The following is a 72,089-nucleotide window of genomic DNA, read 5'->3' on the forward strand; positions in this document are numbered from 1 at the left end:
CTGATGAAGATGTTGAACAAGGCTGGACCCAGCACAGACCCCTGAGGAACTCCACTAGTTACAGGTCTCCAACTGGACTCTGCACCGCCAACGACCCTCTGTGCTTTGCCAGTCAGCCAGTTCTCAACCCACCTCAGTGTCCACTCGTCTGTCCCACACTTCTCAGCTTTGTTATAAGGATACAGATGCCTTGCTGAAATCAAGGTAGACTACATCCACTGCTCTCCCACCGTCCACCCATCCAGAGACAACATCATAGAAGGCTACCAGGTTGGTCAAGCACGAACTCCCCCTGGTGAACCCATGCTGACTACTCTTGATAACCTCCTTCTCTTCCAGTTGTCTGGAGATGGCATCCAGCACCAGCTGTTCCATCACCTTTCCAGGGACAGACATGAGGCTGACTGGCCTGTAATTACCTGGATCTTCCTTCTTGACCTTTTTGAAGACTGGAGTGACATTGGCTATCCTCCAGTCTTCAAACACCTCCCCCATTCTCCAAGACCTCTCAAAGATGACAGAGGGTGGTTCAGCAATCACCTCTGCCAGCTCTCTCAGCACCGGTGGATGCATCCCATTGGGTCCCATGGATTTATGAACACTGTTGTTGCCTAGGCTATCTCGGATCACCTCTTCCCTGACTAAAGGGAAGTCTCCCATTTCCCAGACCCTCTCACTCACCTCCAGGGTCCGGGATTCCCGAGGGAGAGCTTTGTCACTGAAGACAGAAGCGAAGAGGGCATTCAGTATCTCCGCCTTCTCAGCATCCCCTGTTACCAGAACACCCCCCTCACTTAGTAAGGGAGCCACATTCTCCCTAGCCTTCCTTTTACTGTTAACATACTTTAAAAAGCCTTTTTTATTATCCTTTATCACCTTTGCCACATTCAATTCCAGGTGGGCTTTAGCCTTCCTCATCGTATCCATGCAGGCCCTGACAGCATTTCTATATTCTTCGCACGTGGTCAGACCCTTTTTCCACATTTCATGGACCTTTTTCTTTCCTTTGGGTTTGTGCACGAGCTCCTTGCTCATCCACACAGGTCTCCTGCCACCTTTTACTGATTTCTTGCTCACAGGGACACACTGATCCTGAGCTTGGAAGAAGAGCTGCTTAAATGCTGACCAGCTTTCTCAGGCTCCCTTACCTTCTCACACCCTAGCCCAAGGGATAGCTCCAAATAGGTCCCAAAAGAGATCAAAGTTGGCTCTCCAAAATCCAGGGTAGCAATCCTGCTTTTCACTTTGCTTCTTCTACTCAAGATCTTTAACTCCACGTTCTCGTGGTCACTACAACCCAAGCTGTCCCTGACTTTTACCTCATAGACAAGCCCTTCCTTATTAGTGAGAATAAGTATCTTTCATACATGTAAATGGAGCCAGGCTTAGGTGTTTAAAGGGAAAGAGTTAATGGGCTGAAAAGGAAGAAATAGAACATATTTTTAAGAGTGAGGCATAAAACAGAGAGAGAGACCATATCAATTCAGCTTCTCTTAGTGCCCTGATAAGTTCATTGTGGCAGAGGACAAAGCTCATTAAACATATTTTCTTAGTTGCTACTAGTACATTAATTAATTCAATGCTTTCAACAGATGTCTGCATGAAAATACAGGAACTCGGCTAGAAAAAAAAACACACAGATCTCATAAACAGAGATCTCAGGAGCTGTGATAATACCCAACTAAAACAGTACTTCTCTGAATAACAGGGCCAGTTCCAATTTATGTAAAATAAGCAAATGAGACCCTGAGGACAGATTGAACATGGAGAGAAGGAGCACATTTGTAGTGTACCTCTTGAGGTCGAGGTTGGAAAAATGCTGGGATTTTGTGTGAAGTTACATGTGTGCTTCTATAACTTCTTAAAAGCCTTACATATGTCTCCACTGCAAAATTTGTTTGGAGTTAACCTCACCCATCATTGGAAAGGAAGAAATGCATTATCAACTTGCTATTAGATAAAAGATTGTCTTAAGCTATCTAAATACAATTATATCAAATTACCCTAGTTTTGAAATATCCAAAAAAGTGGCTTTAAAACCAAAAATCACTGGTCATTTGAAAGATGCTCAAATTAACAGCTCTGTCCATGCTATAGCAAACCTCCCATCCTCAGCTCTCCCCTTAGTGCCAGTAGAACACTCTGCTGCTTCCAGCCCATTCATTCAGAGCCCTTGCTGCTGCCAGCATGTGTGACAACCATTGCCAATTGTGACAGTTGTTTTTGTGAAGGGAGACATCTGTCTACATCAAATCAGGCAGGGGTCTGTAAAGTCATCCACAGAGGCCATGAAATAGTCATCAGATGGTAAAAAATTACCTCCTTGGTTAAAAGACAAACCACTGTCCCAGAAGTAAGAGAAACCGTGTCATCTCTGTACTCACATAAGACAGACAGCAGCCTGCGTTGTGCGGTCAGGCGAGCCTTTGTAATTGCTGGCAGATTGGTGCCCATCTAAAGAGCTTTCAACCTCTATATGCATCTCGAATGTTCTGAAGTGCTAACATCAAAAGTATACTCCCCACCGTACACCAAAAAGTAAGAACATGGAATTAAAGCAGGAATATGGAATTTGGGAAAATGGTGTCACTATGTCCAATGGATGTCTCATCATAAATGTAAGCTGTTTGCAACCTTGAATGGGAGCTCTGGGGCTGTTCAGCCTGGGGAAGAGAAGGCTGAGAGGGGATCTCATCAATGCTCATAAATACCTAAAGGGTGGAAAGCAATTGGATGAGGCAGGACTCTTTTCAGTGGTGCGTAGTTATAGGTCAAGGGACAGTGGCCAAAAACTGGTATGTAGGAAGTTCCACGCAAATAAGCAGAACAACTTCTTTACAGTGAGGGTAATGGAGCACTGGAACAGGCTACTCAGCGAGGCTGTGGAGACTCCATCTTTGGAGATATTCAAGACCTGTCTTGATCCCTACCCGTACAGCTTGCTTTGGAGAACCTGCATTAGCAGGGGGGTTGGACTTGATGATTTCTAGAGGTCCCTTCCAGCCCCTATGATTCTGTGGTGCTGTGAATGCCCCAATAGTTTTGTAGACTCCCACAAATGGGACTGTCCACGAGCCCAGATGTATTCTTGGCATCTTATTTCTTTGCTGGTTGGTTCTCTAAATCATTTGTTTATCTTTCAGGCTGCACGCCCAAAAGCTAAAAAAGCCCCTCACAGTTGACACCAACAAAGCAAATTAAAGATATAGGTTTTTAAACAAAAATAAAAATGACACGGACAACATTTAAGCATTTAAAACATGACAAGAATTAGTATGTTATTCAGTGAATGGGAAGGCAGTTCCATTAACTCTTGACATTCTAACTGATGCAATGTATTTGCAGAGTATATGCTTTAGCAGTTCAGTGTTTCTTTAATTTTTGCACAGAAGCATCTTTTTTTCTTTTTTTTTTTTTTGTCAGATCACATTCTGTAACAATATCAATCTTGCCATATCCATGTTCTAGACGGGCTTTCGGGATTCTGCTGTAATTATGTAAAAAAATGAAATATTTCAAAATCTGATTGACAGCTTGATTACAATAATGCATGTGATTAAATTCAGGGTGTGCTGGTGTAACGAAGGAGGGAATGTCAGTGGTAATTAACTGTATTTTTGTTAAATTTTGTCGAGCGTTTCTTGCTCTTGGGTTAAAGTATACTGAAACCAATGAGACACCTAGTGGTAGCAACTTTTTAGAGCTTCTCTACCATTAGGGACCAGGAGAAAACAAGTTCTTATGCAAATCATATATTTTGTTACATGTCATGTAAATTTTATGTAGATTAGTGTGGTCATGAACACCAAGAGTATACTGTGCAGCAGCATGACAGGAAGAATTCCATGCTATGTCTGCATACAGAAGAGCTGCAGTCAGTGTTTTTTCTTCTCCAGACAGCTAGTTCTGGATAAAACAGCTTGCCAGAAGACAGAAAAGTGTGGATTATAATAATATGCAATAGTTTATTTTTAATTTTTATGATATGGTACCTTCTCCTAAATGACTTTTGCCACTTCTCCTCACTTATCCTTAATGAAAGAATGTATGAGGCAATTAATCCATCAAATACTTATGTATGTGAATGGAGATTAAAATTTCATATGAAAAAGCATATAATATGCTGTTTTTATTTTTAGTTTTGTTCTTGTTTTGCTTTTTTTTTTTTTCTCCAAACAATAAACTTTTTGGATAAAAACAGTAAAAACTGTTGCGTCCAATCTTATGAAAGATCTTGGGTATTTAGGATGTTGTTTGGATGTAAAAGAAAAGGGTTACCTATGAATTAAATCTTCTCCCTGTAGCTCTGCTCTTCCTCCATGTTTTAGATAAAAGTAGAGATAGGAATCTGTTATTTCCTTGATCCAAACAATTCCAGGTTCTGTGCAACAACACAAGGAGAGGAATGGAGCAGAGCCACAGCCGTGCGGCCTCACTGCTCCACTGGTAATTGCTGACATTGCTATTCTGCTGCCCATCTCATCCACGAGTTTTACTTTGAAATGCCTTCTTTACTACTGCAACATTTATTCCAGGCCACTATCTTTCTCCCTTCTCCAGGTTTTATTCCCTTTTAGAAGCTGCTGATGTGTCAGAAACCAGGTTACCTGTATTCCATCTACTATTTGGGGAGCAAAGAACAGGTTAGAGCTAACAGAAAGTTTTAGAATATATTTGGTATCTACTGACTGTAAACTCTTTCAACAGCTGTAACATTACTCTCTGTACCTGGGTACCATTCAGTAAACTTTGCTTTCTATAATAAAAATACATAAATGCAATGCGATGCAATACAACAAAATGAAATATAAGTATGTAAACTGACATCCTCATTTATTTTATGCAAAAGAGAATGCCAAGGAGATTGCTAGAGAAGGTAACGGATTTATGGATGTGGTAAATGATTTGTTATCTTTCCCACCATACAAAATTATTTTGAAAAAGTGGAGAAAAAAATATATATATTGATATTTTCAAGCCACAGAGTTATTGCTGCAGTTGTTTAAAAATTCACTGTGGAAAACCTATGCTAACCTAGTGATCTTGGAAGCAATGGCAATGTCTTTAAGCAGTGGGAAATACGGAACTGCAGATCAGGAGTAATTACACAGGGTCTTGCAAAGCACGGAGCTCTGCCTATTTGCATCAAAAAAGAGTTTAAAAAATACATAGCCTCATTCTTCCCTGCATTTTGCTAGAGCATAGTCACCTTAAGAAAGCATTATTTGATCAGTAAGTCTATTGCTAAGGGTAAACTCACTTCATTCAAGAGTTCTGTATCCTCTGAGTTACAAAGGATAATAAATAATAAGTTTATACATTCCTGGTTTCTTATTTAAATAGCACGCAGTGAGAACACCACTGCAATTTAGCAGAGAAGTGTTTGGAGGTATGCTAATGACCAGAAGAAAATTTCAAACCTCCATAATGTGCTTTAATCACCAGCTGGAGATCAAAAGCCACCATGTGATTTTATACAGCATGGGCAGCTTCCAGAACTGCCTTACATGGAAAGAGATCAATGGTAAAATTGGTAGATACAGCAAAGCTTTTGCAATAAAAGCGTTTTATGTATCTTGTTCAAAGCATTTAAGTGCCTTTTAGATCACTGATTGAACCATAGACATTATAAAGTGGAACCTTTTAATACCAAAATAAATTTGCAGAGTAAAATTCCATTATAGGAAAAAGCATTGCACTGCAACAGGATAGATAATAATTCTTTCACATGTAATGTTTGATGATAAACAGAAGTTCTTTGTATTATTATAGTTAGGCTCCATGTACTGTTGTTTGTCTGCATGTGAATGTATCTACATTGTAGGATATCCACTGTTAGCCAGATAAAATGTGTGTGTACCTATAAATATAGCTTCTAAGATGGATGATGATGCTTACATCCAAGACAGTCTGGTTGTTTATTTTTAAGCAAAAAAGAACTGCCCATGCCTCTGAGTTTTGGACCTTGACCAAAGAAAACATAGTTTAGAAACTCATGGAAGTCCTTTAATTGGGATTAATTTAACGTGCTTCAAACAACATTTAGTCTTAGAAGCTTCAAGTTATTTAAAATGATTCTCTTTAACAGCTTCAAATTACATGTCTGTTAGCATCAGAAAACTTTAGGAAACAAAGTGAAACTTCCAACAGATCTGACTATGTCGCTTTCCTTCCACAACATTTCATTAACTCCTCTAATACACCATCTCTTCTTTATTAAATTTGTGGTTAATCTGTAGAGTTTGGACCTCTTCTTTCCTATATTCAATTTCTTCTTTGACAATTTAGCTAATGTGGGGAATGAATACAGAGAATATTTTCAAAAAGCTGCAAGATTTACAAACACATTTCCTCCCTCTGCATATTAATTTTGAATTTAGTATGTTTTGAATAGTGTAATTAAGAGTGGCCTTGTAATTTGTAATACTGAATTAGAAGTCAGGAAATCCAGGTCTGTGGCATTTATTAAAAATCTCCTTTGTTGCATCCAGCTAAACGAACTACAGTCAACATCTGTAAGTCTGATTCTTCATTTTTATAGGGGGTAAACAAGTATTTGTTTTATTAAGTTCTTTCATTTCATGCTATTATGAAACAACATTTATTATACCTCCCTTGAGTGAGAAAAACTTCGGTTTTGGCCCTATCTCACATAGAATTTTTTAGATAGAAGTGTAATATCTTTATTGATCAGATCAGTTTTCTCATCAAATGGATTGAATATAAAAATTATAGCTGATTCTCTCCGGTTTCTTATTCACTGCATACTCGAGGAATTCATAAGCAAAAATTTAAATGCCTACCTAATCAAGTACAAAAAGAGTCTAACTTGTAAAAATAACTGGAAAGATCTTAAACCTGTTAAAACCAATTTTATTTCCAACTAACTTTTAATAGAACTCCATACAGTAGTACATTGTACTGCTCTCCTAAAATAAACATTGCTCTGAGGTAACCTAGAAGATCTTCTTAAGTGCTCTTAGAATGTATAGTAAGGGGTGAACAAAGACAACTCTGGAGTGTTCTACTGCTCTTCTTAGTAAACAGCAACTAGCCTTTTAAATATTAGTAAGGGTACATTAAAGCAAAAAAAAAAAACAAAAAAAAAAACCACCCACATCTTTTGTTTTATTTGTACATGTTTTTCCACTATGGAAAATACCCTGAAACATGAATGAGAAAAAAAAGGAAATAAATTTGCAGTAACCACATTTTTCCCTGGTGTCAGTATAGTCACACTGCAAGATAACACTTTGATGTGATTGGAAGCATAATTCCAGGGAACTATAGGCCTGTTAGCCTGACCTCGGTACCAGGAAAGCAATGGAGCAAATCATCTTGGGTGAGATCACGTGGCACATGCATGGTGTCCAGGGGATCAGGCCCAGCCAGCACGGGTTTGTGAAAGGCAGGTCGTGACTGACCAACCTCATCTCCTTCTATGACTGGGTGACCAGTCTGGTAGATGAGGGAAGGGCTGTTGATGCAGTCAGCCAGACTTCAGCAAAGCCTTTGACACAGTCTCTCACAGGCTTCTTCTGGGGAAACTGGTTCACCTTGGCCTGGACAGGTATACACTCCTTTGGGTAAGAAACTGGCTAGAGGGCCATGCCCAGCGGGTAGTGGTGAATGGAGTGAAGTCCAGCTGGCAACCACTTTCAAGTGGTGTCCCCCAGGGGTTGGTATTGGGGCCCATCTTGTTAAATAGTTATTGATGACCTAGATGAGGGGATTGAGTGCACCCTCAGTAAGTTTGCAGATGACACCAAGTTGGGAGGTGGTGTTGATCTGCCTGAGGGTAGGGAGGCCCTTCAGAGGGATCTAGATAAGTTGGATCGGTGGGCTGAGGTGAATGGGATGAGGTTTGACAAGGCCAAGTGCCAGGTCCTGCATTTTGGCTGCAACAACCCCATGCAGCGCTATAGGCTTGGGGATGAGTGGCTGAATGAGTGTGAAGAGGAAAGGGAGCTGGGGGTGTTGGTTGATGCTCGGCTGAACATGAGCCGACAGTGTGCCCAGGTGGCCAAGAGGGCCAATGGCATCCTGGCCTGCATTAGAAATAGTGTGGCCAGCAGGAGCAGGGAGGTGATCATCCCCCTCTACTCAGCACTGGTGAGGCTGCACCTCGAGTATTGTGTTCAGTTTTGGGCCCCTCACTACAAGAAAGACATTGAGGTCCTGGAGCATGTCCAGAGAAGGGCAACGAAACTGGTGAGGGGTCTGGAGCACAGGTCTTATGAGGAGCGGCTGAGGGAGCTGGGATTGTTCAGTCTGGAGAAGAGAAGGCTCAGGGGAGACCTCATTGCACTGTACAACTTGTTGGAGGTTGTGGTGAAGAGAGGTTTGGCCTCTTCTCCCAGGCAACGAACAGAACCCAGGGAAATGGCCACAAGTTGTGTCAGAAGAGGTTTAGGTTGGACATGAGGAAAAATCTTTTCTCTCAGAGAGTGGTCAGGCACTGGAATGGCTGCCCAAGGAGGTGGTGGAGTCGCCGTCCCTGGCAGTGTTCAAGAGGCATCTGGATGAGGAGCTGTGAGATTTGGTTTAGTGCTTGTGGTAGCAGTGTAATGAGAAGATGGTTGGACTGGATGATCTTATAGGTCGTTTCCAACCTTGTGATTCTATGACTCCATGATTCTACGATTCTTTGTGCACTGTGGTGGATGGCAACACAAGGAAGGCTACTAAGTCAGGATTTGCTTCTCAGTAACTAATCATGCCACTGTTTCTTCTCAAGCAGTTTGTGACCTCTAACCATATTTTTAGCAAAATGTTTTTGGACTAACACTTTAGAAGGATTGCAATTTGAAGCAAATATCATAATGATTTTTAAAAACTCTTGTCTGTGCTCCTCAAACCCACACAAAGAAATGTGAAGAACACAATGTAAAAATACTATTGTGGCATTTAATAACTTTTTAAATTCAAAGGTCACTAAGTCTTTTTATAAAGATGTAAATGACAACTTTGTGAGGTTTTACGGCAATTATTTTCAAGAAGAATATTTACTGGCAATATATACCTTTTACATTTCTGGATTGTAGCTTGCACATTTGAATTTGTATGTGGAAATGTACATGTGCATCTTTTACTCCACTGTGCCCTTCTGATATCTTGAAGACCTGTGGCCCATGAATCACAGCCTGACAAGAGCTACAGTAAAGCAGAAATTATCCCAACTAAAGTGTAAATAGTATATCTCCCTAGCTCTCACAATCTCTCTAGCTGCAGACAATCATCGTTTTCTTATTTGGTGTTTTTCCCTCAACCTTCATATCCTTGCATTCCTATATTGCATTCTATCCAGCTTTGTGACAAAGCACTGAACTAACTTAAGACATATGAGCTAGACTTTTATTTAACATTGCCTAAAATTCCCTGTTTTCTTACTGTAGAATAAAAATGAGAAGACAAATTATTTGGAACACCTTTTTTTGGTGATGCAGGTAGTTTCAAATTTTTTGTGCTTAAAAAATGTTTTTTGCTCTGTTTAAAAACAGTTTGGATGTGGTGCTCAGGGACATGATTTAGTGAAGGTTTGTAAGAGTTAGGGTAGTATGGTTAGGTTGTGGTTGGACTCAATGATCTTCAGGTCTTTTCCAACCTGATTCCTTGATTCTATGATTCTATTCTATGATTGTATGAATGTGGAAATGTAACATACATTTCTTTTAGAACTAATGAATACGTGCAGCTCTCCTCAAAGAATAGCCAGTTGAGGACAAACTTACTCTGGAGATTCATCAGTCTTCTGAAAACTTTCAAAGTTAATCAACCCAATATTAATCAGTATTTTATGAGATGCCAGCTTAGAAGAATTCATGCTATAGTTTGATCTCTATCACTTCAGACATTCTTGTAAAACCATATTTGAGATGTGATTCTTTATCTTTCGTATTAAAGTATCCAACTGCTTATACATTATAGTACAATATATATTGGATATTTAATGCTATTCCAAAGCTGCATTTGACCCCTTAACTGCTGTACTTGTAGTGCACACATACATTGGATTGCTCATTTTGCTTAAGATTAGAGATCTTCTATTGAAAATATTGGACATCCTTTCTGTGGAGAGGAATCGAACACAATTACCAAATCTAAGATAAATTTTAAAGCATATTTAAAAGTTGTAGTCAGTACATTCCAGGAATTTGCTTACTCTACAATACAGCAAAGGATGATAAGAAACCCATACAACGTTTTGATAGTTTGGTCAATACCTGCTTTTTCTGAAATCTAGTAAAAAAAGTAACAGTATGTAGTGGTCATCCAAGAAAAAGTTGTGGGCACTATGAATTTGGTTAACTCTTGAAGAATCTCCAGTTATAGCAGTATTAAAGCAAATGCTTTCACACTGGCTAAACAAAAGCCCAAACCTTAGTGTACGGAAACATAATATAAGAAAAGTCTCAGCTCTAAGAAAAAGAAACAGGATTTGTGTATCATATATGTAACTTTTGCTTAAAACTGAACAGATTTTTCTGGCCAAACAGAAAAATCAGAGGTCCAGGCTTCTCTCTTCATGTGAGAAAGTTTTCTGGACCAACTTTAGATGGGATAACATGAATTACTTCAGGTCTCTATGGCCTTGTTCTCAAGATTGTTTTCAGAATGTCATTCTGAAGATCAGCTTTTCTTTGTAGTTCTGATAATTTTGTTTTGGAACAAGAGCACTAAGTCATATTAAATTAAAAAGGGATAAGTGTGTAAAATTTGAATATTTATTAAATATCTCATTTTATTTTCCATATTGGCATCTTAAAACGTTTTTATGACTCTAGTAGTCTGATATTAACTAGGAAGGATGGTCCTTTGACTGAAACACTGTCACAGAAGGTGACTGGAAGAGACCTATGAAAATCATCTAGTCCAACCGTTTTACTACAGCAGGTTCCACAGGAAAGTGTCTGAGTGGGTTTTGAACGTCTCCAGAGAAGTCCACAACCTCTCTGGGCAGCTTGTTCCAGTGTTCTGCCACCATCAAAGTAAAGAAATTCTTTCTTGTGTTCAGATGGAATATCTTGTGTTCCAGTTTGTGCCCATTGCCTCTAGTCCCGCTGCTGCACACCATGGAAAAGAGCCTGTCTCCATCTAGTTGACATCCATCCTTCTGGGTAAGTGTTGGTAAGGTCCTATCTCAGTCTTCTCTAGACATATGTGGTAGCATCTTCCACTATTTCTGAGCAGTCTTTTTAGTGCAGTAAAATTTGACAGCATTCAGAATGGCTCAGATCCTTAAATTTCTTCAGGATCCCTAGTCTAGATTTGTGTTATTCATAATTTAGCCTAAGCTTTCAAAAGAATCATCTCTTTACTATTATGCTGAACATACTGTGTAATGATAGCTTTTGGTTTAAGCAGTACGCACTAAGATTGCGCCACGTGGAGATGGTGGTGTGTCCTTTTATTTTCTGCCTCATCCCATGTTCCCTGTTGGGAATGCCTCTAAGCATTGTTATGTGCCTGTTTCCAGCTACACAGCTTGACAGACCAGGTGTGGGAGTGCATGAATTTGTAGCCAAAGAACACCAGGTGACAAGCAAGTCAGCCCCACTACGTAAATCAGCACTTGGTGATTAGACTCAGATGCAAGAAATGGGGACAAGTTGGGAAAACAGAGCAGATCCACACTGGTCCGATGTGCACACGGGGTCACGGATGATTCCCTCCCGTCCAACCCCTCTGTTACAGAGGACCAGAGAGATGGCTGCCAAGGGCTGCTTAATCCTCACCAGCAACTGTCCCACACTGGCTTCTGTCCACACTGGCACCGCCGCGCGGCATCAGCCTGACAGAGCCATTCTCCCGCCTTGTCTCAGCTTGAAACTCTTGACAAAAATGCCCATCTCAGAGCCGCGAGTCCAGCAATCTCACGGACTGCACCTCCCAGCATGCCCCGCGCCCCAGGAGGGGCGGGCCGCGCGAGCGGCAGCATCCAATGGGAGCGAGCGATACTGGGACGTGAGCGCCGGGGCGGGCGGGCCGCTGGAGAACCGCGAGCAGTGCGGGAATTTCGGACGGCGCGGGAGGAGCGGCAGCTGGGCCCGGGGCGCGGCGGAGGTACTGGGAGTGGCGGCTGCTTCTGGGGGTGCTGCGTTTTCTTCTTCTTCCTTTTACTTTCTTTCTTTCTTTTCTTTTTTTTTTTCTTTTCTTTCTTTTCTTTTTTTTTTTTTTTTTAGGCTCTGAGATCTGCTGCGCCTTCCTGCTTCGCTTTCGGCCTTGCCTTGCGTCCTCCGCCGTTCTGGCAGGCTGCGGCCGGGCTCTCCGGGGAGAGTTTCTTCTCCGGGGAGTTCGCGCGGTGCCGATCCTTCGCCATTCCTCCTGGGGGAGCCTGCCCGGGCCGGCAGGGCGAGGTGAGCGGAGGCTTCCAGCTCCGCAGCTTCCCTGTGGTCTGTGCTGCTTCCACTTTTGGCGGCAGGGCCTAAATGGCTTTCTTTCACGTTTGTTTTTTAGTGCAGAGGTGAGGGAGGAGTAAAAGTGTCACCGGCAGCTCCGTCACACGCAGGAAGATCCCTGCGTGACCGACGCACAAAACGCTGCCGTGGCTGCGAAGCAGTCCTGAATTTTGCCTTTTAGTAAGCATAGGAGAGCCGCTTCGAAAGTAATGCCTCCTATTTTATTACGTTGGTCTCTGACGTCAGAATGTCGGTGGCATGGCAGCAGTGGTTGAACCTTCCCACCAACGTGCCGTTCCATTTTATAGCCGTGTGACAAACGGCAGCAGGGGGCGGTCTGACAAAATAAGGTGTGTGAATGGAGCAAAGGTGTGTCACTGAATCCTTCCATGCGGAAAAAGTGGCACCCTCTAACATTCGCTGATGTTTGCTGAAACCAAACAGTGGGTAAGAGCGCAGCAAGGCGGTGGGTAGTGTGTTTCAGCAGTGGGTCACCTCCACTGGTGCAAATTGTTAGCAGCGTGACATGCAGGCTCTTGTTCATTGCTGGCGAAAATGCGTAGCTCATGGTAATGACTATGTTGAGAAGCAGGCTTTTGTAGCTGAGCTTCTGCTCTTTTGACTGAGTGGTATGGTGCTGTTTGTGTCTGCTGAAGTTTCCGTGGAAATAAATAGGAGGTGTTACTTTCAGAGTTATCTAGGTAGTATTCCTCTTATATACAAACCTCCAAGTCACTGTTCGTCGGTTTTAGGATCAGGGTACTTGTGCAACAACTGGACCAAGCTGGTTCTGGCAGTGGTTGTGGTTTTCATTCCCTGTGTCTTGCCCTTTGCATTTCTTTTTGAGATGCAATAGCAGACGTGTCTAACTTGTCTTCGGTTTTCAGCTTGTGCTTTAGTTTTTTTTATTTTATTTTATTTTTTTTATTATTTCATGGTGATACGTAGTCCTTTTGTATCATTAACAATAATATAAAAACTTCCTGTGTGAGATTTCCTGTAGTTATTGCTGTGTCAAAAGACTGGCGCCCTCTTTGTAGGGATAAATTATCTCCTTAGTTCTCAAGGATGATCCCTCAGTTAGGTTGTCTGTTTTCTTTTTCGCAGGCAGACCTAGATGTCTTGCCGTGACTGATGAACATTATTAATAAACACGTATGATAAAGGTGTTGCTGGAATTGCCTGTTCATGAACTGGAGCACAGGTCACCAGCATGCCTTCATACTATTGGGAATGAAAATGGGCCCTGTTGAGATCAACAACAATAAAAAAGATAATAATAAAATAAAAATAAAAATTTCTAGAGAGTAAAAGGAAGATCATGAAGAAACCAGTCTGAATTGCCACACAGCAGAAGTACATCCTTCAAAATAAATCTGATTTACGTTAATTACAAAGTTTGATTGCAAATGGACGCTGACACAAATCGAGAAGTGGCTGTTCATGTTTCTTCTAAGAGTTTAATTATATCTAGAATTGCAGCTGCTGCAGACAGCATTTATAAAGATAACAGTACTAATAGCACTACTGGTGCAAAATTGTCTGCGTATCTCAGGCACAGTTTTTTTTTTTTTTTTTTTTTTTTTAATCCAACATGCTTCTTTAGGGAGGAGAAGAAGAAATAGCTTATGTGTTACTGAGAATGTTTCAGTGAGAACTTAGGCAAATAGACTTTTGCTGTTTACATTTGTTGGAAGTCAGGTCTTTGTCTAGAACATAGAGTAACCACATAAAATGCTGCAATTTACAGTCACACACCTTGTTCTTATCGGATAACTTAGCTAAGTGGGATCCTATCTATCTGATGCTTGTCTAATAGTGTAGTACTTGGCATCTATGGCAACCTTTTCAGGGAATTCAGATGGTAGCAGACACAAATGAACTGAGCTTCACAATGCCTGTTAAATAGAAAATATTTCCATTTACTGATGGGGAAGAGTAATTGAGATGCAGGAAAGGTAAAGGTAATTTTTTAAAATGTAATTTTAAAGGTAATTCTAGGGAAGAGTAGATGACTCTATTCCAGCTGTTGAAAGTACAGGTAGGCAGTTCTACATTAGGTTTGCAGGTTTATAAGTTTCCTGACAAACACCTCACGTTTGCTGTTTTGGGAAAAACATGTAGAATGGCAGAATTTGTACTACAATTTCAGAATCTGATTTTTATTTTTATTTTGCTATCAATTTTGTTTTTGTTTTCTACTTCAGTGTGGAAAGATTTTGCAGCCTGAAGGTCTTTCAGCTTTCAATCAGTGGAGTGTCTTTGAGTTGATCTATCCAAATAAATGTGTGGTCATTGCTTAAATATTTCAATGGATAGCAGCTTTTTTTTTTTTTTTTTGTAAAAGAGTGCTTGCATAGTCTTGTGGATGCTGCCATTGAAAGTGATCAGTGTTTGGCACCTCTGGCCTACTGATAGTTTGACCAACTTGTAAGTAGGCACACTGCCATCCTAACAGATGGATATGAATATAGACAGCCAAGAAACCATGTATGTGTATCTAGTGTACTTGTTAAGGGCAGAGATCCCAGCTGGGGATGCTCAAACTTATGTCCATTTTCAATTTTTGTTTTTATGGGTAAAGGGAAGTCATTGTTAATTTTTTTTTTTTTTAACTAAATACCTTCAGGCTTTTAATTATTGACTGCATTGAATGATGACAATAACCAAAAAGAGAAATGCCAGCTCCTTCCTTAACACTTTTGTGGACCTATTTCAAGTAAACTTAATTCTCTTCAAAGGGAATCCACTATCTACAGAATCACTGTGAAAGTCAAGGATACTAAATGTATCAGTACTTCAGTTTGACTGGCTTGCTGGCTTTATTGAAGAAGATGCTGTGAATTTTGCTTTTACTGTACAGTGGTCTGTCCAGCATTCAGGCACCCTAATTCCATCTATCCAAGTCTCTCTAGAATTATTTGCAGTAACTCTGAGGTCATGTTGCAGTCTTTCCACTCCTCTTTATGTCCTCTTCATATCTTTCAAATTGTTATCTTGAGACCTATTTTCTCACCTGATATGTCTCCTGCATCCCTCCCCCCATCCCCTGCCCGCCCCACACTGTCGGGGCAAACCCAGACCCAGTTCCCCTTTGCTTGGGGCTAGGGGTACGTGAGGAGTCAGGAGCAGCCGCTGCTCCCCCTTCCCCTCCTCTTTATCTAGTGAGGATGTATCAAGCTGTAGCCCAATATGTAGTATGAATTTTTGTATCCTCTAGAATATGATAGTGATCAGAATCTTCATGTGTATCTGAGTCCATTGGGTAACTGCTGATTCCTGCAGTTTTTTTCCTTACCTGTGTTAGTTCAAGAGTTCCAAACTTTTCTTATTTTCCCCTTACCTCTTTTAATGGCTTCAGTCAGTGCTTTCTGATAATTTTCCTTCCTGATTTGGATGTCCTGAAAAGCTGCTTGCCTTGTAGGCCAGTATTAATACATTGCCATTCCTACCTCTTTTTCTTCTGGTGCTTTGACTGCATCACTTCCCCATTTTCCTGGTCTTAGTTGAATTTGCATTTGATGCTTGGAAGTCTCATTTTTCTTCTGCAGAATAGCTGGAGGAAGAATCTTCCTAAAGACAGTATGGTATACATCCCATTGAAAATGGAGAAGAAGAAAAAAAAAAAGACAAGAGGATAGGGGTAAAATAATGAGCAAAGTTAGTTCTAAATTTTAAGTGTAGAATGTCAAAGTTGTTTCTTGACTATGGGGAAAAATGTTACTGTATTCAAATAATTTGAAATGTGGGAAAGTGATGCTGATTAAAACATCCTATGATGAGGAATCAAGTGCAGTGTAGGTATCAGTAGACACCAGTCTGTTCCTGTGCTGTGGGTGTTCCACAGTACTGCTTTGTTGCAGTTACTTGTTTCATCCATGTAGGTATTCAGGAGTGGCTCCATGACAGAGAAAATTCTCAGGTTAAAAAGAACCTGAAAAAGCAATACATTTCTTTCGCCTAGAATCATTTGCCTTTTCACTTTGTTCCTATGTTGAATGGCTACAGTATCTGCAGATTTAGGCAGCGTTTCAGGAAATTTGAGAGCTAATCTTGTATTCAACATGGCTTGGACTGTTCTCTTTGGATGTTGTGTGGTGGACATTATTTGGGGAAGGAAAATTCCTGAAGGTATAAATAATTGAGAAAAGGTCCTTTTAGAGGGTGGAATGCTTTCAGAACAGCTGCTACAGTTATGTGATTTTTTTTTTTTTTTTTTTTTAAATTATTATAATTATTTGGAAAACTAAAAGAAGATCTTTAGGACTGCAAGAAAAAAGTCCAATAGAACTAAAAGAAGAAAACTGATGTTAAGAAATGCGTTTGGGTTAGGGTTGTTGTATTGATTACCTAAACTACTGAGGAAAATTAATTACATAGTCTTTTCTATCCAAAAGTTTCCTGAATTGTGTATTAATATTCCTTCCTGCTTTCAAGCAGAACAAAATGAAAGTCCCAACAGTCAGAACTACACCTTTTATGAAATAACTGGGGCTGTTAGCATACCTTTCATCTTCATCAGGTAGTGGGAAAGGTCATGTCTTTGTAAAAACAAATTAAAGTACTTTCAAGTAATTTGAGCTTGTGTGCACCTTACCTTGGTGCGCCCATGCATTCAGCACATTTTTTTTACTGACTCAAAAGCTGGCTTTGTGAAAGAGCCCAAACATGCATTTACTCATAGTGAGGTCTGTTTTGCCTTGTTGGTTCCGATGAGCTGTTACGTTACTTCTAGAAATGCTGCTTGTCTGGAACCTGAGGTTGGAAAGTTGCAGCAATGTTAATTTTACATCTGTAGTCTCCAGACACTTAGCTAGGTGTAGCTTTTTGGTGATCTGTTAAGTACTGTCCTGTGAATAAGTAGACGCCCTCCTGTTGCTTGCAGTTATGTAGCAGAATAAAATAATTAACAGTTTGAATTTTTTCTGATATTTTCATTCAGATAGAAGGAATCTCTGAGAAATGTAAATGTTCCTGGTTTGCTTGCTGTGGTGTAAATATTAATACCTGTCCCTATTATTACTGAAAACTTGGACTATTTGACATTTCTTTGCTAAGCAAATTAAACTCCTGGAAAACTGATGAGCTTTGTTTCATTAGTTTACTTTTTCCTAAGTTCAGAATGAAAATCAGTTGTGATCAATTTAGTATAACAGATTCTGAAGTTTTTCTACTGTGTATTATACAAAATCTTCTAATGGTTTTCTCATGTGAATATTTTTGCTTTCAGATTTTTTTTTTTCTGAAGCCTGGAGAAATTTGCCGGTTTTGTTTAGAATTCATGCAAATGAAAATACTTACTGTATTTCTTGTAAAGTATCTTCATGGCAACAAATTAAACAATCTATGTAGAAAGCTATCAGAAGTGAAAGCAAGCACAAAGCACTGTCATGCAAAATAACATGAAAATAATTCTTGTCAGCACGTAATCCTTGCTTTTGTCTATTTTTCTTTCCCTTCATCCCTATTCCCCCTCTGCAGTGAAGATGCCATATATTAAGAAGACAGCTGGAAAAAAGGCCCCTGCAAAAAGGAAACTTGCTGAAGTGTTTGCTCTGGGGGAGGTTCTAACGGACACATCAAGGAAAGAATGGAAATTAGGTGTTCCTATAGGGCAAGGAGGCTTTGGACGCCTGTACCTTGGTAAGTCTGTTGACCTTTGGTATTAAAGTGAGATGTTTATGCTTGTTCAAAACAAGGAATAACTGTCCCTAAGTTAGAAACCCAGAGAATCTTCAACTTATGTTTTTTGGATAGAACCATGGCTTAGTTCATGTTCTTGGAAAAAACTGACAGGAATGGGGAAATGGTCATTGTAAACACTGAGTTTTAAGAGATTCCAGTGGTAATTATTTTTTCTTTTTTTCTTTAGTTGTGAAAAGATAGTTGAATATTTGTTTTAAGTAAAGTTTTGGTCAGGCTGGAAGAAGGGATACTTATGTGAGTGTACTTATCTCGTGAACCAAAACCTCTGAAGCATGTTCTGAGAAGGCTACTGATAGCAATTTGGCCGTTTTTGACTTCTGCGTTGATACTGACTTCTTCACTGCATTGTAAACTTCTGATGCGAGTCATGTACTCACATGACATACTTTGTCATGTACTCAATGTTCAGAACAGATTGTAGTGTTGGTGTTCTGATGCTTTAAACAGTAAGGTCCCTGTTTTACAGTGTTGTTTATTGAATTCAGTGTAAACTTTTGAGTGTTCCATAATTGGTATATCTGTGTTTTGAACAAATGAGTAGAATTCTCAAGGATAACTCCGAGAATCAAAAAACCTTGTTTTGCTCTTAGTCATTTTCTGAAAAATTGTGAAGGGATAAAATATAAGGTGATCCACAGAATCACAGAATGGCCAGGGTTGGAAGGAACCTCAAGGATCATGAGTCTCCAACCCCCCTGCCACATGCAGGGCCACCAACCTCCCCATTTAATGCTAGACCAGGCTGCCCAGGGCCCCATCCAATCTGGCCTTGAACACCTCCAGGGACAGCAGTGTGCTCTTGCAGCTCGGAAAGCAAATGGTATCCTGGGCTCCATCAGATGAGGGGTGGCCAGCAGGGACAGGGAGGTGATTGTCCCTCTCTACTCTGTTCTTGTGAGGCCCCACCTGGAGTACTGTGTCCAGGTCTGGAGCCCTCAGTACAAGAAAGACAGGGATCTGTTGGAGAGGGTTCAGAGGAGAGCCAAAAAGATGATCAGGGGACTGGAGCACCTCCCCTACAAAGACAGGCTGAGGGAGCTGGGCTTGTTCAGCTTGGGGAAAAGAAGGCTGCGGGGTGACCTCATTGCAGCCTTTCAGTACCTAAAGGGAGCCTATAAGCAGCAGGGGAATCAACTGTTTGAAAGGGTTGATAACAGCAGGACAAGGGGAAATGGTTTTAAATTGAGGGAGGGAAGATTTAGGTTGGATTTCAGGGGGAAGTTCTTTACGAGAGAGTGGTGAGGTGTTGAAACAGGCTGCCCAGAAAGGTTGTGGATGCCCCATCCCTAGAGACTTTCAAGGCCAGATTGGATGAGGCCCTGGGCAGCCTTGTCTAGCATTAAAAGGGGTGGATAGTGGTCCTGCATGTGGCAGGGGGGTTGGAGATTTCATGATCCTTGAGGTCCCTTCCAACCCAGGCCATTCTGTGATTCTTTCTCCTTTTGTGACAGCTATCAACAGCTTTGTGCCCACAGTCACTTTTGGATAGGTAACATGACAAAAAAGTAGAGACAGTGTTTTTTTTGATCTTTATGCTCTTGACTCTGTGTTCATCACAGTCCTAGAAAGTGAAGGAAGTGCTATTGACTGGGAAAAAGTTTTTAAATAATAGATGAAGAAAGCCTTTATTTAGTAAACTGCCTTTTCTCAAATAGAAGGGAGTATGGACCATGTCCATACAAAGTAGTCTTGCCATATATAGTAGTTCATTTGCCCAAGTCTAAGGTACTGATACATGCTTATGTCAGTACTTAATTGCTCGGTCATTTCTTCCTGCATAGCAAATAAGTACATGTTTTGTGACAGCTTCCTCTCATATTACTAATATACTTTCTTTTTAACAGCTGATGTTAATTCTTCAAAGTCGGTTGGCAGTGATGCACCTTATGTTGTGAAAGTGGTAAGAGAACATTTGAATCTTTACTTCACAAATTGAAAATGCTTCAAATAACATGTAATTTAAAACATCTTCTCACTAAAAATAATACAGTTTCACAGTGTGTTGTTGAAATGTGCGTTGTTTAAGTCTAAACCAGAACTGTGGTGATACAGAGGAATTCTGAGATACAGAATTCTTGTGTATAGGAGCTGAACAGTGGAACATCAACAGAGTTGAAGAGTTCATGAAATGGGTCAGATTCTGTTTTGTTTGCTGCTTATTGTAAATAGCCCAAATAAAAAAAAAAAATTAAAAAAACCCGAAATCTGGATAGCTTTTGGACAATTTCTGTGATTCAACAGTGAGTCTGTGTGAACTGTTGCTCACTGGATGTTGGTAAGCTGACAGATGGCTTGGGAGTGGAAACAGCAAAACGTTGATTCCCAGTGTCCCCACAGATATAAAGTTGTTTAAACATCTTATGATAAAACACATACGTATTCTATTTTCTAGTGAATTAAAATGCATGGAGGCATGATTTTTTTAACCTAGCAGTTAGAAGAAACAGTAGTGTTGGCTGGTAGCTCGTATTTTAGTCCTCTGAAGTAAATCTGCAGGTCCTTTTTATTAGATAAAATAGTCTTTTGTTTTAATATTAAGGTAACAAACTTGAGTTAAACTTAAGTTAAACTTAAGGTTTAACTTGATTTAACTATAATGCTGTTTTCCTACAGTAAATGTGTAAATTATTTTTTTTCTTGAATTTTGCTGGATTATTTTGTATAGATCCTGCTGTTATAAAATAATATTGTAAAATCAATGTAAAAAGAAAAGAAAGGAATGTGGAAATGGTCATAATGAATGGTCTGGATCTGCTGTCTTGGTAGTTTTTGGCCCTATGATGAAAGTAGGCATCAGAAAACTCTACAAGAACTTCTCTGTGAAAAGTTTGTGTTTCAGCACAGTTCAAAAGTGTGGCAGTTTCATCTGAAATGCTTTACTGTGATAGCTTGCCACTTATGCAAAGATGTTATATTCCTAACTTTTTCCCCTCAGAATTAAAATATGGGGCTAATTAAAAATAGTTACATTTCAGTTGTTATTTGCCTTTAATCTTGATATTAATGTAAGTTGTCTACACAGAAATTGTAGGGTACTTTGACAGCCCAAGACACAGTTGGTGGTGACTCTTTCTGAAATGTTGCCTCTTATTTAAAGGAAAAAAACAAACAAACTCTGCATACAGCGCAAGTGTCAAACTACAGTGCATTCAGTATCCCAAGGAGGGCTTACAAATATGGTGAAAGGTCTAGAGGATGTATGAGGAGCAGCTGAGGGCCTTTGCTGTGTTCAGCCCAGAGCAGAGGAGCTGAGAGGAGGTCTCATGGTGGCCTACAGCCCAGAGCAGGGAGCAAAGACACAGCGCTGAGCTCTGCTCTGTGTGACAGTGATGTGGAGCTGCATCAAGGCAGGGCTTGGTGTGGGTTAGGGAAAGGTGGTTCCCAAAAGGGTGGTTGGGCACTGGAAGCTCTTGGGCTGTTGTATGGTGGTGTGCTACCTTCTACATGTCCAGCCTGCACTGTCAAAGCAAGGAGCATCCATTCTGCCTATTCTGCTCCAAGGAGCAGACACTCAAGTTATCATCAGCATTGTGCATCTGAGGGGCAGTGGCTCCAAACACCAGGCTCATGCTGAGCTTCAACAGTTGAAACTGATGAAGTAGAGAACCAGTTTGACTTGCTTGTAAAATCATCGGAGATACGTTATTTTATGTTGTGCGTCATTTCTGACACCTTCTTTCCCCAAGGTTCATCTGCTTTTCTTCCTTCTACTTTGGGCTCTGACAATAAGAAGAGTTATGAAAACTTTTGGTTTGATTTTATGCTAGATACACTTTGTTGCAGCCATTTGTAAATATCCCCATTTCCAATCTCCCTATTGACCACTTGCTTTTAATTTGTGTTTTATAATTTTGTGTTGATGGCAATAAAGAGTAGCCCAGTTTTGTTTTGCCCTCACAAATGACCCATAACATATTATGCCTCTACAGTGTAGTATAACATGACTATGGATAAGGGTCTATTTTCTAATGCCTGGCTGATTCCTAGTTGATCCAAAGCGGAGTGGTTAACAGCTTTGAACAATTATTAGTGTTAAACAAAATATGTGCTTCTGTAATAATGTTCTTCAAATTAAGCTATTAAAGCTGGATGGAAATTGGCTTAGTCTTTGACATATCCTCACAGTATTGATGTCTGAGCAGTACAAAATGAATTATAGCTTTTATTTAAAAAGAAATGCTTTTTAAACAAGTGGACCTTTCAGATGTCATTGTTCAGGAGTGGATGCAGAGTTTAATAACGCTCAATTAAATTGCTGACTTACAGAGATTGGAATTCTTAAAATACTACCTGAAGAAACTTGTTGAGTTTTGACTTGTTCTCTGTAATCTCTTCCATTATATCTTTTCTAATTAGAACTTAATTTCAGTTCTACAAGTGGTGTGTTTAGAGTGACTGTGGGCATAAGTTGTAGAAATTTGTGTTTAAAGTCCTTCTGATCTTAGTGTGTTGTAAGATAAGTAGTATGGAGACAGTGGATATAATCATGTGGTCCTTTTTAATACGTTTGCTTGTCTTAATATAGAACTAATGATGTTATAGGGAACAGCGTAATAGTCAACATAAATGTCTTTTATGGTTAAATAATTTCCTCAAGTATGACAAGATTCCATATTTTCAGCATTTATTCTGACTAGAGAATTTTTTTTCAGCAGACATGAGATTTGATAATTTATTTAAAGATAACTGCTTTAAGAATTGTTAACACCTACAGTTTTTCCCTGAATTTTATTAACAATAGCATTCTTCAAACATAGATAAATCAAAAACATATGTAGACTTTATGTTCTCATTTAGAGTACTAATGGAATATGCTATGTGGAAACAAGTGAATAGGTCAGGTAACATTCATCCAATATAACCAAAATAAAAGAATTCAAATGTTAAACCCTTCTCCATGATCTATAAACTACTTATAATTGATATGTATCCATAGTAGATAAGTTGAAGCAGTTATGCATGCTCCAAAGTTTCTGTGCATATATCAATAGGTTGTATTGTGTTTTTTTTTTTTTTTTCTGCTGGTTCATGGCTCAGGTCTAAAGCTTGGTTGCATAAAAAGGGGTCGGAAAATGGTTGTCTTGGTTCTGCTGTTTGTCAGAGCAATGCTGCTGCAGAAAGTGAGGTGAAGATAGGCTTTTTAACCATGTCCAGGTCTAGGACTTGTGCCTAAGCTTTATATTTGGTCTCATTGTGACTGGTTTTCTTACTCTACCTGTAAACCAATAAATCAGATGCACGTTGAAGGCCTTGTTCATTAGCGTGCTTGATCTCTTTGCATTACTTTCTAAATGTTAGACAGCAGTAAACCTTTAGTCGCTGTGGTGTAGTCTGACATTTAAGTTTTCTGGATTGCTGCGTCTACGTTTAAAAATTACACTCTTAACCATTTGAGATCAGTATTGTATATCTTGAAAAGTTTGTTTGTCATACGATTGTAGACTTTCTGCTTGTCATGGCTGGTAATCGCATAATTTGGGGTTTTTTTGTTTTTTTTTTTAAATGTTTGATGTTTCAAAATGGATGTTTTCACTGTGAAGGAATGAGTTTGGGCATAGGAGTAACCAGACTAACATAACTTGCTGAAGCTTATCTCAGAATAAGTCACTTAAGTGCAAGAGTTGAAGTCATTTTTCTTCTTTTTCTTCACTAACTTTTGAGAATGTACAGTTAAGGTACTTAGATACCTGCAGTTCTTGAAGTATTTCAAAGCTTTGGTGTTTTCAGACCAGTTTTGCACTTGCACTTCACATGTAATATTTAGCTACTATAGCCTGTCCAAAGAAGATTAAACTGAAATTCATTGCATAAGGGTCTACCTTGCATTTAAGCTAAAATCAAAATAAGTGTAGATCTTCAGTTAGAGAGAACTCATGAAATCTTACGTGACTTTTACCTTGATCACCTAAGGTACGAAAGGCACAAAATACCTCATGTTCAGCAAGAATTTAACTTTTGCTGAGGTTTTTCTTTCCAGTCATTTCAGGTGTTATTTAAGCTCAGTAATAACTATTGCAGCTGTGGCAATCTGACTTTAATTTGGGAAATCTGAGATAATAAATGTTGCTTAATGTCTTTTCCTAAACTGTTACTGCCAATTACTGGTAATATTTCTATATGTTTCAGTTGTTATTTTTTTATTCTTCCTTGTTATAGGAAAGAATTTTGATACCTTTACTGTTAAGTAATTTGTAATAGAAATAACTTTCTAGAGCCAATCTTACTTTATTAAAAAAGTCATTCTATTGAATTCAATATTAATATGCTTTTAGAGGGTGAAGATAGTTTTTTTTTTTTTTCTTTTTTTTTTTTTTTTTCCTAGCTCTTAGTGCTAATGCCTAATAATTACAGCAGTTTTTAACTAATTTTAAATTGTCTTAAAGGAACCCAGCCAGAATGGACCTCTTTTTACTGAGTTAAAGTTCTACATGCGAGCTGCTAAGCCAGATGAAAGTAAGCAGTCTATTAAAATGTTTTTAATGAACAACAAGCACTTAGGAAAATGGAGCGTACAGGAGTAATGTTGATCTTTAAAACAATCCTTTTAGATAATTTTCAAAATTATTTTTAAATGATTAAAAACACATAGGTATACAATCTCCAGGCATATAGTAAATGCATATAGTAGAACTAGAGGGTCTGGTAATGCATTCTTTATTATGGTATCAATGGCATTGTCTAAACTGAAACCTTAGTTGTATCTCTGTCCCTATAAATGATGCATCGTTCATTTTCCAGTACAACTGGCACAGTAGTTTCCATAAAATAAGCAGCTCACATGTATACAGAAACTGTAAGTGATGAGTACCCTCCTTCTGTGTAAACTCTTCTGATGCAAATTCATGAACTTACTTTTATTTGTATTTTCAGTTCAGAAGTGGACTAAGTCCCATAAACTGAAATATTTAGGTGTGCCAAGATATTGGGGTTCTGGCTTGCATGAAAAAAGTGGAAACAGGTGACTATATCTTTTGTTGGCGTATACGAGGATTTATTTTATCAACACCCACCATCTGTTTTAACCTGATTTGGTTTAAGATGTATTTTTTACTTATCTTAGTATTGTTCACTTCCAAAATAAAAATTCATGACAGGGTATGTGTAAGGAATGGATGAATAGATACACAAATGAATAAGAAACAGTATAGAGTATATCTTAGTTTTCATTTGTCTCAAACATTGCTGGAAACAGTAAGGCTACATATATGTGTATGTGAATTAGAAGCTGTTCATATGTGAATTAAAATAAAATTTTATTTTGTATATCCATGATTATTATGACTGAAATTCTTCAGGAATAGTTTTTAGCATTCTTTCTCACAACAAGTATTTATTATTTGGTATTGAATGATTTGCCTCTTTATAAAACCTGGCTTCCTAGTGAACTTTCCTTTTATTGCTATGCCATGAAGTTTTACTAGTTCTCTGGCAGTATGTTAGGCTTTATCTTATGTAAAAATTACTGAATTTTGGAAGACAAAAGTAAATATAATAATGTCTTTTTGGAGCAAATTTTTGATTATATTCACGGTTGAGTCTGTAAAGCTCTTTTGTGACTGTGAGCTCTTACATTAACCACTTTGGCTGTAGTGAGTAATGTTAGTGCATCTTTGGCAAAAGAGACTTATTTTTCGTGGTAGGCCAAAAGAAAGGTGGTAATAGATTCTAAGAAACTAACTCTGTAAAGTATCAATGTTAAATCACTTGGTCATTTAGAAAGCAAAAAAAAAATTCGTTTCTGTAAGTACTTGGTGCTTGGTTTTACCTATGGTGAATTGCAATATTTTCCTGTCTGAGTATGGTATTGTGTAACCAGCTGGGCATAAGAACAGACACTGTTCTTTTAAATGGGCAGACGTGATTAGCTCATGCAGAAAAGCTAGTAGTATATATCACAGTATAAAAGAAATAAAAAGATGTATTGACTGTAAATGTGCTTTCTTTGAACTTGCAGCTTGTCTTCTGAGATGTTTTCATTCAGTCATTTGTACAATTAACATATAAATAAAATACTTTACAAAGAACAACTTATTAACTTTGCTGTTTTTTTTCCTTGCACTTAGCTATCGGTTTATGATAATGGATCGTTTTGGAAGAGATCTTCAGAAGGTGTATGAAGAGAATGCAAAGCGATTTGCTCATAAAACTGTACTTCAATTAGGCTTGAGAATAGTAAGTTAAAATTTCTTTTTATTTTTAACAATCTGGCTTCCTTGTGTAGCTCGTTCAGTTAAATCACATTTTTGTGCTGAGTACAGGTCCTCTGCTGGGTGGAGCTGGGTACTGCATTTATATTACTTTTTGTTTTGTTAGCTTGATATCCTGGAATACATCCATGAGCATGAATATGTGCATGGAGACATCAAGGCTTCAAACCTTCTTCAGAGTTACAAGAACCCTAGTCAGGTATTTCTGATGCATTTTATTCCTCATGTTTTAAACCTTCTGTTTGACAACACGTGGAAGTGCTTTGAACCGGTGAAATCTAGCAGAAGCTCATTTTTAAGAATGTATGTAGTAACATTATTTCTGCTTGACATTTATACCTAGTTAATATTCTACGATTTTTTAATGCAGTTTGCTGGACAGTTATCAAATTGACTATTTGCCCTAAATAATAATCTAGAGAAGCTCTCAAGATTAAAAAAAAAATTTGACTCTCAAATAGGTATTTGCAGGTGGAAGCTTAAAATTATATAGCACACCAGTAAATTATGTTTGCCTGTCTGCATTGTTACTTTGTTCCTTTGTTCAAGAAATCCATCAGATAAGTGTTCTGTTAGTTGGAAAAATTGGTCTTTAAAGTGTCGATTGTTCCACTTGATTTACAGAAATCTCATTTTCCTGCGTTTGTAACTTTCTTCACTATTCAAAAAATGTGTATTAGAATTTCAGAGTTGAGTGTTTCTTGCCCAAATTTTAACTCAGGTAATAAATAAAATGATATCAGTTCTCCTAAAGTCACTGATGTCAGTGAGGGATAATGTGAGAGGTATATAGTAGTTAGTATTGTTTAAATAGGGTCAACTGACTTAAAAGGAGGTAGGACAGTAAGTGGGAGAGACAAAATAACTCTGAACACTGAGATTTGGTAGAGTTTTTTTGTTTGTTTGAAATGAAATGAAACTTGTTGGTTATAACTGACTGTTTTGCTGTCATTGGCAAGAAATGCTCTTCAGATCAAACTTCAATAGGAAAAAAAGAACTTGGCATTGTTTAAAATCACATGTAGTGATCTCAACAAAATGAGGATCACTTAAATGAACAAAGAGATAATTCTTCAGTCTTTTTAAGAACTGAGAATAGTTGGGATTTAATTTATTATTTGCATATTTTTGTATTTATAATTCTTTAACCTTGGAATTCTTTGTGGAAATTACTAGGTGTATTTGGTGGATTATGGGCTTGCCTACCGCTACTGTCCTGAAGGAGTTCACAAAGCATATAAGGAAGATCCTAAAAGGTGTCATGACGGCACTATTGAGTACACCAGTATAGATGCACACAAGGGTGTGGGTAAGGATATAAAACTTTCTTCTCAGTAATAAACGCTTGTGCATCCTTTTAAAAAGAAATACGTAAGAATTTGCTGCGTTGTTTTTAAATGACCAGGTTTCTGGAGCTATTAAAAATTCTCTGTGGGCTATATGAACATACTCCTTTTGCTAAGCTTACTGACATTTGTTTTGAAGGTAGTTTTCTGTAGTTTTAAGAGCAGCTTTCTTAAACAGATTCCCTTAATTTATGAGGTCAGTTAAGATATTTAGTGTACTGCTTTTTATTAACTAGGAAGAAATGGAATAGTGGTTATGAGATCTTGATAGACAAACTGTTCCTGTTTTCAGGAGAGAAATCCTTTATGAGTGTGAGCATTGTTCCTTCGTATTTGATAGAGATGCACAGTATTCTTCACAGATTAAATTTTAGATGATGTTTTAACAAAGCTCTTTTATTATGGATATTAATAATTGTGCCTATAGTCATTGAAAATCAGAAGACAAGAATTTAAAAAATGTTGACTATTGAAACATTTGTGTGAATATATCTTGTTTATTTCTAGTGGATATCAATTTTATTTTCTTCATTCTTATTTTTTAATTAGCATCAAAATATGTCTTGCAAAAATGTCAGAGTTTGAAAATTACCTCAAGTCATTTTGTCCATGTTCAATTTCAAGCACAGAACAGTTAATCCTGAATTGCTTATTTATCCTTTTAAAGTGTAATTTGTATCCAATATATGAGGTGTTTTTGTTTTGATGAGACTTAAGAATCCAGTATCTTTCTGTTCTATATTTGGTTTTCAGGCCGCTTAAAGTATTTCAGCACTATTATAGAGAGAGAAGTAAAAACTGTTTTGAACAGAAAGTCAGTCACTTCAGTACCTTGTTCAATTTTTTTTTCCACAATCTGAGTACTTAAAAAGCTTCCCAAATTGGGATAACTGCAGCATGTCATATCCTTCAGTAGAAGAAGGAGGTTGATAAAGGACTTGAAAATGAATCCTTCCAGATGCAGAAGCAGTGTTTTTTTTTTTTCCTTTCTTACTTTTGCACACTTAAAATAAATAACAGATTCAGTAGCATTACACTGTTAGCAGTGGCTTTCTATTGTCTTAGTGCATATACGAATTTTAACTCGTTCAACTCTGCATGATTTTTCATTTCTTTTTTAGCTACCTTTACAGATTACAGATCTTTTTTAATCTATGTGTATCTATTTAGCACCATCGAGACGTGGGGATCTGGAGATCTTAGGTTACTGTATGGTTCATTGGCTTAGTGGCCATCTACCATGGGAGGATAATTTGAAAGATCCAAATTTTGTCAGAGACTCAAAGATCAGGTGAGAAACTGCTTCCCCCCTTCTCCCCCCCTTTTTGAAATAGAAATCAAAATATTTTAGTGTAGAAATGTTTTGTGCTTTTGGAATATTCCCTTTTGGTCAGTGTGCTGTTTTGTGTATGCCTCAACTTCTTTTTGTTGCATACAATGCATCCTTGATTTATACTAAAATTTTATTTGTACTGTTATGCTGTTTATTTGTACTGTTATGCTGTTGTATTTTGCAAGCAAGATGCTTACTTATCCCCCAGTACTGTTGCTTTAGAATACAACCATGGTAATAGCATAAAGCACTCTTATCAGTATGCAGGTGACCATTAATTATGCTTTAGAAAAAGAGAACTGAAGCATGATGTATGAGTAGCCTTAACAGCATCATACATTGAAGTCAGTGGCAGAAATGAGACCTAAAAATGGATCTTTGACATCTTTGAGCATCACTCCAGTTACAGGACTACTAAGTGGTGGTGTTTTTTTTTTTTTTTTTTTTTTTTTTTTTTTTTTTTTTTTTTTTTTCCTTTCTCCCTCACTCTTTTCAATAATTTTTCACTTTCCCCACTAATCTTCCACTCAAACTTCTCATATAAAGAAGGTTGACCCAGCACAGCAGTTTCTGTCCTATAAAGAAGTATTTGTTACTTGGCTTTCTTCCCCAATTTTCACACTTTTTCTCCCATCAATGTTAGCGATGTTTATTTTTGTCTTCCTCTGCAGTTCTGCCCCCCTTTTCATTATTGCTTTGGCCCAGAATCTGTTCGAATAATGTAGCTAGAGAAATAGTCCTCCAGCAAGAAGAAATAAAGGCACTGGTATGTGAGATTTTGAAGTGGAACAGTGCTTTTACAGCAGTCTTCTACTTGCTGACTTTTGTAAGAATTGAAACTGGTGAACAAAAACTGGCCATATTTCTGGTAGCCTTTGTGGCACTCGTTAGGTTCTCAAGCCTGCACTCCTGAAAACGGCTATACTAAGTCAGACCAAAGATTTATCTAGTGGTGTTTCTCGTCTCTGACAGTGGAGCATCATAAAGAGTGTCAGTACGCTGTAAGTTTTGAAACTTGAAAGAAATAATAGTTTTGAATAATTTCTTTTTTCAGATGTAGAGATAACATTTCAGAGTTGATGGACAAATGCTTTCCTGGGAAAAATAAACCAGGTAAGAGGAGCTATTTTAAAGTACAGAGCTTAATTTTTTTCTAAAATGTGTTGTAATAAAGTCATAATGAGTTTATAAAAGCAACTTCAAGTGAGCAGCATAATTAATGCATGTGTAACTTCTCATACTTCATGGTAGAAATACAGAAACATACAGAAATTAACCAGAAGTACTATTTCTCTAGATGAAATAAGGAAATATATGGAAAAGGTGAAGCAACTGAGCTATGAGGAGAAACCTGTGTATCCACATTTCCGAGAAATACTTCTGCAAGGACTCAAGTCCATTGGACAAAAAGATGATGGAGTACTTGAATTTGGCTTGTCAGAAAATGGAGACGTGCAAACGATCCCTGTACAAAAGGTTTTTGTTTTCTTAAGAATTTGACAATTTTTAATGCATCTTATGAGCTAAATGGAAAAACTAGTTATATTGGAAGTAGGTGTCATTACTGCATCAAGTAGGAAATAAGCGAGTAGTGAAATGTTTATTTGAGTTATACTCATTTCTCTGACTTAACTACACTAATTGTTGTGAAAAATTAATCCAGAATGATGTTTGTAGGTGTACTTTCATATTAGATAATGGACAAGGATAACTTCTGCTATACCAGATTGCCCTGAGCTTGAACACCTCTTCTCTGTTAAATCTATTCCAGTGCCTCGTAGTAAATCTACTCTCTTTGAGTTTAAAATCATTACTGATATCACTGCATGCCATTCTAAAAAGTTTCTCTGTTATTCTCATAAGCCCCCTTAAGTATGAGGGCTGCTCTGAAAGTAATGCCTCCTATGTTATTGTGTTGGCCCATGACATTAGGGGCGGATGTTGGTGGTTTGACGGTAGAGGTTGAACTTTCCCACCAGTACTCCGTTACATTTTGTTGCCGTGTGACAGATGGCAGCAGAGGGGCAGTCTGACATAATGGCATTTGTCTTGGAAGCAACGGTGCATAATTGAATTCCTTCATGCGGAAAAAATTGCACCTATTGACATTCATCAACGCTTGCTGAACTTTTTTGGAGACCAAACAGTAGGTGTGAGCACAGTGAGGCGGTGGGTGGTGCATTTCAGCAGTGGTGACAATGACCTGAAAGACAAGCCACGTTCCGGACGGCCATGCACAGCTGTCACACCAAGAAATGAACAGCGTCTCAATCAGCTCATCCACTCAAATCTGGGGATTACAGCCAGAGAACTCTGTACGGAGCTGAATATTGGCTTCCGTGCATTGGCAACGATGGTATGTAGCTGAGAACTTGCTCTATCAAATAGTGTTAATTGTGCTTTCTGTATGTTTGTAGTTTCAGTGGAAATAAATAGGAGGCATTACTTTCAGAACAAGCTGTTTAAAGGCTGCATTAAGGTCTCTCTGCAGCCTTCTTCAGGCTAAAAAAAAAAAAAAAAAAAAAAAAAAAAAAAAAAAAAAATCAAAGCTCTTTCACATCTGTTCATAGGAGATGTGCTCCAGACTTCTGGTCATCGTCCTAGCCCTCCTCTGAGCCTGCTCCACAGCTCTGCATTCTTTTTGAGATGGAGGCCCAAGAGCTGAATGTATTGTTCCAAGTGGGGTCAAAAAATGGCAGAGGGTGAGAATTGCTTCCCTTGACCTGCCACACCTTCTGTTTTTTTTTTTTTTTTTTTTTTTGGTTGTAGCCCAGGATACATGTGGCTTTCCAGCCTGCAGATGTGTGCTGTTAGTCAGTTTTTCTTCCACTGGAACCCCCAAGTCCTTTTCCTCAAGGCTACTCTCAGTTTATTCATCACTCAGTCTATACTCATGGCTAGGATTACTCTGACCAGGATGCAGCACCGTGTGCACTTGTTGAAGTTCATGATAGTAGCTTCCTTTCCAAAGGATGTTCAATGTTTTAAATACAGTTTCTTATGCCCCTTGCTACTGATGCTTACATATTGAAGTCACAATGATGTGATGTTATTTATGAACCCAAATTATAATGGTAGCCTGGTAGTATTTTGTTTCTCGCATTTAAGAAGCCTTCAAACTCCAGACTTGGACTTAAATTTGAATGCAGCGTAAAAGCTTTTTAGAATACGACTTGCATAAGATATAAAATGATTTTTAATAACAATAAAAAAAGGGCAAGCAGTTGAATAATAAATATCCTCTACTTCAAACTGATAATAAATATCCTCTATTTCAAACTGTATTTATTACCTAACTACATATCTTAAAAAGCGGAGAGTTCATTGGTTTCTTCAGCATGAACCAGCGAGTTGAGAATTAAGAGAGCTGCTGTGAAAGTAATGCCTCCTATTTTATTATATTGGCCCATGACTCCAGAGGGAGATGGTGGTGGTATGGTAGTACAGGTTGAACCTTCCCACCAGTATTCCATTACATTTTGTTGTTGCCATGTGACAGATGGCAGCAGAGTGGCAGTCTGACAAAATGGAGTCTGACGTTGAAGTATGAAACAAAAGTGTGGAATTGAATTCCTTCATGCAGAAAAAATGGAATCCATTGACATTCACTGATACTTGCTGAACATTTCTGGAGACCAAACTGTGAGAGCTCTGAGAGCAATGAGGCAGTGGCTGGTGATTTCAACAGTGGTGGCGGTGACGTGGAAGCCAAGCCGCGTTCTGGATGGCTGTGCAGCTTTTACACCATGATATGAAGAGCATCTCAATCAGCTCATCTACACGAATCAGCTAATGTTGGTGACTGTGTTGAAAAATAGTGCTTTATAGCCAAGAATTTGCTCTATCAAGTAGTGTTATTGTGCTCTGTGCACCTGTAGTTTCCATGAAAATAAATAGGAGGCATTACATTTGGAGCAACCTAAATACAAAATTTCTGCCCGTTTACAGTTGTGACTGGGGAGGAAAATGTTGTTGGTTCTTGGTTTTCTAAGGATGTATCTCCAGATTTTCTTTCTTCATTTTCTTCATGGATCTGGGGAATGGAAGACCTCCCTTCTGTCAGGGAAGAGGTGGTCCAGGAGCGCCTAGGCAACACCAATGTTCACAAATCCATGGGACCTGATGGGATTCATCCACGGGTGCTGAGGGAGCTGGCAGAGGTGGTTGCTGAACCGCTTTCTGTCATCTTTGAGAAGTCTTGGAGGACGGGGGAGGTGCCTGAAGACTGGAAGATAGCCAACGTCACCCCGGTCTTCAAAAAAGGCAAGAAGGAAGACCCAGGCAATTATAGGCCAGTCAGCCTCACCTCTGCCCCTGGAAAGGTGATGGAACATCTTGTACTGGATGTCATCTCCAGACAACTGGAAGAAGAGGAGGTTATCAGGAATAGTCAGCACGGATTCACAAGGGGGAGGTTGTGCTTGACCAACCTGTTAGCCTTCTATGATGTTGTCTCTGGCTGGGTGGACAGGGGGAGAGCAGTGGATATAGTCTACCTTGATTTCAGCAAGGCATTTGATACTGTCCCCCACGACATCCTTATAACAAAGCTGAGGAAGTGTGGGATAGATGAGTGGACAGTGAGGTGGGTTGAGAACTGGCTGACTGGCAGAGCACAGAGGGTCGTTGTTGGTGGTGCAGAGTCCAGTTGGAGGCTTGTAACTAGCGGTGTTCCTCAGGGGTCTGTGCTGGGTCCGGTCTTGTTCAACATCTTCATCAATGACCTTGATGAGGGGATAATGGCCACCCTCAGCAAGTTTGCTGATGATACGAAGTTGGGAGGATTGGCTGACACGCCTGAAGGCTGTGTTGCCATTCAGCAAGACCTGGACAGGCTGGAGAGCTGGGCAGAAAAAAACCGGATGAGGTTTAACAAAAGCAAGTGTAGAGTCTTGCATCTGGGGAGGAATAATTGCATGCACCAGTACAGGTTGGGGGATGACCTGCTGGAGGGGAGCTCTGCGGAAAGGGACCTGGGTGTCCTGGTGGATGACAGGTTGGCCATGAGCCAGCAGTGTGCCCTTGTAGCCAAAAAGGCCAATGGCTTACTGGGGTGCATTAAAAAGAGCGTGTCCAGCAGGTCGAGGGAGGTGATCCTCCCCCTCTACTCTGCCCTGGTGAGGCCTCATCTGGAGTACTGCGTCCAGTTCTGGGCTCCCCAGTACAAAAAAGACAAGGATCTCTTGGAAAGAGTCCAGCGGAGGGCCACGAAGGTGGGGAAGGGCCTGGTGCATCTCTCCTATGAGGAAAGGCTGAGTGAACTGGGTCTGTTCAGCCTTGAGAAGAGAAGACTGAGAGGGGACCTGATCCAGGTCTATAAATATCTAAGGTGTGGGGGGCAGAATGGCGAGGCCAGACTGTTTTCAGTGGTGAGTGGAGACAGGACAAGGGGAAACGGCTGGAAACTGCAGCATAGGAAGTTCCGCACAAACATGCGCAAGAACTTCTTTACAGTGAGGGTGACGGAGCACTGGAACAGGCTGCCCAGGGAGGTGGTGGAGTCTCCTTCTCTGGAGATGTTCAAGACCTGCCTGGATGCCTACCTGTGCGACCTGCTGTAGGGAACCTGCTTTGGCAGGGGGGTTGGACTCGATGATCTCTGGAGGTCCCTTCCAACCCCTACAATTCTGTGATTCTGTGATTTTTGCACAGTGAACTGCCCAGTTTCCTCTGGCTGAACTTCTGTGGCTTTGGTCTCATTTTCTGTGGAATTAAGTGTAAAGATTTGTCCAAAAGAAGAATTTATTAGCATAAATTCTTTTTTGTTTGTGGATCAACATGACTTGAGTGTTTTGGAAAAGCAAGCAAACAAAAAAAAAAACCAAACCTGTTTAATGGTTGACTGGGTTATTTGCTGAATAAGTTGGCTTGCTGCAGAGCCAACATCTGTGACCTTTAATATCCTTGTCAAGCAGAGATGGCTGGTGAACGTTTCCATTGGAATAAAACTACCCAAGTCTTATTTCTGTAACCAATATCAGTCAAGACCAAAGTGTATAGTAATAGTTCTCCATGGGTTCTTTTGTGCTAGCATTGGTTAGTTTTTACACTTGGACCTGTTTCTGTACTTTCCCCCACTCCCCACCTTTCCCTCACAAAAAAAATCTGTGCTAGTTGACAGAGATCTGAACTACAGAATTGCTGAACAATTAGGTAGACAGAGGGAAAAAAGGAAGAACATAATATACTAATTAAAAATATTTGGTTTTTTAACAGTGACAAGAAGCTTAGCTTGATGACTTTTTGAAAGATGAGCACTCTCTGTGATCCAAACTGTTAGAAGCTGCTTTCTGTAAAGATAATTTACCATTGATTAGTAGCATCTTGCCTCAGAAAACCAGTATCTTTCACCACATTCTGAATTTCTTTTGGCGTGATTGAAGTCTAATTTGGAAAAGAAAAATGGAGTCTGGCTTCCACTTTTGAAAAGATGTTGACCTGTAGCATGGAGTGTTTGTGACGTTTTGGCTGTACCAATCATTCAGTTCTGCTAAGTCTTCAAACACCTACTCTTCAATTCCTTTAGGGCAATCTACTGTAATGCTGTCTTGAGTGTTATTTGGTGTTCTGAAACTTTGTAATTTCCTAACTAGATGAGAATTTCTAGCTTCAGTCTAATTGTTAGGATGTAGGATTCTCTTGTGTATTCAGGTTATGTAAGTAATTGAGCCATGATGTGCACTGTTCATTGCATATAAGCATGGAATCTCTTTCTCCAGCACTGGTATCTGGCTAAAATGCACAGATGCCTGCTATGTTAAAGGTTAACACTTTGTTTTCAGTATCGTGACTCTAATGACTCAAGTTCTCCCAGATGCTTAAGTAAATGAAACACAGTCCACAGTTCTGCTGGTGGATTTTTTATTTTTTTTTTTCATTTCTTTAAAATACATGCATGTTGGTTTGTGTGTGTGGTATTTTGTGACAGTTCTGGCTGAAAGAAAACTTGCAATCCTGTGTATTGAACAAAATATCTGGAACTCTATACTAAATTATTCAGGGCAGGGACTGCATGTTACTTTTGTTTGGTACCAAAGAGTTGCTGGAAAATACTGGGAACCAACTGGGAAATGTGGTTTTTAATTTAATGATGGGCCTCAGATACACAGGTGTAGCTATTGTTAGATGAATGCAGCCTGATTTCTATTACTATGTAATTCACCTGCATCAAGATTAAGAAACCATTTTTATTAAATAAGCTTGGAAACAAGATAAATGTATTTTGCTTTTGTGTGGCATATATTGGATATCCGTTTTTCTGATGAGCATTTAAAATGTTTTCTAGTACAATTGCGAGGAATGTATTATCTCTCACATAAAAGCAGTGCAGCACTGAAATAGTCTTCCTTAATTTTGGTCAGAATGAACAAAAGTGTCTGTGTTTATTCCTGCCTAATGCATCACAAATCTGCTGACATGCTAACCTTGGAGTCTTGGCTGGCGGTAATCAGGCCTGTGCACCGGCAGGAAAGATGTACCTAATGCACTCCATCAGTGCAGTTTGCATATGGAAGTTCTCACAGGGGAGCTGCCCTGTGCCAGCTGAGGGTTACCTGCCCACTGCAGTTATTGTATGTAATTATCGAACCAATCTGTTCAGCCCAGCAGGGTTTAGATGGTAATCATGAAGCAACACTTTGGAAAGGAAAGATGTAATGCACTCTCCCCTTCTCTCAGGAGCCACGTGAAGTTGTAACCACTTAAGAAGCTGTATTAGTAAAGCTATAGTCTTACACAGTTTGGGGAGAAAAAATAAGTAAACTCTTTCAGTGTTCCTCAACTGTTGTTAAATCTCTGCTACAAATATAGGGCAGCTAATCCTTTGCAGAAATGATACAGGTTTTGAATGAAATATTTTCGTAACTACCTTACGAATAGTTTGCTAAAATAAGATTAATTGTCTACACAGATAATAAGGTTACTATCAATTTAGGGATTTTAAGATAAGGTACGTTGAGTAGAGTTGTACTTCTCTTCGGAATAGAACTTATCATTGCTATTAGGTAAAAATAATAACATATTGTTAGCAGATGTTATCAACTTTTAAGCTGTGCAAAGCAAGCTTTCAGAAGCCAGCATCCAGATAAACTTGAATTTAGTGATGTATAATTGCTTAAGGAAAAGCCATTAACATAAACTTGGGGTAAAATGTTTTTCTGTGTTCTTCGAGATGCTTTTTCAGATGAATCCATTTGTAACCATTTAGCCAATGTAAGTAAAATAGATGTTTATCATAAAATCTTACGTTTTCATACATGAAAATTCCAACTGATGTGATTTGTAAACAGGAGAACTGAACTTTTAAACTGTTTGTTGCTTAGTACTGGTATTCTTACATTGATAAATGAATAGGTGTCCTCTACAACTGATAGCTTGAACTATAGGAGGAAATGATGGTTAAAATTGTAGAATATCTTGTGAGGATAATGTGTCTTGTACTTTCTGAGTTCAATTGCCACTTCATTTACAGAAAAAAAGAAAGGCAGCAGCTGCAGCCAATGAGAGCAGTGAAGCAGAAATGGAAGATGCAGGAAGTCCAGAGAAAAAGAAGCGTGCTTCTTCCAGTAAGTCAAAAAATCATTCTAGTACTCTAAAAATGAAGCGATTGCAATAGACTCTACCTCAAAACAAATCTCCATATTTAAAAAAATAATTGATGAAGGTGTATGGCAGAATGGAAAAATAAAACATTTCAGAAGCAGTGATAGCGTTAAGTTATGGAATTACTCCAGTGTATTTACTCAGTGTGGTACAAAGTACAAGTAATTAAGCTAGTGTTGTTCCAGAAGGTGACACTGCTCTGTTCATTTTCAGCTGTTCACATTATGGAACAGCAATCATTAAAATCTCTGATTATTTCTCTTACTTGAATGCCTTTTGAATTGTTGATCTCAATTTATTAAGAACTTTCTAGTCTGTCAGAGGCTGAAATAATGTTAATTAGCTAGATTATACTTTCTTTGAAGGAAATAGTAATTTGACATGATGCTGACTTTGTTTGCTTTAACATTTTATTGAAGGCCTTGAAACAATTTTTTAGTTTAAATTCTGTTGACTACTTGCTACTTATGATTTGGTGCATGTGAGCAGAACATACACTTTTGAAGTGTGGTAGTATATGTTGACTTTATCTTTAAACTCCCCTGTGATTGTGGATTGAGATTTTCATAGATTGAAATGAAAAAAGGCTTCAGAAATTGCAATCCAAATCTCATCAACTATATAAGTGCTAAGATTTTTCAGACTAATTGAAGTTATTTGGGAGGGGATGGGTAGTTTTAGCATCCTGTAGTTAAAACAAGTGATGGACGTAAATTTATGTTTATACCTTCTCTTGGTAGCCTTATAGGTGAAATGGTTCTAGTTTCACGTTTTTGTGCTACTCAATTTAATGAATACTAAGCGGGGGTGGGGTGATTTCTGATGAAAAAGATACGCATGCACTTATTTTGTTCTCTTCAAATTTGGCATTAAAAACTCACTTTAAAAGTGATTCATAAATCTGTATTGAAAGAAAAGGCGGCTGTTTCATAATCCTAGAAATCTGATGCTTTTGTCAGATTGAAAATAGCTGATTACAGAAATATTTAGAACTGTATTTCCTAATCGGACTAATTTTACTTTAATGTGGACTTGTTTCTCTTATGTGTTTAGTCTTGTGACTAAAAGATACCTTAAAGTTTACTATCCATTAACATGGGTAAGTTCTTGATGCATTCTTAGAAATTAAAGTTTAGTCATGCAAGAACATTCAAAAAATTTTTTAATACTGTTTGGTTTCTAACATGTGGTAGGTATCTGTATTGTGGCATTACTCATAACAGGGGTTACTCCTAAGGTGTTCAAATGTTTCCTGAGTATTTGGACTTAAGAGTAGCAAGAAGAGTCATGCAGCTTTTTTCTGTTTAGCTAATTAATGCTATCTGCATCCAGCTACTTAGAAAACCTTAGTTGTCTAATCCAGTCCCAAAAGGTCCCAATCCAGCTGTGCAGCAGTTTGAGTGCACCACGGTGCTCAGAGGTCTGTAAGGGATTCTGCCAGTAAAGAAATCTCCTGGTACTGTGATCAGAGAGCCTCAAGCTTGGTGGAGGAATAGGAAAGAGCAGAAGAAATTGGTTTTTTTTTCATCTGTTCCTTTTGGCTCTCGCTGTAAGAGCGGTCACTTCAGATAAGTACAGTAAGCGCCATCTCGCTTAATATGTCTGCTGTGGGTCTTTCTGAAACTGTCAAGCAGGAGCGTTAGACTCTTCAGCAGCTGAATTTCAGAAAGGCCTCAAGAAGCGAGCTGTGTTGTACTTAAATGAATAATGAAAATTGTTTTTAAAAAAAGTTAGTTAGCGTATTGTAATCAGTTTATTCTTTCTTTTCTGTAATGAGAACTCATATCCTTCCATATCCTTTCCTGAAAGCCAGAATTTCAAGATACTATGGATGATAATAAATAATCTATTAGTTGATCACTTTCCACCAGTTAAAATAAGACATGACTTCAATTTAAAAGAAAAGCTTTTTTTACATTCTGCTATAGTTTTTTTTGAGTGTTAGCTACTTTCATGTATGATATAAAATATGCAAACTTAGAAGTAATAATGCTGTTAGAGCAAAAAAGCAAATTTTGCCATGCAGTGTATCCACCAACGCTTCTGCAGGGGTGTATTGCGTAATATTAATAGTTCTAGTATGCTTTTTTTTTTTTTTTTAAAGTCAGTGTGTGTGGATTAGGCAGCTACTATAGAGAACTTCTGTGAAAGTAGCATAAATAAGAGTTTTACGAGAATCTGTAAACAGTCCTAGGTTCAAAGCAACCTGTAGAGTTCAAAGCTACTATCTCTGGGAGTTTTAATCTTGGGTGTGATAAAGATTGGATTGTATCAAATAGATACTTTTTTTTTATACAATACCTTTCATTTCCTTTTTTTATTATTTTAAAAATAATTTTGGATTTTATTAATTGGAGTAGAGTGAAATAGAGTGAAATTTTAAAGTAGGCCTGAAATGGAAAGTACTTTTTAAATGGGATTTTTTAGTAAGTAGAACTGCCAGAGGTAGGAATTGTGCATGGCTATATTGCTACACAACATCTAACATTGTAAGGCCTTAGCTGGAGTCTTCAGCTACTCTTGCAGTGTATTAAAAAAACAAAACGACAACAACAAAAATCCATGTGAGGGTTTAGTAGCAATTCTTAATTAATAGATACTTAGCTTTGTGTTTATTTACGCTCCATAGCTTTGCATAAACCAGAATCTCAGTTTTTGTCTTAGAAATCTTTTCTTTATTCCAGCAAGATTGCTTACTTAATGTTAGATTAAATGTATACTTGGATTCCATTTTATATTTAAGGGATTGTTGGTCTTGTCATCAAGTTTTAGGAGTAAGCAAATAATAGCTCAAATAAATTTGAGCAACTAAAATAAATAAATAAATATTAATTTTTTATTTTTATTTTATTTTATTTATTTTTTTTTTTATTTTATTTTATTTTTAATTAATAATTAAATAAATTAAAATTTATTTGAGCTTGTCTGTGGCACTACTTGTTACTTATCTTTGTACTTCACACCTAAGTACACATTCCTGTTAGGTTTCTACCCCTTAATCTTACACCTTAGTATAAGCATTTTCAGCAAAAACCTGTTCTTTACAGTAGTTCTGATTATCTGTTGTTCTTCTCTTCTTTCACTTTTACTATCATGCTCGTCATAATAAGTGCCTATTTTCAATTTCCTATATGTAAAATAAGGAATACTCCTGTATATTCCTGTCTGCTTGGAACAGTTTCTTTCTTATCTTAAGCTTATTTCTGTGCAGTCTCTCCAGACTCCTAAGACTATGAACACCTTTATAATATAAAATACATTAATGTCCCCTCTTGTGTCTCACGGAACTTTCTTTCATTTGCTGCTAATGAAAAGCATTAAATGTAAAGTGTTCTAAAAGCTTTGAAAAAAATCTGAAGAAAATGTGTATAGCTATCTCATTTAAGAGTAAAAGAGATGTTTGCTTTTTTCTTGTTCTGTGACCTGAAGATGCTGCGCAGTGTTTTGAACACATGTTGCAATTTAAACTCAGATACAAATCGTGGAAGTAAATTTTTTCTCCAGAAAAGACAGAAAAAAAACATTTAGTGACCCACAGTCATACAGGAAACAGTCTCCTTTTCAAGGTTTAAGGTACTTGTTTAACCTAAATTTTATTCCTCCTGCTGTATGGTGAAGAGGAAGGCTGTTTTTAAACATGTGCCACATGTGACTACTGTTTTATATAAGTTTGTACAGTTATGTTTTGGAGCCTCTTCAGCAAATAGGTGTAAATAAGTCTTTGAGTTTTATCTGGAGCAATTTTATATTACTTTTTTTTCCGAGCGCTCAGAGTCAATGATATCTTTAGGAAACAAGTAGGCATAAAAGTAGTGAAATTATATGTTCTTGTGTCCTTATGTGTTTCCATATTTTCCTATGAAAATGAATTGATTTCATTTATTATAGCAAACATCATTGAGCAACATGACTCATAACAGGGTACTGAAATTCAAACCACATCCTACAGCTCTGACACCCTTCTTCCTTCTCTCTTTTCTCCCCTGGTGTTTTCATATTTACTAGAATTCAAGCCCGTCTTTCAGTTCTTCTGGTCTATTTCTTTTGCTGAAGTGTTTCAATTTCTTTGTTGTTGTTGTTAGACAAAAAAAAAAAATGCTAAAAGGGAACAAGCCAACTAAGTAAAACTTCTAGTTCCTCTTGCAATCACTTCAGTAGTCTTCCAAGTACCAAAAAATTCTTGTTTCAGAAGATTTACTCTACAGGTCTTTATTAGCTATGCAGAGTTCTGTGAAGGAGTTGGGAAAGGGCAAGTCAGAGGACTACATGCTTCCTTATTTCTCCTTTTCAAAGGAGAAGGGGGGGGGGCAAAAAAAAAGGAAACCTTATGTCTGATCAGTGTGCTCAATTGCTTGTGCTTTTGAGGGCAGAAGGTGATAGCTATACTGTTTAACGATGAATCACTACAAGAGCTTGTATAGACTGTATTTTTCTGGCACCACTATACAGAAACTTGCATGGATTCAGTCTTGTTTCAGTGTAAATTCAGCATATGCAAGTGATGAGCTGCTAACTGGCAGCATGCATGCTTCTATATATTTTTCACTTACCAGGTATTTTCTGAGAGTCTAAAATTTGTATGTGGTTGTGTTCTAAAATATTCTACCTATGATGTAGTCCTCAGTCTCTTTTGATACCTACATTGTAACAGATTTCTGCTTAGGAGCTGTGATTTCACTATCGGAATCTCTCGCTGTCGTTCATAGAAACGTCATTTTTGGACTCGTGTTATTTTATTTCTCATACTTCATGTAGAACTGGAAAACGTCATCAAAAAATGATCTGTTCCATACACCAGTCTAAAAACAAGTTATTTACCTACAACTGTGTTAATACTGATGCATACCATAATTTTCTTTCAAAACTTCAAGGGTGAACATTCTGAAACAGTCCTGGTCAATGCCTCGTCTGACACTTAACAATCCTTACTACTGCAAATGGCTTTGTGAGAAGCAGTATTATCTTTTGATAATTTCAGTATTTAATATGAATTTTTCCTCTTGACATTTTAAGCTTATAAGTCATCATATTCACCATGGACGTGAAAATGGCTCATTTTTTTTGCAGCATTGCTTTGCGCAATTGATAAATACTGAAGGCTGCACTTTCACATCTCCTTTTATTTCCCTCTGTTCAGTTCATTTTATTTTTTGCTGAGTCCTTGGTTACCACACTTTTTCCCCCCATTTTTCTCATTTTTCTGCTTTCTTGAAGAGCAGAACCCAAAACTTCATACAGTGCTGCTGGATTTCTTTTGTGTAATACTGTTTATGCGGAGAGGATCAGATACCATAGTAAACATATCTAATAATTCCTCTAGAGCCTGTGGGACTCTTTATGCCACTACTGAACTTTGTTGCAGTCTCAAAACAAGTTGTGTAGTGACACCATCTGGTTTAATTTTTGCCTATATAATTCTTCCTCATTTAAATTGCTGTTTGAACCTAATTCAGTTTAATCTACTTTATAAGAACCCTCTCTTTCAGTTGTAATAGCTTTGTTTGCATCCTCATTTGGTGCTGCCCACACGGGACTGTTTCTATATTTGTAAACAGTGGATGGAAAATTTGTGGGGAGGCAATATGTGTTACTGGACTAACTAATTTTGAAAAAGCAGGTGGGCTTCTTGGTACAGATCTTCAGATAGTCTGAAATAGCTGTGAACTTCAAAGCTAAAGATGTTTTATGTTTAATGTAAGTTAATCAGATAGTTTAAGCCAATATTGCTGTTATTTAAACTTGAAATTATGAATAAAAGGACCTTGACAAGGATTGTTTTTTGTTTTGTTATGAACCTTTTGGAGATTCTCCACGAGCATGTTTATTTAGAAAAGCTTTGAGATTAATGCATTAATGCGATAAAAATAAAGGAAAAATCGGAGGCAGGGTGGCTGTTATCTTCTCCTTTTTGGTGTTGCGAGAGCAATTAAAAATGGGCAAGCTCTTATCGTAGAATCCTTAGAGTTGGAAGGAACCTTTAAAGGTCATCTAGTCCAATTCCCCTGCAGTGGTCAAGGACATCCACAGCTAGATCAGATTGCCCAGGTCCTGATCCAGGTATGGCCTTGAAAGTGTCCAGGGATGGGACACTTCACCACATCACTGGGCAACCTGTTCCAATAATTTAGCCTACATGCCACTGAAGCTACTCAGTTTAAAAATTCAGGTATTTCTGTTGCTTGCTAGAATTTACACTTGTAGTTGCTGAAATCTTAACTTTGAAAAATATGAACTAATACTTGAGAATATGATGTGATATATCTCAGAAAAGGAATGTTTTACGTAGTTGAGTTGCTATTTTAATTTGATACCTGTTTACATTGCTTTCAGTTACTCCAGTATTTGTAAGTATTTTACCAAAATAGATTTGATTTTTAAATAGCAGTCGTGATTGGAGGGTGTATGTTGTTTTGCCAGAGTAGGTCTTTCATTGATAAAGCTACTCTCTTCAAGAAACCACCATCAGAACTGTCAGTTTTTTTCTGAGGTGCAGAGAGTGTGCCCTGGGAAAGGGTAGTGGGGGGGAAAAAGGTGAAAGGCGAGGGAGGTGGGCTTGAAAACCAAACAGCAGTGATCTGAGGAAGAAATTTAATTTAGTAAATACGATGTTGGAATGCAGAATTACACGGTGTAATACAATATAATTGAAATTGAGGCTAATAAATAAAATGAGAGAGTCTCCAAAGCTGAAGGCCTTACTCTAATGCTGAAGGTGAGACAGCAAGAGCACATGCATGCAGAGAGGAGCAATAAAAGAAGAGGACTTTTCGTAACTTGCAAGCAGTTTTATCTTTCCCTCTAAACAGAAAATGGAAATAAACAGTGAAGGACTTCTGGGAGATATAGTTCTTCTCTTCTGAGAGCCAGCTACCCAGAACTATTGACAGTCTGTTAACTCTTTAACTCTCAGTGCTCCGCGTGATGTTATGATGACCAAATACAAAAATCATAAAACCATGACAGATTTAAATTTGAAGACTAAGTTGCACTGATAGCTGAGCTGACTTAACAGCTCAACGCTGCCAAACAAGTCTTGCTCTTTCCTACCTGTGTGCCTTTCTCGTGTATACTCTTAGTTCAGAGCAATCTAAGCTGCTGCAACTCGTTAAGCTTTCAGAGTACGGAGACCCCAAAAAAGTTTTTACCAGGTTAAACAGCTTGATCAGCTTAGCACAAGATCCAGAGAGCACCAAAAATGACTCAACACTGGGACGCATCTCAACTGTGATTTAGCACATGGGGAGAAAGGAGGAATTTAGGATTTGAATGATTCTTCATCTTTTGCTGAAGGTGGGCTTTTAAATTTGCTAACCTGTATGTAATTGGTTTGAAAAACTGAAGTGTATGATGTGTTGCTTTCAGGATAATGTTGGTTCCCAGAAATTGTTAAATTCCTGTTTTCTTTTTCCATCCTCTCATAAATCAAAACCAAACGAGTAATTTGAGTTGATCTATCCTCTTAAAATGCAGCAACGTAATTTATTATGATTCACTCCTGTTATTTTACAGATGATCTTCTCTTTTTTCTGAATTACAGAAACAGTAGCTACCAGAACACGAAAAATGGTGTCACCAAAATCCAAGAAAAGCGCAGCAACCAGGAAGAGAGTTCAGAAGTAAATAATGAACGCAGCAACAACTTAATTTGCTCTTCATCTCATCTCTGTGTTTTTTTTTTTGTTTGTTTGTTTTTGTTTTTTTTTTTTTTTCAGTTACTGTAGCACTGGAATTTATTTCATTCCCTTTTTTACATAATAATTCCTGTTTAAAAAAAAACAAACTTGTACTGCTGCTTGTACTTGTTTTTCAAAGAATAAATGTTTTAGTGAAATATTTGCATAAGTTATGTCTGCTGTAGTAACAATGAAAAATTTTGCCAACTTTGGAGTGAAGGTGCATTTTTATTTTTTAAGATGAATTTGTGTATATAAATGCAAACTAAAAGAGAGTGGTTTTTTTTTTTTCCTGCTTTATGATGTAGTTTTGTTGTGGTTCTTTTTAAGGAGCAATAGTGTGGCATCTGATTTCTTTTAATTTTGAATAAATTTGAAAGAGTTCACTTAAATGTACCCTGAGATGATTGAAGTCAGGAGACTGAAATAATGGATGTTTTAAATATTTCTCAAGTATTTTAATAGGGTTAACAAAATAGTTTCTCATAACAAAATAATGGTTTTCCTTTTTTTAATAGCTAAGAAACATATAAGCTTCCTAAATCTCTTCAAAGCACTTCTTTGCTTGGCTTTGAGTCTTTTTTTTGGTGTTTTAAGTTTAAAAAAACAAAAACAAAAAAACCCAGTATGTAATTTCAGTGTGAAATACCTCTACTTTTTGTTTACGTACCACAGAAATGCATATAATTAGGGCATGAACATAATTCTTATTGGAGAGAGTGCACTGTGAAGTTTGACAAACCAAAAGGAATCCATTTGAGCCAATGGGGGTAGTGTTTTTGTGTGGGTGTCCAGTGTACTGCCTGCTTGATAGTATAATGTTTGAGTAGCTACACACTGAAAAAATGCTCTAGCATAAAATGCTGAATGAATAATGAAGTAATGTTTTGAAAACAAGGGGATTTTTTGTTTTCAAATAAAACTGGAAACTCATATTCAAAAGGTCTAGCATCTTGTCGTTTTTGTTTAGACTGCTGTATGGGCTCATTTTCCTAGGTATTACTAAAGTGTGGCTGAAGTCTCTTTAAGTGTAGCATTCTATTTCAGAAACAAAAATAGGATTGCTGAAGTCCCTCATGTGAATCTCCTCAAATCAAGCTATTATTTTAGTGAACTCATTTAATGTATTTTTTTCAAAAAGCTTTAAGCTGTTCTTGATAACTGTTGTTAAGAAAGCATATTTTATTCTCTTATCTTGCATATATCAATTTCTTTGTACTTTAGTTGTTTCAGATTTTAGTATTTTTAGTGACTTATTTACTGATAAATTTGCTTCCTTTCCTTTCAAGTTTTTAGGAGTGTGTTTTCTTTTGACGCTACCAAAACCAATTGCAATAAACAGATTTCTGTATCTTTGAAAGTAATGTTTTGAGCAGTAGATTTCATAAACTGCCCCTACCGTTTCCCACCCAAAATGTCTTGAAAAAAGTTTTTACTGAGAAGTGCTTTCTGTTCTAGGCAGGTTTTGTCTCCTTTTCATATAAAAAAAAAACAAAAAACAAAAAACAAAAAAACAAACAAAAAAACCCCCCTGCAAATCTGCAGTCTTCGTAGGTAAGAATTTCTCTGGCTTGCTGTAAAATCTTTAAACTTTGGGGTGGTCAAGGATGGACCAAGTGAAAGGCTGTGATCAGATCCTGAATTACTGCTGTATGTATTGCATATTGCATGCGTTTGTACATGTGTTCTCACTGTTTTGCAAAACAGTGATGGGGGGATGCATCACTTTATAAGAGAAGCGTGTAGTAGATTTTTGTTGACATCCCATTTGAAAGTAAAGCCCCTCACACAAAAGAAGCAAGCTGCCTTTAGACTGCATTTACTGCTCTTGATGACTCCAGTTGTGTGTAAATATTAGAAAACAGCAGGGTCCTGCATTCCAAGCATCACTTGAGCAGTGCCATGAAGACAAGTGTCCTTACTGGTATTGTAGTCATACTCCCAAGCTCTCCTGCTGTTTCTAATCTGTGTGCACAGCCGTGAAAAAACTGGACTGACATTTACAGGCACAGCAGGGAGACACTTGAGTAGGGAATGTTAAAGATTCTGCTACCTATGTTTCAAAGTGGCCACCATACATGATAAATCTTCACAGGAGAACTAGTTGGCACTTCAACTGATGGTGTAATGAGGATATTGATAATGAAGCAGAGAATGCTTCTTTTAGTGCTTGAACATTTAGCAGACAGATTGTATTTTTTTTCTCTAAAATATCTGGAGAGAGAATCAAATTCAGCATAGGTATATTTTTCAGATTGTACTGGGTTTTGTTTTTTTTTTGGATAATTTTTTCAAGACTATTTCTTATTAAGTTCAAATAATTCCTTGTAACTATTGCAGCTGGCATTAAGGGAGGGGGTCAGTTGCTTTCCTGAGTAGTTTGACAGACTTTACTCACTGTTTTGTCCCAGTGAGCTGACAGATTTGGGATGCTGTAATACCAGTAATGCAATTAGGTTTTCTGCACGTTGTCTGGTTGACTTCTCAGTTAAGAGTTTCTTTCCCTTTGGGAATAAGACTAGACAGACTGTCATTTGCTATTACTAATTCTGCTTAGCATTATCACTGGAGCTTTTTTGTAATTAGCTATCTTAGTTGGCTCTTAAATTTTAATAGCCAATTGAAGCTACATTTTAGCCAAGTTCCATATCTAAATTGCATTCAGTCCATTAACAAAGTTGGTTAAAAGGCTATTAAAACAAAAGCCAATATATGGTGGTTAGCACTTACATGTTTCTAGCAGTAGCAATACCAGCCTCCAATGAATATTTTCAAGAAATGGTACTTCCTTCTAACAAAGGAAGTGCACAAAGAATGACCAAACAGCGTTTTGGAAACAAAGGCTGATTATGCAGAATACTTTCAGGAAAAAAATAAATTGAAGCATGTCTTTTCTTGAAGAAAGTGGGAAAGGCTGGTGGGTGATGCATAAGGGGGCAATTAATAGCTCTGCTCAGATTTGACAGGTTCTGGAAAAGCCAAATAAAGTGATGTTTTTCTCCATTTCAGCTGATCAAAATTATTAGCAAAACCATCTGAAGCACCTTCTGGTGGAATTGTCATCTTGCTGAGTTTAGTTTGTAAAACATCCTGCCAGACATTAAAAAAACTGTAAGCATGCCAGCACATAGGCTCAGAGCACTGCTTCTCTAATTGATAGACCCTATAATTTTCTTTTTTCTGAAGATCGTGGCTGGATATCTCAGCCTCCTGAGTAATTTAATGTAACACCAACCTGAATTTTTTTATTCCTAGTAGCACATGTTTAAATTAGATTTTTCTGCTTTTTTTTTTCTTCATTCTTAAGGTGTAGGCAGGAGATTAACAGCCTTTGGAACATCCTATAACAACATTTTAGACATTCCTATGTCTTAAAAAAAAAATGTATCTTTACTGTTTTGAGGATGCTAGACTGATACAGGCTACAGTTTTAATAGAAAGTCTACCAGATGATATTTGCTTAAAGGGTGATTTGCAGTACCCTGTGTGGGTGATGATACATTAGTACCAGTTGCTTCATTGTGAGTGATGTGGGGCAAACTTCAGACAGCATCTGAAGAACCAGCCTAGGTTACTCTTTTTCTAGCATACGCAGCGTGACATCTAAGTTAAAGTTTCCATAGTGCACCAGCTGTTGTTAAACAAGACATAGAGCTGGTACTCAATTAAGAGAGATTCTGCTGCCTGTAGCTGGACTGGAGGATCTAACTGGTTTGAAAAGCTCCTGCCCCTTCACCTACTGTGCTGGTTGTTAGTGTTGGGCTTTTTGCATCAAAATAGTCAAAAGGAGAAGGAGTCTGTTCTATCTGATTTTCTTGAAACCTTTTTCAATAGACAAGAATAAAGCAGGTATAATGGAATTTAAAGTTCTAATTTCTAGATTCCTACTCAGGATCTCATAGAAAGCTTTCGGCAACTGCATGCTAATTCATGATCATGATTCATGATTTGATGTTCTTCCGTGGTGTTTTCTAGATTGAGTTGCTGAAGATGTAAGAGGAGGATTCCTTAAATTCTTTGCTTCATTTTAGGCCTTCTTTATCTCTGGATGACATCTCTATATCAATGTTTCGTTTGTTTTTCTCTTTTCTCTTGAAGGAATACATAGCAGAGGGAATATATTATTTCTGTGAATGGAATTTTTCCTCAATGCAGAGCATGCTAGACTTAAAAAATGTAACAGTTCTAACTGGATAGTACAGACCAGTTTTCTCTATGCTGACATGCCACACTTTTAAACATGAACTCACCAGAGTATCATTTGTACTTCTTATTTCTGTTTTCTCTCATGCCAACCTAAGCCTGATTCTTTTCAAATTGGAGTATATCTTACCCATGTTGGCTTCCACACTAGATTTTAAACATTTTTAAATTCATTTCTTGCACCTAGCTCAACTGCTCAAATACTTCAAGTATTTTGAAATGAACCTCAAGTTCCACAACTGCCCAAGCTGCCGACTGGTGAATCCAGACAGCTTTTCTCCACCATTGTGAATACTTTAATAAGTCTACATTGAGGGTTTGCATTTCCTCGTAGATACACTAAAAGGTGAAAGAGTTGTGGAGGAATTGTCAGTTGACAGGACCCATATTTCTACACCCTGTCTTGGAAGGTCAGCTTTCCAGTTCTTCAGATGCTAGCAGCGGTGGTAGGTTTCATAAAAGTGATGTTTGAAAGAAAACTGATGAGAACACAAAGAGACAGCTGTGACGTATGGTAGAAGTGAAAAGAAAATACGCAGTTTTATGAATGTGAACTTTCCTCAACTAATTCTTTTTGCCAGAGCGTTCCAGACAGGAAGAAGCCAGCACAGTGGTAATCTGCATCTGCAGCTTTGGAGAGAAGAAAAATGCTTCTTTGGCAAATGGAACAAAAACCCTAGAAAATTAAGGATTAATATGTTCATTTATACAGAAGCAGTGTGAACAGACTAACATGAAATACAACCAACAAAGATTCATTTAGAAGACAAAAGAACCCTGGAAGGGAAGGTACTTAGCTTTGTTCAGAATGCAAACTATAACATGCAGTTCTGGGAATTGCTGAATTGCACAGCAGAATGTTAAAAGAAATTACTTGATACCACAAGAAGTGCACATTCGTGAGATCCTGAAGGTACTTTCCTTTTCCTTTCTGCCAGGAGAAGAGTGGAACACTGGATCTACATGAAAGTAACCCTCCAGCTAATTTTTTTGATCTGCTGCTAAGCCTGAACAAAAATAGTTTTAATAACAAACCAAATTCCTTTCTGAAAACAAATATATCCATAAAAAATAGAAATGCCTTTATCCTTCCAGTTCACTACTCTCTATTATGGGGCTGTTTACTTAGAACAGCAACAGTTGGTCTGATAGCAAATGTGCAAACCCTGACTTGTAGAATGCTTGGTGGTAGCCATAGTGAGCGGCATAGAGTAAACAAACTACCATACTTAGGAGAACAATATAGTGATGAAAATATCAGGACATGATCTAACAGTTACTTCCTTCTGTCAGTGATGGCCCTGGTAATCAGTAATTTAAATGTTTTTGTTTTGTTTTGTTTTTTAAATTGGTGTTTCCAGACCCGGAAGGAGGTGAAACCTGGAACTCATCCAGACCCTGGTAACACTTGATATACCACTTGACAGATTTGACCATTTGCCTGTTACCTTCATGCATTAGCTAGTTCTATGTGTGGCAGTGAGTTAACTTACTGATTGCTTCTTTTCCTTTCTCAAGCCAAACTCCTCCTAAAAAGAATTTTTGAAACTTGTCATCCATTTCTGGCGTAAGCACAACACATTTTCTCTATATCCTGCATTTAACTTAGCAGTAGGTACTGAAAAGAACAGGAAGGAACATGTACATGTATTTCAAAAGGAAGGGTAAAAAACAAGTTGGATTTTTAGAGTCTTTGTGAGATGATATGCCTTCCCTGCAGAACTATTCAAATCAGAGCAGATAAAATGTAGATATGCACCTGAATGCCATTTTATCCCTTCACTAGAAGAATCTCTCCCTTTATTAAGAGTAGGTAGATTTAGGTAATTTCTTACCAGAATACTTTTTCTTATTATTATTTTTTCATGTGGAAACTGTTCTGTTTTGGGAGTGAACAACAGAAAGGAGAATGCTAAGGTGCACAACAACTTTTTTTGCCTCACTCTTCACTAGTGACTACTCAACACCTGGCCCTCAAGCAGATGGTTTAAAGGTGGGAACTGGGAGAGTGATGCCCCTCCTGCTTTATGCGAAGATCAGGCTCACGACCACCTGAGGTGTCTGAGCTTCCCTAAGTCTATGGGTCCCAAGAAGATGCATCTGCGTCCTGAGGGAATTAGCTGACATAGTCACCAGGCCACTCTCGTGATATTTGAAAAGTCATGGTGGTTGGGTGAAATTCCTGGTGACTGGAACAAAGGCAATGTCAGACCTGTTTTTAAGAAGGTAGAAAGTATTTTGCGATAAGAGCAGTGAAGCACTGGAATGGGTTGTCCAGAGAGGTGGTGAATTTCCTTTGCTTGGAGACATCCAAGGTCAGACTGCAGTGGGCTCTGAGCAACCTATCTAGCTATCGGTGTCCCTGTTCATTGCAGGGGAGTTGGACTATGTGACCTTAAAGGGGCCCTTCCAAATCAAACTATTCTATGAATATGCTAATGCTAAGCTGGCTCACAGAACTTATACTTGAGCTGAACTTAACATCATTGATTAACTAAGGGTACCATAATGAAGGTAATGAGGAATCACAGGAGTAAGAAACAAAGATATTGAAACGTGTTTTCTTTTTACTGTGTTCTTCACAGATTTTGCATGCTGGCTTGCTTTGTTTTAAGCTCTTTCGCAAAGGTGCTTGTTTTCCTATTCATATGCATAGCACATAGTGTCTTAGAACGTGAGATTTGGAGTGCTGGATGAATTTTCTATTTATTATTTTCCTTACCTCATGTCAGTCAATATGCTTTGTCCTTTTGCTTTCCAAGGGAATTTTTGGGTTATTCCAAGAAGTAGTTTAGCTTTATTAGACTAATTATTTAACTTCATTAGTCTAATTATTAGCCTCATTGAAATGTACATTGCCCTGAAGAGCAATGAAAAAGAGAAGCCTGAACGGATCTGAGGTATTGGCAGGCACTGGTGCAGGCCAGTACAAACAGATTGTTGTGCACGTAGATGAGGAAATGGGATTGCTGCTCTGGACAGGCTCTCTTGCCTAGGGTTGGAGATTCAAGATGTGAACCTTTCCTACAATAGCAGTTGTAGGTCTCATTGCCTTCTCTTCATCATATCTCCCTGGCAAAGCAAGATAAAGCCATCCACCCTGGGTCTTCCCTTCATCTGTTTCTTTCAGTCTTACTTGATCTGATTTCTTCCTGTTTTAAGTGAAGAGACCTCTAAATGATATCAGAAGCACTACTTTCATTAGAGCCATGCGTACAGTGTTCAAAGCCCTGGAACCAGAAGAGTCTTGTATGGCTACTGGTGAACTCGCTAAATTGTTGTGAGTCAGCTGGATTTCACTGCTTGCTAAAGTCTGTGATATTGCAGAGAACCCTCAAGAAGTCAGGTGTAGTACTGGTGCTCTGCCTTAGTTTCTGTCCTACTCTTCGGTTCCACTCCAGCATCTCCTCTGTCCATCTTTTTGCAGCACCTGCAGACACTGCTTTCCCTCTTCCATCCGTCTTTCCTCTACTTCTCACTCACAGTCACATCTGAAGACTCATCTAAGAAGCCTACAGTTCACTGTTTTTACATTATGGTATTTCTGCAATCCCATTAGTTTTTCTAAAAGGCACTCAAACTGGGAATGAAAGAATTGTACCAAAGAAGTGATTTCTTCTGGAAAACAGTTTTATCCAGTTGCTGATTGCCATACTGTTGTCTAATGTTAAATCACCAGAGTATTCCTTCAGTTTGTAGGCATGATAATTTTTCGTGTGGATGTATTGTCTTGATATGACTTCTCAGGAGTGTTTGTAAACCTTCATGTCTTAATACTCCCCAGGGGAGAGGCAACACAGATTGTAAGTCCCTTATTATTTCATGAGTTCTGAAGTATCTACATTGGAAGATGGACAAATATTTTTGTATACGATCTCATATTCTACTGGGACCTTATTTACTGCGAAAATCAGCCGAATGCACGAATGGCCCACGTAGGTCAGCAGCAAGCAATGGAGGGTATCCAACATCTTAAAACTGCAATTTTTATTGTCTAAGTGTAAGAGTTCTTCAGAGCAGCGCCAGGGGATATTATACCCAACAGTTGATCAGTCTAGTAGAACAACAACGAAACAAGGATCTGAACCTCTGGTGGCAAAGGGACTTGCATCATTTTCTGTCTTGAGAATGACTGCCTGTTCATGAAGGGGGGCTTTAATGGAGAAACAACATAAACATGCATAAAATAGATTGTTCATACAGAATAGAAATGAATCTTTATTAAGTTATTTGCATTCTTTTGTTGCCTTTGTCACAACCTGAAGAAGATATCCTTCTCTGAGCTGATATGCTTCAAACTCTGCCCTAAACATGACATTCCAGTTATGAGCAAGAACACATCTACTGTTATATCATAAGCAGGAACAGGTTTTTAGCGTATGATTTGCTAACAGGTTATTTAAGCCATCAGCCCACTTTCAGAATAGTGGGCTTTCAGAATTGTGTACTTTCAGAATTGTGTACTTACATACCTTGTAGCAGAGTTCAGTGCAGGTGTAGTCTGTTGTTTCCCAGTTCCCAGAGACATTCCAATGGCTGAAGAAGATTATCATCATGGAAAAGCTTAGGGAACATCTGAGAAATGGATGGTTGGGAAAAAGGCATACCAACATATCTGTTCCACAGAATTCAGAATTCCAAGCTCTTCCATGCAGACATCTATGTCATCACCTCTTTCATAATCTTTCATAATAATCTTGTACTTGGTGAGTCCAATCTACTTGGCCAAAGGAAAATGAAGACATATAAATGATATTTATCACCATCCTCTTTGTCCCCTTTGCAGATGAGCCCAATTTATTGCCACCAACACTATCATAGGATGTTCTAGAATTTTTTTAATCCCTGTCCTAGCTTCTTCCAGATCTTATTAACAAATCTGGATTTCTTGCCTTGCATTTCTTCAGAAGATGATCAATGCTGAATGTTATACATGAGATTTCAGTGACGGGTTACTCCTGGTAATTAAAGAAGCAATTTCAGATGTAGTAAGGCAGACTTTTCTAACCTTTCCAATGGAGCCCTTCTTCCCCTACAGAAGGTTCTTTTTTGATCTTTCTAGAGTATCAGTCCAGTCTGATCAATGAAACAATGTGGGAGGATAAAAACTCGGTGTATCTTTTATCATTTTAGACTCTGGAGAAATTCGGAGCAAATCATTGCTGCTTCTTTCTATTTTCAGAACAAGCTTTCTGATAGGAATTCAGCATTTACTGTTGTGGAGATTTAAACAGATCACTAAAATACATTCATCTTTTTGCTTCCTCCTCATCAAAACATTTGATTACCATTTGATGGCTGGAGGACATCACAGTCAAAAACGCTTTGCTTTCCACTATTGTATCATTAGCAAAGGAAAAGCTGAGTTCAAGACTTGCCCCAGAATTCATACCTACTTTCTACCTCTTTTTGAGAGGTTGAGGGGTGTTAAGAGTTGTACATAACTGAGGGCACATCCACAAGTGATACAAAATGGAATTGAACTAGTTCTGAAATGTTTGAGAGCATCTCTGGTGGGAAGCACAGTTCTTTTAAGAATTAGGGCATACAGTTTCTATACAGTTCTTTGCTATGGCAAAATTGAGTAAGTCAGTATATTAAATATGTAAAACTTGTATTTAGTTCTGCTTCTCATTAGCAATGAAGATATCCTGCTTAGGAATTTTTTACACCCAGGGTTTCTTGCAGAAGGCCTGTTTTAGAAGAGTTAAAATTCAACCCATTCTCTTTCTGACTTTCGTGTCCTTATCACCAATCCTGACATTTTACTGATGAAATATAAGTATGAAAGTCTACAAGCTTAAATTCCATAAAAGAGCTTTTTTAAGTCTTTTTTTTCCCCCCACCATTAAACTATTCTGTCCTCCTTACCCTACAAAAGCAAGCACTAGAAGAGAAGAATTAATCAACAGCAAACCAAGTAATATAAAGAGAGATGTTATTTTTCTCCTGTCCTTTTCAGAAGGGTAATTGAAAGTGACAGAAGTCAACTATATTTAGTACACTAAAACAATGTACAGTACTGTGAGTTCCCAAACCTAATGGATCAACTATAGTTATTTAAACCCTTCCCGTTGCAAATCCAAGGAGCAACAGTAAACAAGGGCTTTATTTCTAGAGTTGTTATTCAGTAAACTGTAAAATAATTTCCAAAGATAAAAGGATGTCTTTAATGCTCTATACATTGTGACTTCAGGTTGGATTTTTTCTGTTGTTAAAAAAGTTTTCATCACCAGAATTTCTTTCCTTCATTGTTCAGGCATTTAAAATGCACATTCAGACCTGTCAAGTCCTATACTCAGTGAATGAGAATCCTTTGGTTGATTCCTGTCTCGCACATTTTTATAGATAGTCATAGAGTAAATTCACATTGCAGCTGAACCAATCTAATGGTTGCGTGGGGTCTGTAGAGGAGTCCCAGTTCCTTTACTGTGCCAGTATTATTGTTCATTTGTTCATTAGCCTCTGGTGAGGTAGCTAAACCTGCAGAGTACAACCTTTCTGAAAAATTAGGGTTTCTGTTTTTTCTGCTTGTTTATTTTTGGACAGAAATTATAAAGACCCTTTTCATTTAAGAAATAACTTTTTTTTTTTTTTTTTTTTTTTTTTTTCCTGACCTGTATTACTTTAATTTCATCTGTTACTGGGTTGGGTGGAAATCATGCAGGCATTGGTCAAAAAGATTTGGGCAGCTCTGCATATCCCTCCCGTCTTATGAGTCGTACACTGCTTTCTAAAAAATTCACTTCTGCTTTCAGACTAACCAAGTACGTGACCAAGTCGCATCAATGATATTTTCCTATTGAGAAATATACATAAGTAGCATGTGGAAGTCAATTATGGAAAGCAAACTTTCACAGGCTGAGAGGAGAAATGAAGAACTACAACAACCTCAGTTTTCCCATATTGCTTCTACTAGTGGAGCCTCAAGCATTGCTAGGTGCTGTCACTCAGACTTGCACTTGTGCTGCATTTTTATGTTCTTCTTATCACCAATTAAATCAGTCATAGTGTTAATTCTAGAATGTCCATTTCAAGCTATTAACTTTGTAATGAAAAGAAGTGTTGGGTTGGAATGTGATGAACTGATTTAGAATAGTTTGTAGAGTTGACGAAATGCATGTGCTAGCCCTGTGAATCCAAAAGGCATGCACTGGAAACTGTTTATATGGAAGGAACAATCACTGTGCTTGTAGGCCACTCTTTATGGGCTCTTGTATTCTAATAAAATTGCACTCATGCAATAGGTGGTTTTGATTGTTCATGAAATGAACAGCTAGTAAGCCTATGAGATGGTCATGACATTGTCTTTCACTGTAAAATTGAAAGAAAACAAAATACACATCTTTCCATACAAAAGCAGTGGCCCCCAGGAAAGTATCTTTGTGTTGGAAAGATAATGAGAGCCTTCAGAAATTGAGGCCTTCATCTAAAATGTGCATGTCTGAAGCTTTGTGTGTTATAATTATGAAGGGAAGGTATTCTTCCTACAAGGGTATTACCTGTTTGAGAGAAATTACAAAGAATATGGAAGATAAAATCAGTCTTGATGTTTTAACTAGTATTGATTAGGGTTTCTAAAGATTTCCATGGACTGCTTGATAAAGTAGAAAGAGACAAAGGAGAATTTTCTACATGCTGGCTTTGCAGAAATATTTGATTGTGCTATTGAGTGCAGCAACATAGTGTACAAAACATTTGGGATCAATAATGATTTTGTACGTCTTTCTTCCAAAGAATTCAATCTGTTCTACAAACACTGAGCCTCACAGACTTTGTAGGAGGAGCTCATATCTAGAAACTAGGTACTGTCTTCCTTTAAAGACAGGGAAGCAGGACCAGAAACACTGTTCAGCTTGCTCAGCATCACATGCTAAGTCAGGTGCTAAACTGCATATAAAATCCCCAACCATTGCATGTCACTTTCTCTCCTGGTCCCTCACACAAGTCTTGAAAAGCTCCTGATTCATGATACAGCTAAATAATTTAGGGGCAATGTTAATATCCTATGGAGGCCCTGTGAAGTAAAATAGCCTCAGTCAATTCAGTCAAATGTAAGGATTGGTCTGTAGTGAGATTTATACAGTATAGTCTGTAAACCTTTTTGCCTGCCAGAAGTGAATGGTGGGATAGGTGTGCATGTCTTGGATTCTCTCTTCTTGGTCAGTTGCCTGTAAGTGCCAGTCATGGCAGTGAACCAGTCTGGCCTTTCCTAGGCTGGGAATTACATTAATCACCTTAAGCTGGCAAATTCGCATGGCTGGCAATTTACTGGAGCCTTCTAATGTTTAAAATATAATTTCCTAGGTGAACAGGAAATGGTTGACTGAGATTGTGTGTTCACCATAATTATAGCTCTGGAACTCCCCTGGTATTATAGAGAGCAGAAGTTACCACATTTTTGTCTCCTTGTCTCTGCTTACAGCAGTGTGCTGAAGTGAATGTGCTGCTGTGTTTGGTGTCTTTCTGAGACTTGGTACATTTAGGAGCCTTCTTTTGTACCTCTACGAAAGGAATTGGGAAAACTTGTCGTCTTCTTCTGTGAGGCTCTTTGTGCTTTATAGATGAAGAATGCAATGAAAATTCTGATTGTTTAACTATTTGCAACTATCAGCACAACCTTTCCCACTGTGTTCCCAAAACCTTCCACTTTGTACAAATAGGGAAAGTGAACTGGTATTTATTTTATTTGCGTTTTGAAGATCTTTTCAAAATCATACTTGCCAACTTACAGTAAGCTGCTAGTACACTGTGAGTAAAAGACCAAGTATATTTACCTTTTGAAATAATTATTTACATTTTGTTAATTTTTTAGTCACGTCTTGACTGCAATCAGTTCATCAGTTTGTAGTATAAGTGCATAAGTTGTGTATATTCATAGATAGTATTTTCTGAAAATGGGGATATAACTTTCATTATCTATAAAAGCAGTAGATGATCTGCTGATTTACAAGTTAGGCTTAAAAGGTAGGTGTTTTGTAATGCTAATAAAAAAGCCATGCTTCAAAACTGGTGTCTTCTGAAATTTCAAGTGGGAAATTAGTTTGTCAGGAAATGGTTTGAAAGAGATGCACAAGTATTGTAAGGAATGCAAACTAGTGTCCAGCATTCCTAGATCCATCAGCATTGAACGTAGCCTCTCCAAGAAGACATCCCAACATTCTTCTGTATTAAGTGCAATTAGCTCATTACAGAAATATGTTCCGTTTTTTATCTTCTTTCTGTTTGCTATGTAAAGTTGATCCTTCATGTTACCTTGTGTTTTAATAGCTTTATATGCGAAGGTTCCACTGCTTGTTGGATTGCCTGCTTGAAGCCAGCTATTGCCTTTCATTAAAAGTAATTTCTTAGGTTTCAAGAGCATGTCACAGTGGGGTGGTAAAAGCAGAAGATAGTAGTGACATAATCTTTCTGTACGTAGTAGCCCATGTAGAGACTAATATACAGTTACACAAGATGAGGGATTTTTTAATTAGATGTAAGTTCTAAATCCAGTTGCCAGTTCACTATAGAGTAGAATGTATCACTCATGGCTCAATGTAAGAGCAAGAATGGGAACAGTAGAACCCATGGAAGAATCTGCTGCTCCAGGGAAGTTTGGGGTTGGGATGTGGGACCAAAACCTGAGAAAGATTAACCATGAATTCTGCATCCAAGACTGGATGGGCAGTTGCTGACCATCCCTTCCTCCCCTTCCCACTGGGAGTCTATAATGATTCAGGCACTGCAAGGCTGGCATTAAGGTATACAAAGTACCCTCCCACCTGACTGAGGAAGACCATGGCCATGTCACATGTAAAGCAGTGTGGGCTGCAGAGGATCTGAGGTGTCTGGTGACCAAGAATGACACTGACAAGTGACAGCCTATGTGTCCATTCAGACTGCTGGGAGATCTGCAGGTGTATGGGAGGAGTGCGCTGCCTGAAATCTGGTCATCTAAATGGCTACAGTGAGGCTCAGTCAATATTTTTTTATTGTAGAAAACCTTGGATTTTACACACAGAAGAAATCCTTTTCACTTGGGTTACAGCTTCTGTTTAACTCTTGCTTGCAAGTCCATAAATGCAGTTGAAACTTCCCAGCATTTTGATCCTTAGCTTAGGTCCCTCTAGACCTACATCACAGCTCTGGCTTACAGACTACCAAACTTTTTAAAATTGTATGAAGTTATAAACTTACATAAGCTATATATTTACGCTAGTAACATTCCAGATGCAAGAAGCATCTGAGAAGGCACGTTGTAAACTCATAGTTACTTTTAAAATATATATCTCAGCTACAGGTTTTCCTTAGAACTACAGAAATCCAGCCAGAGATTTTGAGAAGCAGGCTGGTGTGGTGTAAGGCAGACCTATTTCTGTATTGGATAAATGATTTCACAGGTATCTGGGGGAACTTGAGGGAAAGGCAGAAGAGTATTTCATGTTAGCTAAAAGTGCCTCCATGTATCTGAGCTCCTTATACAACCAGCTTCGCTAAGTGCATAAAATACACAGCTACTATGCAGAGCACTGACTGGATCTGAGTATAGCACATGGATTTCCATTTTCCCAACCATGCTACATCTCTCCTGTTTATAATTTATTTTCCCTTATACATTTATATTCTGCAGCTGCTTGCAAATCCACTAAGTGTGCCCAGTTCAAGTCTCCTTCTCCACAAAGAGTATTCAAATAAATGTAGCCATTTTTTTGTGGGCTTTTGTCCATCTAAAAGTTGTGGCACCTCAGTTATTGCGGAAGCGTGTATTGGCCTTCAGCATTTAGCCACAATTCAAATAGACCAAGCAATGTATTTATCTAATAAATCTTCACATACATTCAGGGCTTAGAGCCAGGTCCTACAAATAAACAACAGGTCCTGACTGGCTCAGGTGGAGACTGGCAATGTAGAGGAAAAATGTTCTAGTAAGTTGAGGAAAACCCAAAGAAGGCCATTGGGGTTGAGTGATTATATTGAAGGGAGGTCACACAAAACTGCTGAAGAGGAACTTTGCCAATAAGGGAAGTCAGAAAGGAGTTAGAGATTGTATTGGCCTAAGGACCCAGACGGGGCTGCGGTGAACACTGTGGTAGGGGAGCACATAATTGTGGTCAGGGTTATGGACAGATCTTTAAGATCGGTCAGGATTTGGATGTTTGGTTTTTAAATAATATTTGTGTTCTTAGTTAAAATCCTCAGCTTCTGGCCTTGCTTTTGCATTAGCTCTGAAAGAATTAATGAGGAATGAGCTGCTTGTTAATGAGATGCTAGGGAACCAGCAGGCTAGGAAAGGCTGTGGGGCTGTGGCCTCAGTGCAAGGGCCTGGACAGTCAGAATACAGGATTCTGCTGGCTGAACCAGACACCTGACAGTATGTTGCAGAAGCCCTAGGGCAGAAATAGTAAGCAGTTGATTATCATGTACACCCTTCTTTTGCCTTTCCGTAGGGTTCGGAGCCTGAGGAGATAGGAGGTGAGGCATCTGTGGCCAAGGGGGTGTCCATGCAGGCATGGGCTGAGCAATGGCCACGAGCATGCCATTGGAGGGCAGCATTGCTCAGACACAGAGCCGGGTTCCTTTCAGCTTTGTCCTGCATACCCGTGGAGGGGCTGCTTTTGAAGGCCTCTGGGTGCTACCTGGCCCCTGATTGCAATGCCAGGAAGCTTGTGAGACGCCAGGCTCTGAGGGGATGGCTCAGGGCATAGCTTATGCAGTCAATGCTTCCTGGGAAACTCAGAGGACTCTGCTGTCCTTGAGCTAGTTCATTTGTGCCTTTTGTCTTCCGGTATCTAAAAAAAGATAATTAGGAGTTGGGGGCCATTTGCTCAAGTTACTTTTAATTCCCATGGTGGCTGTAATGAAGTGTGTACTGCACATCCATTTTAGTAAAGTAGTGTATAAAGACACACTTGACTTGTTTTTGCTCTGAAGATGAGAAAGAACAGGTTGTTAAGAAAACAAGTATGCTGTTATCTGAACGTTCAAACATATTCCTGAGCCCAACTGACCCTAAATCCTTGGAAATGCTGAATCTTTTAAACCTTCCAAGACCATGGGAATTTGAAGTGGTTCCTTTTCCCCGCTTCAACACCAACCCTGGCATCAAAGCATGGCTGCAGGGTTTCTCTCAGAGCAGATGCATGGCTTGGTTGCTTCCTCAGTCACAGCAGTAAAGGCATGAAAGTAAGCAGGAGAAACTTCCATTAGAGAAAATGAGGTAAAAATTGCCCTTGCCAACAAGCAAATGCATTTAAGATTCCCCCTTTGTAACACTGGAAGTTGCCATTCCCTCATGGCTTAGGTGGGGATTTGGGGGTTTATTTTCGTGTGTTGCCTGGCCTGTCTAATATTTTCTTGTATAATTCCTCCTTTTTCCTGATCTTTACTGCATGGAAGGCCCATAGTTGCAGCACACATGCAGATGTTTTTTGTTTTTTTTTTCTTATTTCTTGAAAAATCAGCACCTCCAAGCTGCAGTCCATGGAATCTTTGTCCCCTATCACTTGCAGAACCACCAACAGGGATTTAAATCAAGCTCTTTCTGTGTGTCAAAAGAGTACATAACTCCCAAGCTAGAGTGTGTTTTGATTCTGAGATTACATTGGAGCTTTCAAGCTAGATATGTTTTATATAAAGTAATTATGCACTCTTATGTTTAAGATACCCACTCAAGTTTCAGTCTTTGATCTAGGAAATGCTTATTTCCCAAAGTGGAATAACGTCAGTAGGAGAGATTCATACCTCAAACAGCTTCATTGCTTCAGGGCTGGGGTGCTATCCTGGGAGACTGAAAACAGCGCTGTTCACTTCCAAGTGATCTACCTAAGTGTTGCAGATTTTGAATAAAAGTCAAGGGTGAAAACGAGGAAAGTTGGCAGCAGCACTTTTGTAACAGTTTAGACTTTCATTTTCTCCACATTTTTTGAGAAGTTGCTGAAACAATTTGTTTCAGTACAGAAAAAACGTTTTTTCTTTGTCATGGAAAACTTAGAAATGTACTTGGTCTGGATCAATTTGGTTTTCTTTTTCCTCTTCTTTTATTATGGTTCATGTGGTAAACAATTTTCTCAAAAATGCTCTCAGGGATCTGTGCAGACATTCATTGAGCCGAAAACTGTTTATACTTCTACTAAGCTTTGGTCAGTGGATTTGGCATTGTGTGTCAAAGCTTCGGTAGGCACAACAGCAATATGATACGTTTTTGTCCTTGCTGATTGATCCAACATCTTCTGCTAGAAGGAAAGAGAATTAAATTCCTTTTTTATATCCAGCAGACATATAGGACACAAAGGGATACAGACAGTGGGAAGGAATAGGAATGAATTCTTAATATTTGTGACTCATTTGCCTTTATGTTATTTTTCCATCCTTAACTTTTTCCTCAAGATTTTTTTTTTTTTTTGTCAGAACTCAGTATGCTCGAAGTATTAGAGCAGAGGTAACTGGGGAGTGGATGCTCTTGCTTATAGTATCAGGGGCATCATTTTAGCATGAAAGCACCCTACCACTGGTACAGTTTTTCTTCACTGTTTCATAGATCAAGGGAACTTTGAAGCCTACGTATGTAAATGACCAGATTAAATTTTGAATGATCTTTTACTAAATGGAAACCCATTTGCTATTTATCCAGCAGTGCTTTAAATACTAGATATTTCAGAGATGTGAAAAGAGAACACCTCATCCTCAGTTGTTGCTTCAGGACCTGAGGGTCCTTGCTGTGCCAAGGGAAGATCAGCTTGGGGGTTAGGAAAAGGTTCTGTACCAGAAGGTGGTGGGCAAGGAACAGGCTGCCCAGGGCAGTGGGCACTTCCCCAGATTGCTGGAGTTCAAGAGTGTTTGGACAGTGCTGTCAGACATAGGGTTTGGATTTTATTTGGTCCTGTATGGAGCCACGAGTTGGGCTCATGATCCTTGTGAGTCCCTTCGAAGTCAGAATATTCTATGATTCTATGAATATCTACAGGCAAAAGAATCAGAGAGCACTGAGAACATATTTATTATAATCATGCTGCTACTCTACTACTGTATTTATTTTTATAGCACGAAAAATATATTCTCCTTTAGGAATTACTGGGGTCAATTCTTTGCCCTATAGTAGCTTAGACTACTTCATTCATGAGCTACAACAAATAGTTAAAATCTACTACTCTGAGTTGCAAAACTGCTGTCAATGTATTAGATCATTGGAGTGACTCACAGGAAAGTGTTTTGAACTTTTGATTATAATTTTCATTCAGAAAACAGAAGATTTGTTTATTTTGCACTGAAAGTAAAACGCTATATGAATTCCCCAAAGAAATTTTTTGTATGGTAAACTCAGCCAGGTGAGATCTCAGAAGAAAGTGATTCCTGTGCTGTTTAGACTTGAAAGTTGTTGCTTTGCAAAGTGCCACATAAACTAACTGGCAAAAATGTATATTTTCAATTAGGTGTCACTGATGAAGAATCTGTACTTCTTGAAAGCTTGCAGCGCACTCTAATGATGCATTGTTAAGTTCTTTCATTGTTATTTCAGAAGTTAGTGGTGATTTATTCTCCACATTCCCCTATGGCAGCCTTAAATGCCTTTAATTTACCATGAAGCACGATAGGTATCAGTCTATTTTCTTTCCTTTCTCACTGTATCTCAACGTGACCTGAGCTTTTGGTGGGCTCACCCTATGCTTCCCTTAGTATCACATTTAAGGCGTCCAGATGGGGTGACAGAATGGAATAAGACACCAGCCCTCCATCTGTTTAAAAAAAAAAAAAGAAATGAAATACAAGGTTTTATTGTTCGTTAAGTAGGAACAGATACAGTCTGTATGTCAAGGCCAAACTATATGCTATTAAATCTATCCTTTGAAGTCTTCCATTGGGCTGACCAAGGACAGATGGTAAACTGTTATCATTTGATATGGGATTAGGTCAAGTCGAAGTTCAAGTTTGAAGGTAACTGTGAGAGTCTCAGTTCAACTGTCAAATGTTTTAGTTTATATAATGAATAGCACGTAGACACCATCTTTGCTACTGTTCTGCTAGTTTAAAAATTGGGAGATTTATTTAACCACAGATCTCCACACTCTTTAGAAGTCTAAAACGGCAACATATATCTGTTCTAACTTAGTAGCTGAATATCAATGCAATCTTTATTCTTTTGGAGAAAAGTCTGGGCCCAGGATGTACTGGCCTAAAATATAATGCTTTTTTTTTGTTTATTTTGTTTTGTTTCTGGCTCATATATTTCCAGCGTTCACCTTTGTGTTTCTATTTCTTCGCAAATGTACCAAAACCATAATGTTCTCTTTGGAGGAACTGATTGTTAGTGTCAAATATGGGGAAGGCTGTAGCACCATTTTCTTTCTTGCACTCTATTTTCACATTCAAATGATGAATAAAGATCATTGACTGTGAAGCTGAACTGCTGCATATATCTTAGGCTATCTGTTCTTCAAATTTGGCAGAATAAAATTGCCTCTTTCTTGCCTTAAAATTCTAACGATGATATTTAGACACAAGTTTCACTGAAGTGGCTGATCTTTGCCATATAACGCATGTAGTGGACCTTAGACATAATTTGGAAGCAAGCAAAGTATGTGTAGTTAAGTGTGTGCAATTTGAAAAGCTGGTACAAAATGAACTTTCAAGATTTGGCCATAGTCTACTACAAGCTGCCTTGTGACTTGCCAACATGCGCTGCTTATACCAGTTAAGAACTGATGGGATGAGCTCAGATATCTTCCTAGAGAATAGCTCTTTATTTTATGCCATCTTTTTTCTTAAAATTCGTTTAGAAGAAACTCAGTGAAAGTGAAACTTTTCATGTTAGATGTAGGCATACGAGAGAGTAATAGTCACGAAGCCTTGACAGTGAGAGGTGCTATACAGTCACAGAAGAATAAGGTGTTATTGTAGCATAGGGTTTGTATTTCAGGTATATGAGTCAAGAAATTAAAAAAAATCTGATACTATTCACTACATTATGGGCACACATTGACTTCTCTTCTCCATATGACATTTTTTCTTTTATGTACTTATTACATATGTTAATGTGTCATGTGAATAAGTAAATATTGCCAGAAAAGCAGGACTTTTGAAGTTGTGACACTTAGTGCTTCATCACTTGACATTCAACAGCTCTCTTTTAATTTTTACAGTTGGGATGATGTGTAGCTGACTGTAGCGTTATACTGTGTTAGTAACACATCCAAACTAAAAAAAGAGACAACCCTAGAACTGTTTCTGGTTTACTCTCAGCTCAAAGAGGTTTCTGTCTAAAGGCTCAGGACTCAATTCCCATTTGAACAGATTTTTAAGCTTGGCTGGAGATTGTGGGAAAGTCACTAAATGCCATTTTTCTTGTCCCCTGGACTTGGTCTGGCTGCAACCAGTGTTTTAAAAGCCTGTGGGCTTCCTCCTGTCATAAGGAATGCAGTAGTCTCTGTGAGTCTTTCTGAACTTCAGGGCTCAAATGTGGCACTGTCTAGTCTGCTGTGTCCTTTGCTATGCTCCTTTCCTCTCATGCTGCCTGCTATGCAGTGCTGAGATAGCAAACACCAGGCAGAGTGACGGCTGGGGTCTGGCAAGCAGACAGGTACTGTGCAGGTGACAGACAAGGCGTACCACAGCCCTGCATGCCTGTGTTTTCTTTAGTGATATGCAGTACATTGCGTTCTATTTGAGCAATCTCCTCCCTTGTACAAGATGTAAGTAGCAATTTTTTTTAACTTCAACCTTCAGTTTCAAGACTGATAAATCTGGAAACTTCAGCTATGCAGACTGTTTCTTCTCCTTACCCATCCCTCCTGGGTAGCTTTATACGTGTCTGGGAACGGAGGTGGGCTGAATGCAGCAGTATCCTTGGAGAAATATTCTCTGGAGAAGAGGCTTTGAGAATGTGTTGAGCATTTCAGTGAGCCTTTTCTCACTTCAGTATAAGCTTTATATAATTACCATGGACTGCAAAAAAGAAAAACTATGACATCAAGTGGAAAGAGGCTAGGATCTATTTTCCAGCCTTGTTTTAATGTCACTCAGCAAGAATAAAACTTCTTCCTTTAGGAATGTTGATCTTTTCCACCTTCTTTTTGTTGCACTGCTCATAAAGCTTACCTTATCTAAGACCCTCCTCTGTATTCCTTACTCTAACAGGAGTAAACATTATATATGTCCACACAAAGGAATGTTCACTCATCAAAATCTAACAGCATTTGCTGATTGTATTTTGGTATCCAAATGTCCTTAAAATACACTAATGTAAATACCCTTTGAGGTCCTCCATCCACATTCCTGTGGTCCTGTTAGCGTTTTTCCTCACATTTTACTCTCTGCTTGTTTGTTTCAGAAGGGATCCAGAGCCTGCCTACTTTTAAAATGCAGTTTCTTTAGCTTTGTTTGTTTGAGTCAAGCTAGCTCCCTGAAACTTTAACCAATTCCTGATGAGCAGCTATGCAGATAAGGACTTAGGGTGTTGGTGAATGAAAACCTGCATGGGAGCTGTCAGTGTGCATGCCTGCAGCCTAGAAAGCTGAAGTATCTCAGGCTGCATGAAAAGTGTGACCAGCATGATGAAGGAAGTTATTCCCTCTCTCTGCTCCATTTTTGCGAGATATAGCCTGCAGTGTTCTGCTCTGGAGTTTTTAGCCTAAAAAGGACATGGACCTGTTGAAGCTGCTCTAGAGGACGGTTACAGAGAGGAAAAAGGGCTGGAGCCATAGGACTTCCCCTATGAATACAGGCTGAGAGTTTGGCTTGTTCATCCTAGAGAAGACACTGGGAAGAGCTTATAGTGGACTTTCAGTACATAAAGGAGTCTATAGGAAAGATGGGGAGAGACTTTTACCAGGCACTGTAGTGATAGGAAAAGGGATTATGGCTTTAAACTAAAGGCGAGTAGATTTAGATTTGATGTTAGGAAGAAAGTATTTACTCAGGGGGTAGGGAGGTGCTGGAATAGGTTGCCCAGAAAAGCTGTGGATGCCCCATCTCTGGAGCTGTTCAAGGTTGAAGAGGGTCTTGAGCAAGCTGCTGCTCAGCATGGACTTTGAATTTGAATTTTTGCACCAGAACAGGTATAATGTAAATAACAAAGTACTAAAGCAGTCCATGGGCGTTAATCAGCAGTTAAGCTTATAGTCATAATTTTTCTCCATAAATAGCAGCAAAGAATATGTTACTTTGTAGATGGCTACAATATAATAGATATAAATGGCACTACATTAAAAAAAAAATAAATCCCATTCTGTAATATCCAGAGGCTGTGGCTGTCTAGGGCCAACACAGCCATCAAGAATGTCTAAAATTAAGATAGACAAGTTGCCAATGCATAAAACTGCCATCATTGTGTTCACTTTCCAGTTTGTTTCAATGACCATCCCATCTGTGAAACATATTTCTGTGGGATATTTAAGAGTCCAGAGCATAAACCAGGCCGTTTGTGTGAATGCCATGACCCAGGTGCCGATCTTGTTTGAAAAATGCATGAATAGTCCCACTGCCAAGGATATAACTGCAGATAATATAATCCAGAAATTCCTTTCCAAAGCAGTGAGTAACTGAAATTTATGTACTTGCATAACTCATTTATTGCACAGAGACCAACGAGTCCAAAGTTGTCAGCTCCAGCCACAGGGGTTGTTTCCCTGATCCAAGAGGTTTGTGACTTTATTACTGTCTAAATGGAAGAGCTGAGGCTGCTGATCGGCACTGCTGCTTAGAGGCTGGGAAATGCTGGATGAGAGGTGAAGGCACAAATTGTTGTCTCTGTCAGGAAGAAAAATACCTCAGCAAGATTTGTTTGAATGAGTAAGGATTTGAATGCATGGGCTGAGGCCAATCTGATAGGCCCAAATTATTTTCTTTAGCATCTCTGCATTGCCACATCCCCAGTTCTTTCTATTTCATATCCAACAGGAAAAAGGTTTCAAGATCAGTTCTGTTTTTATGCATGAATGAGATTTGATAAATAAGTTCTGGATATCCAGAAGAATATACTGCTGGTAAAAATCATAGAACATCCCAAGCTGGAAGGGACCCACAAAGATCATCAAGTCTAACTCCTGGCTTCACACAGGACTACTCAATATTCAAACCATATTTCTGAGAGCGTTGTCCAAATGCTTCTTGATCTCTGGTAGGCTTATATCTGGCAGGTATGTTTCTCCTATTTCTGTTCTGCCAGAGATTTAGCTGAGTCTGTGACTTCCCTATTGCTTATGAAGACACATACTTGATATCATGATGGGTTTCTGTTCTGCTCAGGATTTTGTTCTGCTAAGAGTCAATGAAGCTCTTATAGGACATATGCTATAGAAATTCAGAGTATTACTGTGACTAATAAAGTAAGTTGCCACCGAGGTTTGTTTTAACAGGCACATACTCTTATTTGAGGCATCCAAGCAGGGATAGTCTCAGCTTCTGGACTATGAGGCTGTCTTTGTTTTCCTCTCATCCGAAGCGCCCTTTCTTCCATTTCACTGTGTGTCGTGATTGCATTTTCACCCTTTCAGACAGACAAGAGATTTCTGTTTAGGATAAGGTGTCCCAAATGCTCTGTGAATCATCCACTAGCTTTATTCAGATGTAAAATATGATTAATATTATTAAAATTTCCTAAATATTGGGACAGCTGATGAGCAATCACAATGTTGGCTGTATCTTGATACCTCTCTGTCTTTTAAAGCATAATGAGACAGAACATATACTGTAGGGAAGAATGGAAGGAGATTTTACTTTTCAATTTTAGACCAAAAAAATTATATATTTTTTCTCTAAAATAGGAGAAACAAATTGGTGCTGTTTAATCCCAAGAACTTTTGCACTGTGAATGGGTGTATTCTTATTCCAAAAAGCCATCTGTGCTGAAGAAATTAAACTTCATGGTAGCCTTTCATAATCAAGGAAATGGAGGCATGGAAAGGTCAGTCAACCTGATTTTGCCAATGTGGGGACTCTAAGAAGACTTTAGCTTTACCCACTTCTCTTTACGTGACTTCAACTTTTTATTTGCACAAAAAACTCTACTACTTTGCCCTGAATCCTCAGTCAACTGGATCTGTAGTGTGAAGACTGCAATAAACTCCATACCAAAATTCTCTCTTCCTTCCCTGGTGGTGAGAGGCACTGGCTGAACTGAATATATGACTTCCTATGTCCCTTTAACCATGGGGCTGACCTGCTTCATAAAAGTCACTATGTTATAATAGACTTGTCAGGTTTTAGTGGTTGATCTTGTAATTAATTAAGAGGTACTAAGTTTAAAAAGTCATTAGAAATCAAATCACAAAGGATAAGTTAAAGACCTTTATGTGAACTTTGGCATGCCCCTTTATTACCTCTAAACCCACATCAACAAAAAGGGACATTAATAAAACCATTATGTATTTGAAGAGTAACACCTTGCCCCTGTAGAGTTTATGACTACAAATGAGTACGTGTCAGAGAACACCACTAAGTTCATTAGGCCAAAAAATTTCACTAATACTATTCATTTAGAAAGGATGGTAGTTGTGCCAGTGCAGTGATGGACAGTAGCATAAAAAATTTAAAAGAGAGATAAAAGACCCTCTCTCCTGTTTTTTCCCAAGCCTTAGTATCTGTACAAACTTCTAGGTAAGTATGAATAAAAATAAAACTTGCTGCCATGATTTACTCATTCATAAATCTTTTTTTCTTTTCTTCTAATCACTAGAAATCTATTCCAGTGCATGTAAAGTCTTAATGAGACCTAGCAACATTATGAGTGCTGGGAGAAATCGCCCTTCAGCCTCATGCCTGCAAACGCTCTCGAGGCATGCATATATCTCATTATGGCCGAACGCCCTGTCATGTGTTATTCCTTACTTAGTGACAATTTGTCACTGTCACCCTTGACATGTCACTCTGCTGCAGAAGGATTTGACTTCAGTGCAAAATGTGACAATCAGATGAGAGAATTTTGTAATCTGAACTGAAATATGGGACTGAGAGAGACTAATTTCATTCAAACATGATCCTAATGCAACATAAAGGGGAAGAAATGTTTGCATTTAAAGAATTTTTTCAGGTTCCTTGCTTTGCCTTTTCCCAGTCCCCACTCCTCTACTTCAATTATTCCTTAAGATAATGCTTTTATTTTTGAAGGATGGAGCCTTACGTTTTAATATTATGCATTTTCAATTAAGTGCACTAAGATCCATGGATATAACTATTACTTAAACTATAAGTAATGGTTACATGTAAAAATTAGGGAAACATATTGTGCTTTAGATAAATTACATTCAGATTACTTCTTATTATAAATGGAGTAGAAAATGGATTTTTAGCTCTGTCTGGCCAAAGAGCCAACATTTGTATCTACTTCATTTGTTTAAATATATTTCAAGCCAGATTGAAATCCATATTGCCTGACATTAATTGAGTACTGAAGCATCAGTGTACTCAAGTTTCATAAACCACTGATGAGTGAGTTTTTACAGGATTGATTTAAAAATATACTATCCCTTTTATATGAAAATTATTCTGTTTATAGAGTAATTCTTGAAGCCCAACATTAAATGGTATAAATCTTAATAAGATGAATGTAAATATGACATTTGTACTGTTGGGTTGACATCTTGTTTGCTAAGAAAATTATATTTCTCTGCTTGGTATTATTTTAAAATATTCTACTGTATAATACTCTAGGCAAATGTATTTTTCTGCTGCAAAGCAGAATGGGAATGAGAGAGGGGCATGCTGTGAGGCTGAGTGTTCCAGAGGGTTACTTGTAAGGTTCTGGTTAGACACCTCATCCCAGGCAAGGTATTCCATTTCTGAACATTTTCTGGCAATCAATCCTATCCGGTTGCTCACTAATTTATTGGCATTGTGGCACTGAACAGTCAATCATTTCACTAATAACATATAGGAAGCCAGGTTTGAGGTCACGTTTCCAGAGGTGAAAGTCTAGGGCATTTTAACCTAATTTTCATACTTGCATTTCTCAGAGAGGCAGGCATTATTTGAACTGGATTGTAGATTCTGGTCACAGATACACTTAGGTGAAAAGAAGATGCAAGGGTATGATTTTTTTCTCCAAGTTTCATAAAATTTTCCTGTGTAAAATGAATGAATGAATAAGTTACCAACTATCCAAAGACACCCTCATCAAGCAGCTTTGACTGGCTGAACCAAGTGTCCTATGGCCTTCATCAAGCTGTGCTCTAGCTGAGGTAGAGAATGACTGTTTTTAAGTGAGAGGATTATGAAGTACCATCTGCAAAGTGCGTCCTCCTGGATATTTTTAACAGGACTAACATAGCTGTCAGGATGTCACGCAATGAATGTCGGATAATTTGTACACTTGATTTTTTATTTTTTTTTTTATAAAGCTCTCATGCTATTATTGTAATGATAAAGGCAGCTTTATCCTCTAAGTGCATTTGCAGCTTTCTCAGTGTACTTACTGAAGTTTCTTTATTTTAAATCTTAGACAATACAAATTTTGTTTAATAATACAAACACTTGAGGAAAGACAGCACATACTGAATAATCAAGGCTTCTGTGGGGAGCTTGATAAGGGTAGCTTTTTCATGTGATTTCTATTATTTGTGTCCTTTGCTCACTGCCTTCATTGGGGTCTTCAGAACTGGGAACAATATGTCCTTTGTAACACAAGAGAACTTGTTAAATCTTAGGGACAG

General features: G+C 38.3%; 1 protein-coding gene across 1 annotated transcript; it reads left to right on the plus strand.

Moving 5' to 3' along the window:
* Window positions 1-17,884: 17,884 nt before the first annotated feature.
* Window positions 17,885-45,211, plus strand: VRK1 (VRK serine/threonine kinase 1; the record flags this gene model as incomplete). Its single annotated transcript, XM_079537805.1, has 12 exons — window positions 17,885-18,041; window positions 19,949-20,004; window positions 24,488-24,557; window positions 24,975-25,062; window positions 26,168-26,276; window positions 26,418-26,510; window positions 27,488-27,620; window positions 28,828-28,948; window positions 30,045-30,103; window positions 30,288-30,466; window positions 37,461-37,554; window positions 45,129-45,211. The coding sequence occupies 12 exons, from the start codon at window positions 17,885-17,887 to the stop codon at window positions 45,209-45,211; spliced, it is 1,242 nt and encodes a 413-aa protein (XP_079393931.1).
* Window positions 45,212-72,089: the final 26,878 nt, after the last annotated feature.

This window comes from Tetrao urogallus, assembly GCF_951394365.1.
Source record: "Tetrao urogallus genome assembly, chromosome: 6".
Lineage (NCBI taxonomy): Eukaryota > Metazoa > Chordata > Aves > Galliformes > Phasianidae > Tetrao > Tetrao urogallus.